This window comes from Lytechinus pictus, chromosome 9 (genome assembly GCF_037042905.1).
Source record: "Lytechinus pictus isolate F3 Inbred chromosome 9, Lp3.0, whole genome shotgun sequence".
NCBI classification, from domain to species: Eukaryota; Metazoa; Echinodermata; class Echinoidea; order Temnopleuroida; family Toxopneustidae; genus Lytechinus; species Lytechinus pictus.
The window spans coordinates 12,910,336-12,961,489 of NC_087253.1; the positions used below are offsets into that span (position 1 = coordinate 12,910,336).

General features: G+C 36.3%; 1 protein-coding gene across 1 annotated transcript; it reads right to left on the reverse strand.

The window, feature by feature from the left end:
• Window positions 1-1,045: 1,045 nt before the first annotated feature.
• Window positions 1,046-15,381, reverse strand: LOC129268262 (uncharacterized). The gene is made up of 3 exons (XM_064104316.1): window positions 15,273-15,381; window positions 6,647-6,878; window positions 1,046-6,106 (listed from the first exon to the last, which is right to left on the reverse strand). Exons 2-3 carry the CDS (start codon window positions 6,807-6,809, stop codon window positions 3,861-3,863), a joined length of 2,409 nt encoding a protein of 802 aa, XP_063960386.1. The 5' UTR covers window positions 6,810-6,878; window positions 15,273-15,381; the 3' UTR covers window positions 1,046-3,860.
• Between the last annotated feature and the right edge of the window lie 35,773 nt (window positions 15,382-51,154).

Here is a 51,154-nt window from a genome sequence, read left to right on the forward strand (position 1 = left end):
TGGGATTTGAACACATGACCCTCCGATTACAAGGTGAGAGTCAGGGTCTGTGTCAGCATACTAGCCTCCACTCCCTCTCTTGTCCACCTGCTGCTAACAAATATATTTCTGTTTCAAACTTTTGCTCCTTCTACACTCATATCCTCTCCCATCCACACCCTGCCCCTTCCAGTTCCACAATCCTTTCTGTGAAAGCTTGCTCCACCCCTCCCTTCTCCATCTTGTCTGATAACGGTTTCTGAACTTTTGCCCACTTTGCATTCCATATCCCCCTACCCACCCTTACCCTTCCCAGTTCACAATCCTTTATATAAAAGATTGCTCCACCCCCTACATCTTGTTCCATAACAAGCTATTTCTTCTTAACTATTGCACATTCTACTACCCCCCCCCCTCCTCCCCCATTCCACAATCCTTTGTGTGAAAGCTTGCTCTACCCCTGCCTCCTTCATCTTGTCTGATACAAAAACTGTTTTCGTCTGAACTTTTGCCCACTCGACATTCTATTGCTCCCCTTTCCCTTCAATTCTGACAACCATATGTTGAAGCTTGTTCCACCCCCTCCCTCCGTCATCTTGTTTGATAACAAACAGTTCCTCCTGAACTATCACCCTATTGCCCCCCCCCCCTTCCCTCCCAATCCCACAATCATTTATGTGGAAGCTTGCTCCGCTTCCCCCCTCCTCCATCTTGTCTGATATAACAAACTGTTTTCTTCTAACCTATTGCCCATTCTGTATTATATTGCCACCACCCACCCCCCCCCCCCATCCCTTCCTTGCTATAACATTGTAAATTGTGACTGATAATGAAAATGAATAGGAAATTAACAATTGCTGCCAATTTAAAGGGCAAACACAGATCAATCCTGCCCTCAAGAAAACTGTGCACCTTCTTGAATATTCAAATTTGCCATTGGAGCAACTGTCACCCGAACAGATGTCAAGGAATCGTACTCATAGAGCTCTCTTCTCTCTATTTCCAGAAATGATGTTCATACTTAAAGGACAACATTTTACAAAAATTACTACATTAACTTCAGATTAACCAACTTACTGCACATTTATCCACTGTATGCCAATCAAGGCCAATGCACTTTACTGAGATTTAAACACTCTTTTTCAAAAACCTGTCTAGCTTCTGAACAAGTGAAAAAAAATATCTAAACCAGTCAGTCATAACTGCTAATCTTCTTGACTCCTACTCATAGAACAGCATAGAAATGAGATTAGAATGTCTCCCCCTTTTCACATTGATAGCGACTGTAGATGGCTAAAAGGACGTTACAGACTTATAACAGGTCTTGCGGTAACATCCTTTTTGCTCTTATCCTTCTGACAACATGGCTTTAAATGCCAAGGTCTCATAGACTGTAACATATGCAGAAAAACTACATGTAGTCTCCTTTTAGTAGAAAAATTCATGTACTACATTGCATATCATGTGTGTCCCACAGAGTGTGACAGTATGTAGATACTAGAATTAAACTTGACAAGTGAAAAATACTATTTCTCATTGCAGCTTGCAAAGGACCACTTCACAATGCTGCAGCTACAATGTAGTTAAGAACCCCATGTCTTTCTTTCTTTCCAGGCCCAGAGAAAGATAATTGTCACTCCTTTTCAATGTACTTTTAATATAAAATAGAGCAGTTCTATCAGCCTTAACTAAGATTATAGTGATAAAAAAAATTGGTATCAAGATGCTTGACAAGATGGCTTCATAAATTTTAACTGAAGAACATTGGACAAAGAATAACTATTCACTGGTGAACCATTTAAAAAAAAATGTATAAATTCATAGTGCAATTCATGTACACGTAGATGAATATGACAATGGACATGTGTTCAATGTGTAAAATATGGATATCATTAAAACTAAACTAAAATGAATGATGTACAAAGTTAGATTTTGGACACTGCCCACTGCCAACGGGACTGTGCATGGTATGAATGAAAATGCACAAGTGATGTGAAAAGGCAGAACAGGTCCTCAGAATGAAGAAATGATGATCTGTGGACAAAGAGACACGATCCAATAACCAAACAAATAAATGGTCAAGACAATGGCTTATTAGCACTAAAAAGTGTGTCCTATAATACATCAATTAAAAAATCTGTTGAGCCTTTATGGGAAAATGATATACTTTGACCTGATGACCTGATTACAAATTTACAATTTTGTTTCATTTCTCCCTGATATGAAATAATAGCAACATTTACATGTACACGTATGTGGACAACAAGCTTAACACAAAAAAACAAAACATGTTTGTATACATGCATTTCTTACATTAAGAATTCAAAAGAAAGAATAGACAAGTACTTCCACATTAAACTAAAAACAAAACAAATTGACAAAAGGAAACCTGTGGACTTTTACAGGTGATGTTAGTTTAGATAATAATGCAATAGTAAAGTCAATTTACACTCTACAATGTACAAGACAAACTTCCGTTTACCTATTACAAAAACAGTCCATTTCCTCCCGTTTGTTCGAAACCTTGCTCACATGTACAGTATGGACTTCACACACAGCTGCAATAATTTGCTTTAAACGATGTTGCAAGAAATACAAATGAATAGTGCTATAGCAAACACTATAGCATAATGAAAAGACATGACAAATAAATGAATACATGTAATTGCAAAAGGGGAAATGTACAAAATTAAGCCTTAACTAAGGCCACCATACATGTAGATGTACATATGTACATTATCTAGAATGAAAGAAACAGAATTCGTTTCATAATTGTGATCATGACGATGGGTTTTCAATGTAGATTAATGAGTATGTGTGAAAGCAGTCTAATGCTAGGGAGCATTTCATAAAACAAACACTGTTATAAGCTACTGAAATCCTTGCATCTGATTGGCTGAGAACCAGGAAGTCTGTGAAATCACAAGAGTATTTGCTTCATGAGACAGTCCCTGATATTTGAAGAGCATGCTTTTGTTGCAAAGCAGATGTTAATGAATCATGTTAATAGCTATCAGTTTTATAAATGCTTGCAGTAATCAGCATGCTATCTATACATGCTAAAAACAAAGCCATTCTTAAACGTTAGTTAATTGCTTTTTTGTATTGCTTGCTCAAAATGCATGCAGTAATTCACATTAACTTTCCAGATCCTCGTTACTTTGAATGCCAAAGTAGGAGGACAAGAAAAGAAAAGATTTCTGCTGAATATTACAGTCAAATGCAGCTACAACATTTTTATAGGTATCACAATATCGATGGTGATCTTATCTTTTTAAGCCATTCAATTGACAATAATAATATAATTGAGAAATTTTATACAGTTCATATAAAAAAAGAACAATCATGTTGTGTAGAAAATTGCTCAACCAATTGTTTGAAAAAGAAAAGTGTTCAAAATCTAAAGATAAAATAATCAATATTTATTTTTCAAGTAACTATATTAACCCAGCCCTTCTCACTAAACTCTTAATAATAATAATAATGATAATAGGCATTTATATAGCGCCATCTATCTAGAATTATTCTATTCTGAGGCGCGTTGTTATTATTATTATTACCCCGGCTTTAGCTCGAGCTGCCTTTCAGCGCTCATGCATTCAAGGAATTAATCCTGCCGGGTACCCATTCACCTCACCTGGGTTGAGTGCAGCACAATGTGGATAAATTTCTTGCTGAAGGAAATTACGCCATGGCTGGGATTCGAACCCACGACCCTCTGTTTCAAAGTCAGAAGACATATCCACTGGGCCACAACGCTCCACAACTCTAATTAGGTCCTTTCTTCCAATTGCCATATCTGATTTTATATTCAGATTGGCAAGTGAACATGATAATATTCCATTTATGTTAATATTTGTGACACACTTGTCTACCTTGAGTTAAACCACAGATTTAGACTGCAGTTTAAGTATTGGACTTACCTTAGGCTTCATGGTGTGGAACTTTGGAGATTCCCACAAATGACTCCCTGGAACAGAATACCCTTGGTTATCAACAATTGGGGATGGTCTCCGCAGAGTGGCTAAACTCTCATCACTCAATGACCTCTTGATGAGGATAGGCTCAGCGTATTCTCCCATAATGGGGGATAAATTAGTCCTCTGTGTTTCTTCCACGTTTCTCCGATGGGTCCTTGGTGAGAGGTTCGGTATCAAGGCACTATCGGTCATCCGCCGCTGCGTTTCTGGTGAAACGCATCCCAAGTCTTCAATCGGCGATGTGGGCGGTGATAAAAGCTTGGATCTCTCCTTAGCGACAGTTTCCGGAGATATCAGTTTGAGGTTAGGTGGCTGATGCCTTTGTGGGGGATGGTTTGGTAATTGGGGTGGAGTTTGGGGTAGTGGAGGGGGTCGCGAGGTGGGGTGGACTTTTGCCTGGTTAGGCATCGGAGATGCCAGCCTAGGTCTCCGACTCACAGGTGACTTAAGAATATTCAAGAATGACAACTGATTATTGTTGTCAATAACTAGAGAATCAACAACCTTTTTCCCAGGTTTGGGATAGACCTCAGACACCTGCTCATATTGATGATACCCATTCAGAGAGTTATTATCTTCTGTTTCGACATTGTGATTGCAATTTCTACTGCAGTTCTCAGGGTTGACCTGATAGTATTCTGGAGACCCATCGGCTCTCCTTGCACTTCTTGTTCTTGGCACTGGTTGACCAGTTTTCAGCTCCCTCAAGACGTCACCATTTGACAAGCAATGTTTCAATCGCAACGCTTTGCTCTTATCGTACGCATCCTGATAGTAAGTTCGCTTTGGCTTGGCCAATCTGGTTCTGGACACGTTCTGACCTTCCTCATCCTCACCATTCACAATGATTTGCACCTGACCATTACTCTGCTCAAGCTTACTCTGGTTGTATATGTCCTGTTCGAAAGTTCTTCCTGGTTTTTGGGGACCATGGTTTGCATCACACGTAATGGAATCTCTTTTATCAGTTACAGGATCGGTTTTAACAGGTGTAGGATCTGGTTCAAGAAGGACGGGGTCTTGTTTGTTGGGAACAGGATCTGGTCTATGAGGAGCAGGATCCATTTTATGGAGTACAGGATCTGGTCTATGAGAAACTGGGTCTTGTCTATGGGGAACTGGATCTGGTTTATGGAGTACACGATCTGGACTATGAGGAACAGGATGTGGTTTATGGAGTACAGAGTCCGGTTTAGGAAGTACAGAATTTAGGCAACGAGGAGCAGGGTGTGGTTTATGGAGTTCAGAATCTGGTCTGTGAGTAGAAAGATCTGGTTTATTGAGTGCAGAATCTGGTCGATGAGGAGCAGGTTGTGGTTTATGGAGTTCAGAATCTGGTCTGTGAGTAGGAAGATCTGGTTTATGGAGTACCGAATCTGGTTTATGAGGAACAGGATCTGGCTTAGGGAGTAAAGGATTTGGTCTATGGGGATCGTGGTCTCCGTTGTGGGGAACAGGATGTGGTTTATGGAATATGGGACTAGGGGTACGGGGAACAGAATCAGGTGATGAACTACCATCGCTTTTATGTCTTGTGTTGCTCTGACTAAGATTAAATGCAACTGACTCAAATTCTAGCACCAGGCTGTCCATACTGCGAGACATTCTATTCTTCTGTAGAGGAGCAGGAGGCGTTAGGCTGTCAGCTCCACTCCTTGACAGGGACATGGTGCCATTAGGTGCTGTGGACTCACTGCTTGTGCGTATCCTACTGCCCTCTGGAACAGTCAACATCTTTGACTTCCGTTCGACAGCCATTGAGGACTTGCCATTCTCAAACGTGCTGACAATTGCCAACACAGAGTTCCTGACATTCTCGTCCCTCACCGCTCTAGTATCTCCTGTGAGAGGCCTGTCCCGCTTTGTTTGCACCACTGGCTTCCCGTTGACCAATGGTTTCGATAGTGGCACTCTGATCTCCACTTTTCTCCTTGGTGATGGAAGGGGCTTGGGTGGAGGAGGAGGAGACAGTGGGCTTCGTTTGTGACCTGGATGCATGCTATGCTGACTATGCTTCTGTCGTGACACTTCCTTCCGATTGCCCGTCTCGTCATTGGTGAAGTCCAGTTGCGTCCAGCGCTTCTGGTCAGGGCTGATGACCCTTGGTTGCCTGCACCGAAGGTTGGTGTCTTCACCCTTCCCTTCATCTGTGGTGCAATATAACAGTAAACAAAAGAACTTGATAATATTGAGGTGTTATACAAGGAATCAATAACCAGTCCGTAATTTCTAACTGTCAGGCTTTAAATCAGTCTGCTGACAAGACTTTAGTCACTCTCCCCCCCCCCCCCGAACCCAACACACAACCCACTAAGTAATGTGCCATGAAGGTAATATCTGCAACAATCGCTTCTGATTATGATCATTAACCCTTTCCATGCGTACTTCGCACGTATGCACACTTGGTGCCGTGCGAACTTCGCATTTCACGCTCAAGCAAACAATGCATTGTTTCCCTCCCTGAAAAGAATTCAGCACAGAGGGGTTCATGGCCCAGCGCACAAAGAGTTAATATTGCAGTTCTGTTTTCATTTGTCAAATCAACATAAAGTCTTTAGTCCTGCCTGATACCAATGGAACTCGGGCCTATTCCAAGTGGATCCAATTTAGGTGCACTACGAAGCGATATGTTTGAAATCTCAGCATATTATAACCCCTCTAACCCCTGGCCTCGAGCATATTAATACCTTTTGAATTGGTCAATTCTTCAAACAGATGAATCCTTTTTCTTAACTGGCCTTCCTCAAGGTTGAGATGCAGGGGCCGCCGGGGGCGGGCCTCCGGTTTGGCAGGGAGCAGCGGAGGCCTGTGATTGGCTATGGGCTGTGGTGAAGTCATCGCAATGACCATATGTCAGGTAGACCTCAGACAATAGAAGACGGTATCATGCTGAATGAATGGCTACTAGTGCAGTACCACCTGAAGCATGAAAAGGGGGAAAGAAACAAAGATTAGAAAATAATGGATTCTCTAAGTAGGTTTAACCCGTTGCGAAATGAAACAGAGTGGTCCCTATGCAAAGTCAATGGCCCGTATTCTGAAGTCGGGTTTAACTTAAACTCAGGTTTAAAGTTGCGGTTTAAGTATGGCGAGCCAATTGTTACATAAATCACTAACAGTAGAGATATCATACTTCAGCTCATTTGGCTCTCAAATCATTCATAATTGTCTAGGAAGTATAAAAAGATTATTGGCTTCACCATCGATGAATCAGGAAAGAGCATAGTAAACATAAGAAACATACAACTTAATAACAAATTTGATACTTTTGGCTTCCCATACTTAAACCACAACTTTAAACCCGAGTTTAACTTAAACCTGACTTCAGAATACGGGCCAATGGGTTTAGGTACCTTGTAAAAAGTCTGTGCTACATCTTTAAAGGGGAAGTTCACCCTCACTAAAAATTTATTGTAAAAATAGCAGAAAAAAATATTTAAAAATATTGCCGAAGGTTGAGAAAAATCCATCAAAGAATTAAAAAGTTATCAGAATTTTAATTATTTGATTTGTGATGTCACATGTATGCAAGCAGTTTTCCTATATCGAATGGTAAAAAAATCAATGAAAATGGTTTTTAATGTACATTTACTACATCAATAGACATACCATTGTACACCCGTTCCTACAAAAGTAAACAAAAGTAAGTCAACACGAACCATCAAAAAAATAATATTTATGCATTCTATATTACATAACATATGGGGCAGCTGCTCGTTCATGACGTCAAAAATCCAAAATTAATATTTTAATAACTTCCTTAATCTTCAATGGATTTTCCTCACACCTTCACCAATATTTTTTATTATTTTTACAACAAACTTTTCTTCAGGTGGAACTTCCCCTTTAAAGGCCTGGTTCCAGTGGCCCGATGGAGACAAAACGTTTACATATTCATAAGGGACGGACGGACAAGCAAAATTGTTGGGGTGGCTCCATCCGTTTTCATCCGAGCTCCAGAAATAGACAAAATTGGCGAAAATCACAGGGAACGGATGCTCGATGGATAGAGCGTATGAAAAACATATGCAATGAGTACAAAACCCATGCATAGCGTTTTCCAATAGATGGCAAGATTTCCTTTATTTTTACATCCTCTTTGCATCCTCAAGTGCACTGGGACCGAGCCTTAAGCAGGAATCCCTAAAGGCAATATTTTCATGTCAGCTTTCATTCATTTCCCATTGTTTTCTCTATGATAAAATGCTAGAATTGGTAATGAAATGCCGCTTGCAGGATTCCCACATGAAAGAAGGCTCTGAGAAAATCAAGGAATAAACATGTTTACATCTTTCCATAATAATGAATGCGGATTTGGTATTAATTACTGTAAGTCAACATGTACATCCTAGTTTAGGGATCCTTGGAATGTTCATGCAGCATTATGTCGCATTTTCACTGAAAACTGTTATAAGCCACTGAAATTCTTGCATCTGATTGGCTAAAGGCAAAACCTTTTGGCAAAATCACTGTCAAATCACTGTCAAGGCACTTCAGGTAACACTCCTCTGATTGATATTTGAAACAAACAAACGTATTAAAGACAATCCATACACACTTAAAATACACTTCACATACTGATATAATAGGAATGTTCAGAGGACTGAATGCATAATGTTTGTTGAAAGACTTTATCTGAATAACGACTGTAAACAAACGTAGACCTGTTGGAACAGGAAGAACCTGAGAACTTCAAAACTACGGAACAGACAGAATATACCGTATTGAAATAGAATGAGAAAGTACAGTGTCTCCTAAAACATCTACCGTATGAAAGTTCCCACAACAGACAAATGAAGCGTGAAATGTACATTGTTAAACCTTTCACGATTCCACTTTTCTACTGCTAAGTTGAAGTGTCTGGAGATTCAAAACACTTAAATGCTTATTGTGACTGGGTAGTCTGTAAGCACAGACTCATATTTGGCACTTTAACCAACACCAGGTCTAGAGTAAAGACTAAACACCAAAGGCTCTGTCTTCGTCTGTGTGACAGCTACAGTACATAGTGAATCTAGTCTCAACTGCTTCAGACTCTGCATTATGCAGTATGAGAATTGCAAAACCAACGGGTCTGTGCCTGCAGACTGGTGTATGAGTGCATTGAAGCAATGCAATGAGGAAACTACCTTGATTGAAGTCTGAAGGTTTAATCCGATCAGAATTTATAGTCAGGCTTACAAGTAAAAAAAATACATTCACAGGGATAGCCCACTATTAATAGCCTTCAAGTACATGTACAGTAGACCTCTATTGACTCGTTTCATAATCATAGACAAGTTGAATATTTAAATTGTGAAGACCTTAAAATTTATGAAATAAAATGTTTGTATAGACAAAACTCTTTAGTGTGAATGACCTTGCTGTTTTAAATACTGTCCTCGCCACCAGGAAATAATCTTTGGATTTGGAAGCTCAGTGGTTCCTGACAAAAACTATTTTTTTTCAGTTAAAATCCACCTTTCCAGCAACCACGGAGAATCCATGCAGCAACAATGTACGATGTCCAGTAAAGGCTTGAATGAAAAATACCATATGTATCGCCCTAAATAAATCCCTCAATCACTGGTATAATTTGATTGGAATTGTACCTTAAGTGCTACAAACATCTGTATCTGGCTGAAGTTAATAGTTATAAATTCAGTATGATAATAAATAATAAATTCCGCTTTTACATAGCGCTTTATAACTCATCGGAACGACGTCCCTAGTGCTTTTATACAGATATGTTATTACTCTGGTCGTCGGATCCTGGCATGCCCGCATACAATTTGTAAGCACCTTCTCCACTTCCTGGGGAATATTCCAACAAGAGTTCCACCGGGTGGAAGGAGACTTAAGACCTTCATAATTTTTCAGAGTGTGGAACTTGTGTCCTTTAGAATCACATACACACTATTTCATTGTTCATCGTACATAATTTTCATGAAATATCTATGAACATAATCTGGTATAAGATCTACCCACATACATGACAGAAAATTGCAAATTACAGAATTTATGTTTCACTCACTTAAAGGTATTGTTTAACGTTTTGAGCAGCCGATTTAAAAAATTCTCAAACCAAGATGAAACATGTGTACAAGTGCATGTATTAGAACTAATAAACCCTGAAAACAACCATTATTGAGAATGAAAAGCTAAAACAACAAGGCAAACCCCGATTTTGTAAAAAGGCGTCTTATAGATGCCTAAATAGTACTAAGTTTATGGGATGAAATTAAGATGGTGTTTTCGGTCACTTTATATTTCAATTTTTGAAGCACTAAATAATTATTTTCGAATGCAATTTGTTCTGGGCTTCATTTTTGTAACATATCACAGACACAGGTGACAAGTGTGACCTTCTAGCTCAGATTTTTTTAAAGTCAAACCTACATTAACCAATCACTTTAACATAGTATTTGCAACCTATCGGAAACAAATGGTATCAAAACCTAATAAGCACCCTTTATTTTCCTCATCATACATACTACTGTTCCTCTTAATTGCTGTATTCAATCTTGAAATGCTCAATACTGGTCAGCAATGATATACATGTAGTATTGTCATAATATACATGGCAGATTGTAGCAATACAGGCCTAAATGTATGTATCCCTATTGAGTATTATTATTTCCCATGTTCAGTGATTATGGTCACATTTAAAGTGAATTCATGTAAAATGAAAATAGTCAGCAGTCATAGACCATAACTAGCAATAGAATCAACAAGTGGGTCTGGGAGAAATCTAGCACAAGACCTAACTTTATACTATACAGTGCGTCCCAGAAAAAACGAAACCGAGATTTAGCGACGATTTATCATAACTTAATCTCAAATACAATAGACAAATGACCTACCATTGTAAAGCTTAGAATCTCCTCTTTCATCTGAAATAACTTAGATTATGTCTCATGTACGCATGAGTGAGCAAAAACAATTTGAAGAGGGGATACCAAAAAGTCATTTGGCGGGCTGTATCTGGGTTTCAAAAAGAAAACCACTTTTCTAAAAAGTTCAATATCTGTTCTTTAATTTGATACCTCAATTACAGAAAATGCGCAAGAAATAACAAAGTTCTGGTTATTTGAAAATAGGCTTGAATTTCAATAATTTCATAAAATGAAGAGGTTTTACAGGCTAGCGTTCAAACTCACTCGACATTCCGTTTTGTTGACGATCAGCCATGCATTAAGTCTTTTGTTAACCGTGCGATAGCTTCTGTGGGAAACCGATGAAAGCACGTTTATTTAATGAAATTATGGAAATTGTTTCGTGGGAACATAACTTTTTACTTCTTGACCATTTTCTGTGATTAAGGTATCAAATAAAAGAGCAGATATTGAACTTTTTAGGCATGTGATTTTCTTTTTGAAATTCAGACACCCCCCGCCAAATAAGTTTTTGGTATCCTTTCTTCAAATTGTTTTTGCTCACTCATGCGTGAATGAGGAATAATCTACATGTAAGTAATATCACATGAAAGAGGAGATTCTAAGCTTTACATTGGTAGGTCATTTGTCTCTTGTATTTATGATTAAGTTATGATAAATCATCCCTAAATCTCGGTTTCGTTTATTCTGGGACGCACTGTATAATACAGACAATTGAAATTAGAAAATGCTGCAATCCACCAGTGTGTTGGCTCAGTTGGTAGAGGGTACGCCTCACAATCGGGAGTTCAAATCCCAGATGTGTCAGTCCAAAAGATGTTTAAAGATGGGAGTTGCTGCTACTCTATTTGGCGTTCAATAAATTAGGATAGAACTGTTTATTTAGCGCTGCTCAGTGGCTGATCAATTGGGAAAATATTTTTGGAGGATTTCTATAATTTCTGAGTTCATTTGAAACAATAAAATACGGGGCCGCTGCTCATACAGTAGCTGACGTCCCAAATAAAAAAAAATCTATTAACTTTTAAAATCTTATTAATGGATTTTTTTCCAACCTTCACAAATATTTTCAATCATTTTTTTTCTGATATTTTTACAACAATCTTTTAATCAGGCTGAACTACCCCTTTAAGAGCCTGCTATGATGCTTGATTTCCAATAACAAACTATATGCATCCTCAAAAAGTTCTTGCAAGTTGTTTTCACAATAATAACCCTGAGACACTGGGGAAATCCCTGCAAAAGTTCATGAGTTTGGAAAGTAAGTACTACATGTACAATGTACCTTGTAGGTGCTTGTTTTAGGGAGTACTTTCCTACCTTACCACACTGGTATTTAGTAAAACAACACCTTTTTGTACTTGAGGAAGGTATGAAAGCACAAAATATGTCATATCTAATGGGTGCTTCTTTCAGGGAATATATTACAAGAACCTCCCTTACACACTGATATAAAAACAACACTCTTTTGTGGTTGGGTGAGATACATATGTACACACTGTATGAGAGCAATGATATGTGAAGGGAAATCAGGGGTGTGAGTGGTCACAAATAAAAAGATCTGAAAAAGCTGAAGAGTGTTGAAAAAGTCTGAAATAGAAAGAGCTCCCATACTTTTTGTACAGAGGAAGGCCCAAAATAAGCTGAAATTGAGCTGAAAATCAAAACAAAAAAATCTGAAATCAGCTAAAAATCTGAACTCTCACACCCCTGAGTAATACTGACGATGGTGGTTTTGACATTCCTGTACACGTTAATCATTCATTGCACTCTCATGTTATGCCTCTGGTATTAATCTTTATCCAGTAAGCCATTAACTGTGATCCGAACAAACCTAAAAGACCTTTGACCAAACCTGGCACATAACCTTCTCTGAAACTAATTTAATTCTCTCTGTATCCCACTTTTGGCAAAGGTTCCATATTTTCAGATATAAATAGCCATAGATGCTGAGAACGGGATAATTGATGAATTCTAAAACAAAATTCTGTCATTCCACGGAACATACAGAAGCGAATGCGACAACAAAGTTCCATTTTGTAGGCCCTGGCTACTGTATGTGTACAAATTCTTGAATTCCACTCATCGTACAATGTAATCCTACAATGCACTTTGTTGTATACAACGTATGCAGAACTCTCCAATAACAAATCACAATATTCTATTGTACAACAAAACTATCAAAAACAGATCAATGCTCTCATACCAAAAACCTGTGAATGGAAATGAGGACACATTGCCAATAAAAACTTTGAAAACTTCCTTGAAGCAGAATTCAATCCTTGTTGTGAAAAGTTCAGCCAACAATTATAGAGAAATACGAAATAATGCATATAATAATAATAATACTTTTCTTATATAGCGCATAATAAACTGTAAGTTTCTCTACGCGCTTTACAATAAAGGTTACAAAGTAAACATGCTACAAACAAAGAAAATAGACTTGTGAATTACAGAATTACTTAATATTTAAACTTACAATTATTACCTATAAAATAAATACCTATACTACACCTAGTTATGAGTTTCGGAAAAGATGGGTTTTGAGTAAGGATTTGAAAGTTGAATAAGTGGATGCCTGTCTGATATGTAGGGGTAATTTGTTCCAAAGGGTTGGTCCATATAAATGTACTACTATTACAGTGTAAGTAGTCTACTATACCTAAAAACAAACAAACATGAATGCAATATACAGGCACAAGATGATGACAGGGCAGTTCTGCAGTTCACCCTAAATGTAGGTGAAATACATTCACGGCCAAAGAACAGCATGACTCCTAGCTACATGTATTAAATCAAATTCATGCTATCATTGAAATGATCTAATGTTCAAATACATTTATACCCAGTGCTGTCTCGTAAAGTCAGAATTAACTTGGATTTGCAATGTGTATGTAAGTTATGCCTTTATGAAGCACCAACAGAAAATTGATATTTATTGAATTATGCGTTATCCTGGATGACTATGCGACATAGTCTAATGTACTACAGTGTAAATACTACCCAGTACTTTGATTTTTTTTAAACTAGATCACTGAAGTCATACTTTTTTCTAAACTGCACCCAGATTGACTCACTGGTCACAATATGACAATGCAAATCCTGCAGCCCATCGAAAACAGTCCAGGTGGGTGTTTCATAAAGCTGTTCGTAAGTTAAGAGCAACTTTAAGAACGACTGGTGATCCTTTCTTGTGGTAAATGGTTTATTCATTGGCGATGGTTTAGCACGTAAGAAAGGTTCACCAGTCGTTCTTAAAGTCGCTCTTATCTTACGAACAGCTTTATGAAACGGCCCCCTGGGGGCCGTTTCATAAAGAAAGTTACGAGCGACTTTAAGAACGACTGGTGAACCTTTCTTCTGCGCTATAAAGTAATCACCAATGAACATTAAATGGTAAAAATCATTCACCATAAGAAAGGATCACCAGTCATTCTTAAAGTCGCTCCTAACTTACAAACAGCTTTATGAAACACCTTCCAGGAGGAAACTCTGAAATTATCAAGTTTACAAACAGTATGCAAAAACTATCAGAAGAATCAAATCCTTGTGTTTCACTAGTAAAATCAATCCATCTATTCAACTATTATTTATCGTCAAACGCATCGCAATCATTGTATTCAACTAGTTAATCAAACAAATCCTTGTATTACTGTATGTATTCCATTTGTTAAACCAATCTTTGTATTACCTACATTAGTCAAGATGATCCATATATTCCACTAAGTAGTAAAAATTAACTTTGTACCGTATGTATTCCACTGTTTACTCAAACCAATCCCTCCACTACACTAGTTAGTGAAACTAATCCTTGTATTTCACTAGTTAGTAAAAAGTAAATTATAATTGTATTCTCCATGTTAAATGATTGTTAGTCAAACCAATCCATGTAATCCACAAGTTAGTCAAACCAATCCTTGCATTCAATCTTTGTTTTTCAAATAGTTTTTTATTCCACATTTCCAGCAGATAGTCTAAGTTGTCATGGTCAAACCAATCTTTGTATTCCACAAGTTAGTCAAGCCAATCCGTGGGCATTTATATTCCACTAGCAAACTGATCCTTATATTCCACTAATAGTCAAACTAATCCTTGTATTCCAGTACTTAGTCAAACTAATCCTTGTACTCCATACTTTGTCAAACTGATCCTTGTATTCCACTACTTAGTCAAAACAATCCAGTTTTACACTTGTCAGTCAAATTAATCATTCTTTGTATAAAGGCAAGTAAGTGTTCAACTACAGTAAGTAATACTTTTTATAAACCAAACCACTCCTGCATTCATGTGCATGCACATATAGCTTAGAAACTCATTTTCAAGTTGCCAAGTAAATTGTAATTTGATTAATTAATTCAATTAATATCAACACTCTCATGTACACACATCCCAGTACATACATGTAAATAGTTGCATCGTCAGAACATGATATACATACAGCAATGCCGCAATTGATCCCCAAATAGGTGAAACATTTGGCAACAACTTCCCGGAGGCTAATATTAAATCCAGGTAGATCCAAGCTCCTTGGTTATATCTCATGGTATCCACAAGTGTTTCTGACAACAATACACTCTGCCAAGGCTCTCATTTGTCTGTCATACAACAGATTGTTTGCTTGTCATTGCCTCGTACAACAAGCAATACACAAAGTGATTCCTGGAGCAGAACTGAGAAAACTTTTGGAGATCGGCGAACGCAAATGACACATGGAATTTTTGGCACGTTTTCAAGGAAGCCTTGACAGTTGCTTTTTTCAGTGCACATGTATCGGCCTCAAATACAGGCTTAAAGGGGGCAATCGGGAAGTGACAGATATGAAGTCAATCTCAAATAGCAAATCTGTGAAGAATTAAGTGCTTATGATGAAGTGACCAAACTTTGTGGTATGGCTCAAAAATGCCACTGTAAAATCACACCGACAATCCAAATCCAAATTAGAGTAGGAAATAATTTTTATTGAGGGAACAATTTTTTTTCTCACATTGGGGCGACTGCTGAATTAAGGGGGCTATTTCTTTTATTTGAGAGGTTATTATCATTTTTTATTATCAAGTCAATATGATGTTAATGCAAGCGCCATCGCTCTGTGGTTTCTGCCCTATGAAGAATACTGACTTTCCAAATATTCTTGAATATTTTTAGTGGCAAATTCACGATTCTCAACTAATCTTCTACAGTTCTATTCCCTGCTTAAAGGACAAGTCCATCCCAAGAAAAAGTTGATTTGAATAAAAAGAGAAAATCCAACACCAAAAATTTCATCAAAATCGGATGTACATGTAAAATAAGAAAGTTATGACATTTAAAAGTTTCGCTTATTTTCACGAAACAGTTATATGCACATCCTGGTTGATATGCAAATGAGGGGACTGATGATGTCATCCACTCACTATTTCTTTTGTATTTTATTATATGACATACATGTATGAAATATTCTAATTTTCTCCTCATTGTCAAGTGAAACAACGATTGATTCCTCCCTGAACATGTGAAATTAGCGTTGTTTAATATTATACATGTATAGTTCAGTCAAGTTGGTCCGTAAATATTGTCAAATCTGTAAAAAATGAAATATTGTATAATTCAAACAATAAAAAACAAAGAAATAGTGAGTGATGGACATCACCGACTGACTCATTTGCATGTAACTGAGTTGTGCATATCAATGTTTTGTGAAAAATAAGCTAATCTTTAAAATGCCATAACTTTCTTATTTCATATCCAATTTTGATGAAATATTCAGCACTATGCTTGTTTTATTTTTCTCTATTTATTCAAATCAACATTTTCCTGGGGTGGACTTGACCTTCAAAGGAAAACTGTATCAATAGAATAAAAATACTATTGTGGTGTTTTGCCAAGTTGAAGAATAAAAGGTGATCCAAATGGACTTCAAACAGCATTTTCCAAAATGAGTTTAATGATAATAAACATGAAATGAAATTTCACATTGTATGCCATGATAAGATACAGATGAAACTTCCAATAACCTTTCTTCATAGGGGAAAAAAATTATTTTGTGGGTTGAATTTTTCACTGCAAAAGAAAACTTATAAGAAACTTTTTTTCATAAGGAAGGAATTTAGTTTTATGATTTAACTGAAAAAAAAAGGATCATAAGTTAAAAACCTATGAAAGTTCCCGGCACATTTTGAAACTGTTGGAAAGCTAAACAGTCAAAATACATGTAATGACAGAAATGCAAGAAGAAGGAAAGATCAATAAGGAGATCATTACATGTATCATTCATGTTCACAAAGTAGTAGTGTAATGGAGATACACATTATGACACTGTTCTCATTACGCTTCCTAAAACTAGTTTACTGGAAACCGGTTCAGGAAAGCAGTTTGAAAGATCGCTCTGCTAGCGTTCCCATTTGATCACACAAAAGTACTTTTCAAAATCACTTCACGTAAAGTGATCTTGTTGCTATTGAAACACTCTCAGTGGGGTGACAAGTTTCATGCGAAATTCGAAACCGCAGTTTAGGCATTCTACACCTGTCGTGTGGAGTAGCGCGCTCAAAATTGTGCGAAGATCGCTTCCCGAAGAACAGTTGTGTCCTCACTTACGCTAAAACCAGTTTAACAAGGCAAAGCGATCTTGAAAACTTCATCGCAAGGTGGTTTTTTGAACCGGTTTGGAGATCGCTTCAACCCTTCTCATGACACGTTAAACTAGTTTCCACTCAACTTATTTCCAGTAAACTAGTTTTAGGAAGGTAGTTGGAACAGTGTCTACTATCTACAATTCATACAGTTAATCGGTCATAAACTACTACAGTATTAGTTTTTGGCACTTTGGCACTTTGACACTCATCCAAACTTTCTCATTCTTTCTTTTCTTGTGTGCCTCAGAATAGAATATTTCTAGATAGATGGCGCTATATAAATGCCTATTATTATTATTATTACTGTAGTCTTCTGTGCAAACCCTTTACTCAAGTTATTATGTGTTCTGAACGTGAAGCCTACAATGACTTGAGTAATGAAGACCCTCTTGCCCTGAAATTACAACAGAAAGATTCAATATGTGCTAGTCTTGTGTGAAAACTCACTTGTTGATCAAAGTTTCAAACTTTCAATCAAGGCCTGTGCCTGCAGACTAAAGACGGTATTGGATGATTTCATGTTCCAAGTGTGCTTCATATCAAGTATCGAATGCCTTCCTGATAACTGCCGGAAAACGAAGAAACAGTGGCGACAGGCTTTACGTCTCGTCACCCTTAAGAAGGATTAACAGTTCTCTCTAAATAGCCTGACGATTGTGCTGGCGATCGCAAAAATAGAATAATTCTGTCTTGGATGAAATGCATCCTATCTCTGCAATATTTCCATGAAGAGGGGGGCATTCCATGAAGCAATTTACAAGTTACTTTCACTGATAGCTGTTGTAAGCTACTGAAATCCTTGAATCTGATTGGCTGATGGCAAGGTTGTCAGTAAAATATCGCTGACAAGATGCTTTATGAAATGGTCTCTGTTACCCAACACACTACGCACGTCAGCAAGAGCAGATTAAGAGGAGAAAATTGAGATCTTACTTGAGTTCCTGGATGGAGTATCTGTTAAACATACGTGCCCCTATTTAATTACAGGAATAGAATCGGTACGTCCATACCCCATTTTTGGAGGTCAAAATCAAATTAACATGCTGAAATTGTAATTTCAATCCAAAACACTGCTTGTGGCGGTATCGATGCAAGGCTTCTGTAGACACCAGTCTTGCACTTCAGTAAACATCGGTGTTTAATAACACTATATGTATCTACAGGAACACACCACTAGTGTTGCGACAACACCAATTTAGCTTTGGGCTAAAAATCCACTGGTCAGCTAGGGGTTTAAAGGACAAGTCTACCTCGGAAAAATGTTGATTTAAATCAATAGAGAAAAATCAGACAAGCATAACACTGAAAATTTCATCAAAATCGGATGTAAAATAAGAAAGTTATGACATTTTAAAGTTTTGCTTATTTTTCACAAAATAGCTATATGCACAACAAATAGTCACATGCAAAAGAGAGAATCGATGATGTCCCTTACTCACTATTTCTTTTGTTTTTTTTGGTTTTAATTATACAATATTTCAATTTTTACAGATTTGACAGTAAGGACCAACTTGACTGAAGCATAAAATTTTAAACAATGGTTATTCCACATGTTCAGGAAGAAATACAACTTTGTTTCACAGGACAATGAGGAGAAATTTAGAATATTTCATATTTCACATAATAAAATACAAAAGAAATAGTGATTGAGTGATGTCATCAGTTCCCTAATTTGCATACTGACCGGGATGTGTATATAACTATTTTGTGAAATTAAGCGAAATTTAAAAATGTCATAACTTTCTTATTTTATATCCGATTGTGATAAAATTTTCAGTGTTATGCTTGTGAGATTTTTCTCTTTTTATTCAAATCAACTTTTTGTTGGGGTGGACTTGTCCTTTAAACATCACTATTTAGTGTCAACAACAAAACTAGTATGATTCCTAGATGAGGATATGAAATTAAATCCAGCATTTTTGCAGTTTGTTACAAGGCAAGTATCGAACAAATACTTCCTAGAACACATATCTGGCGTTTCAATGGATACCAGATGTGAAATTAAATCCAGCATTTTTGCAGTTTGTCATCAGGCAAGTTTAAGAATGCCACAATGTGAGGTACTCATCAATAGTATATTTTCATGTAATAATGATAATTAGAATTGTACATTTTATATCCTGTTTACTTCAGGTACTTTCAGATGCTGTTACTATTTATTTCATATATTAAATAGACATATACTTTGTAACGATTTCTATGTATTTTCTTGGAAGGCAGAATAAAACAAAAATACACAAAACAAGCTATCGAGAACAAACATTGCCTGTAATCCCATAAAACCTACATATCATGTTGCATTGATGCTTCCCTCAAATCACATTTCCATCTAAGACAAGAGAAAGAATGATTTCAAGTGCACCTATTGAGCATTCATCATCAGTGCTCTAGTGCAATGTTTTTTATCCAAATATAAGGAAGGAAGCAAACACGTTTTGAATCAAAACATGTTTCAGAATCATAACACTTATTCTTAATTCCAAGAATTGAGTATAAACACACTCTCAAGCAGCGCAGGAATCAAGTAAGTAGTGACATATGGTCTGAGCCTCAAGATGACATTTCTTGAGTGAACCGATGAACTTCCTCCTGAATAGACATGGGTTGTAGCCAAGGAGCTAGTCTGCTGTGCAACCCTTCACTTGAGTTCAGGGTCTGAATGTGCAGCCTTATAATGCCTTGTGTACTGAAGGCCCTCTCACTGAATAGTCTTTGCGTGGAGACCCACTCCATTAAAGTTTCAATCCGGGTCTGTGCCTGCAGACCCACCAAGGAGCACCAAATATGTATGCAGGCTCTCAGTGATCAAATTATCATCCCACCGCTGCCACCAATAATGTAACACCCTTTACAAATAGCAAACCTATCTTTACCTGTTGACTACTGAATTCTGTGATTCCTATAGGTTTTGTACAGGGATCACCCATTCCAGTCCCGGGGAGGAGGGGGCACTCAAATTATTTTTTGATGGGGGTGTGCCTCACGAAACTCTGAAATGAGGGTCTAAGGAACTGACTAAAAGCGTAGAATACGGGGCCTTGGGAACTAAATGTATACTGCGGTGTGTGAAAAACGGGGTTTACGAACCGGATCGCGGCACTGCAGGTACGTTGCACCCTAGCGTTGTGCATGCGTTAGCCATGCTTGGAGCGGCTACTAGTTATATGTACATGTAGGGAATTGCGAAGCCGTACATGTACGTGCATCTCTCGCATGCAGTGCTCGCTCTTGAAATTTTGGCAGGGCTGGGGAGCTGAGATGTCTCATAACGGGGGTCTTGCGAGCGGGGCTGGGCGGCTTCTGAGCTGAACTTTTGTCATTTGGAGTATCTAGAAAACAATTTAAAGAACGACTGGTGATCCTTTCTTGTGGTAAATGATATTCACCATTAAATGTTCATTAGTGATTATAGCCAAAGAAAGGTTCACCAGTCGTTCTTAAAGTCGCTCTTAATTCTTACGAACAGCTTTATGAAACAGCCATTAGGGTAGAGATGAGCAAATGGTACTCGAAAACTGCCACTTGGTCTCCTCCCACTTTGTCTACTATCCATTTGGTCTCATGATCCCACATGATCTAGTCCTAGTTTGTCTACCACTAGTTGTCTACGAGTCATTTCGTCTTTATCAATTGCTAATTTTAATAGCCCATTTATCATTTTGTCTACTGTCCAGTTAGGCTACACAGTAAATACCCATTTCAGCTAATATTCACTTTGTATGGTCAGATGAATAATTTGTTGTTGTTTTTTACTGAATATTTGTTTGGTTAAAAAAATAGTAAGTAGAATTAAAAGGCAGTTAGACCAACTGCGCATTACACTGAATGGAAATTATAGAAATGTATAAGGGTAATATTGGACCATGTTTCATGGAGACCAAATGGCAATTAAGCCAAATTGGTTGTAGGCAAAATGGCTTTTAATAGTGGAATTAGACTACAGGTATCTTAAAAGACTTGTAGACCATATTAATATACCCTTTTCATAGACCATGGTTCTGCATGCTTCAAAAAGACTCTATCACAAATGCACAATATCTATAACAAGTTTACCATCAGCCAATTATTTTGAATGCATTTTATAGTAGCTTAAAACTTCTTGCTTATATGTTTATAACATAATAACAAATAGGCCTCATATCTACCATGTACTCTATTCAGAAATAAACTACTGTAGGCTAGCCTAAAAATTAAAAAAATCACTAGTGAGGTCAGGTCAATAGAACAATATTTCTACACATAAATGCAGATGAGCAAGGAGGGTGATTTCCCCTTACCTATTGTGTTTCAAAAATTTGATCTCTCATTCTCGTATTTGAGCTGCGTCTGAAGTATTTCATGGCACATTTCCAGTTTTCCCACATCATCATAAAGTTTGACTTGTGATCCAGATATATCGGGTTTCTTTTAATGCATGACATGTGGAATTGGAACAGTAACCCCTTCTCTTGTTTTTTAGGAGAAATTAACTGTGTTTACATCAACAATTTGAACTGATCTCATGATTTCATGATAATAATAATAATAATAAGACATTTATAATGCGCAAAACATATCCACCCTATTAGGGGTGCTCAAGGCCCTTACAATAAACTTAACTCACTACTGGTACAACTTACAATTTGGCCATTAGATAAGTTTTCAAACTGGCCTTGAAATGTTCTACTGATCTACAGTCTTTTAGTTTAGTTGGAAGATTGTTCCATAGATGGGGAGCTGCTGATGCAAATGCACGATCTCCCCATGACCGTCTGGTTTTGGGAATAGAGAGATCGAGAGAAGAAGCCTTAGAAGAGCGAAGACCAGAGCGACCAGGTTTGCGAAAATCAAGAAGAGATGAGATGTATTCTGGTGAAGAGAAGGTCAGCGCACGATATGCTATCAGAAAAATTTTATAGGTGATACGATGTTGAACAGGAAGCCAATGAAGGGACTTAAGGACTGGTGTGATATGGGAAGACCTCCGCGTATAGATAACTAGACGCAAAGTGATAGATTTTTTTTGGGGGGGGGAGGGGGATGGACGAAACAACCCTCAATTTCTTATCACACAGAAGTTGCTTTACAAAATTCACAATTTGAGGGTGGGACATGTAACATACATCATGTGGGAATTGTATCATTATAAGCGAAAGAATGACAGGATAATTAATATTCAACTGCCATCACTAGAGTAATAGGCATATGAGTGGTCACTGATTTGGAATCTACATGTATTTCTCTTTGGGGGAAGGGTTTGGTGATGATTGTAAACTACATGTGGAATTTATGACTGATAATCATTATCGTCTTTTATTATACATGTACTTTTTTATGCATACAGATCTACACTATACAAGTACATGAACCTTTGACAATTGGACTACAAGTAGTACTACATGATAATATTGGTAATTAATATGCAACCTATCCATAGAATGAAGTAGGCATGACGGTGAAATTGAAACTGAATGCAAACCCCTGGATTTGCTCTCACTTTACAATGAAAGTGGCAGGACTATAATAGCAATTAGCATAGTGACAGTGTTAAATGGAAACATTAGTGCATACATTTATAATGTAAGCCTAATGTACATTTAAAAGGTAGGCCTATATTAATAAATGCTACATACATGTACATGTACAGTATATTAACATACAGGTACATATTTAGCACGCTTTGAGAAAGAATAGTGGGGATCTACCGGTATTTATCAACTTTTAGGTTGAACTCGCAAGTATAGTGACGATTTAGGCTTGTCGAAACATGGACTTGAGACAAGCAGGTTCATGGTTCAAAGCTTGCATACTCGCATACCAGAGTAAATCGCCAATTGATTGACACCCGCTTCGTATATTTTTAACATCATTTCATCTTACAGGGTCTAATCCTAGTTCGCTTACATCCAGTTGGTCTAACTGCCAATTAGACAATTTACCATTTTGCCACATTCCCATCCAATTGTGTCTAATATCCACTTGATCTACATTTGTAGAACCAGGGCCCTGTCTCACAAAGAGTTACGATTGATCCAATCAATCTCAACTGTATGGAAATCCATCCATACCATTTTTCTACAGGAAACTTGCACAATCTCCTTTATAGCTGTGGTCGATCGGATCAATCGCAACTCTATGTAAGACGGGGCCCAGTTCATCTTTATAGTTAGATGAACTTTCATTCGCATACATTCGTAATTCCGAAGCTTCGTTATTCCGAAGGTTCCGATATTCCGAAGGTTCGTTATTCCGAAGGTTCGTGTTTCCGAAGGTTCGTAATTCCGAAGGTTCGTTAGTCCGAAAACGAAGTGAGGTTCGTAATTCCGAAGGTTCGTTAATCCGAAAACGAAATGAGGTTCGTAATTCCAAAGGTTCGTTAGTCCGAAAACTAAATGATTAACTAACCTTATTTCGTTTTCGGACTAACGAACCTTCGGAACAACGAACCTTATTTCGTTTTCGCATTAATGAACCTTCGGAACAACGAACCTTATTTCATTTTCGGATTAACGATCCTTCGGAACATCGAACCTTATTTCGTTTTCGGATTATCGAACCTTCGGAATAACGCCACAAATGTTCGGATTAACAAACCCTTTTACGTTTTCGGATTAACGAACATCGAGGTATAGGCAATTTGCGTGTTTCGGAATTACGAACCTTCGGAATAAAGAACCTTTGGAATTACGAACCTTCGGAATTACGAAGTGTAACCACTTTCATTTAGCATTAGCTGGTGTTCTGTTCTTCTTGTGTGTGTGTGTGTGTGTTTTCTTTCGCTTCTGTTATTGTATTTTGTAGACTAATCATTACCTGGTGGAAGTTTCTTAAAGCTGTTCGTAAGATACGAATGACTTTACGCACGACTGGTGATCCTTTCTTGTGCTTAATGATATCCCTGTATAATTGATTTATGAGCTAAGAACATGTTCCAGTCGTGCGTAAGGTTGCGCGTAACTTTACAAACAGCTTTATGAAACACCCACCAGGTGCGGGTCTAGGGGGTGGCAGAAGGTGCAGGTGCCTTCATTTCCCCCCTCCCCGTAAAACAGAGGAATGACCTTTCCTTTTTTTGCTTGTCAAGCTTTTCAGCTGACGAAATATCCTTCATTTTTTTTACTGATGTTCTTTCTTTTCTTGTCAAAGTTTTCGAATAAATTCACACCATCTAAAAGTTGGCCTCTGGATCTGTGCCAGCGTTGCGCAGATTGTTGCTATTGTTGCTAATGTCAGAAGTGTATTGCTTGAATATAAATAAATCAATCAATAAATAAAAAGTAATAAATAGATAAAGTGGAAATTAAACATACTGGGAATTAAGACTAGGGACCCGTTTCATAAAGAGTTACAACTGTTGTAACTTTGCCATAATGGCAACTACCATGGTAACCTTGATTTTGATTGGCTGCTGAGCCCTGTTACCATGGTATTTGCCATAATGACAAAGTTAGAACAGTTGTAAGTCCTTTATGAAACGAGCCCTAGGTTGGTATTTAATAGACCAAAATGCAATGAGACCAAATTGAAAGTAGACCGAATTGGTTTTGTACCCAATGTGGTATCAGACTATCTGAGGAGTATACCAGCATAGTACTACAAGTAGTTCATTGGCTGTATGGCCACTCATGACTCCACTGCTCGAGTTGACTTGACACCCCCTGTCCAATAGGGGTACAGCGACTAGGTGAGTACGAACATAGGATATCAAGATTGGCAGGACTTTAATCTAACATAATTAAATCATTTCCTTTTTTTAATAGTATGGCCTATGAACTATTAATTCCATAGTTTACAGAAGCCAGGCATGGATCCAGGGGGCCTGCCCCTCCCCATTTCGCTAAAAGGTGGCAGTATGTCTCCCATTTTGTAAGAAGTGCCTCTAGATTCTGAAGATAGATGTTTTATGCTTTTAAGATTTTGTTTGTTTTGAGGTTCAATATTTTTTAGAGTTGAACTTTTTGTTAAATAAAGAAAAGGATGGGCTTCTCCATGATTTGTGAGCAATGACATTCATTGTTGATTGAAAACATTGAGTTTTTTGTGTGGGGGGGGGGCCTTGTCAGGAATTTGTAAGGTAATTTAGAGACTTACTGGGCTCTTCCTTTATCAAATCGCTAGCATACATGTACATGTTAGTCCATAAAATCATGGAACTACGAGGCCTACTCTTTCAGAGTGGTAGGTCCATGATAATATCCGGGGATAATATCAACTTGGCTTTACTCATAATGGCTACTGACTTTCTCTCCACACAGCGGCCCTGAATGACAGGACATAGAGATCAAGTTTATACCCAGATTTTAATACGCCTTATAGTTTATATTTAGAAAGTAGGGGCTCTTCAAGTAGGCCATACTAGTAAGTTGCATATTATTATTCATATCATTTTTATTACTGTTTAATAAATCACAAAAGACTAATTAATGTAGGGTTAGGGTTGTTTCATGATACATGTAAATGTACACTGAGGTCTAGTACAAGTATAAGAATACAACTTTATTTTGCACACAGATCTGTTTCATATGCATTATTGAGAATAAAATTGGGGGCCATGTACCTCTCATATTCATTCAATGTCAAGCAATTACGTCAAGGTGCCAAGAATATGTTGACAAGCAAAACAAATTTAGCTGAAACATGAGGCAAGAAAGGAAGAAATGCTACAGAAAGTAGGCAAGTTCCTTTTGTACAGTAGTTGTACTCACTCAATCTTGTACATCAAAAACATTTTCTAATGTGCCTCACCCTTGCTATCCCTGCCCAAGCCCTCCTCCCCCCCCCCCCCATAACCTTTTCCTTTCCTCTCATCACTCTGAGATGAGTATCTCGCTTTGGAGGCATGTGACGCAAACAACTGATTTGATAATCCGATCAGAAAACATGACAAGAACTTGTGTGGCAATGCAAGGCATGGATGTACAAAGGGCCAACCCTTCAAAGCCCCCCCCCCCCTCGAATAGAAAAAAAAAGAAAACCCAACCAATGTTACAGTTTCCTTTTAATACTTGAAGAAGATAACTCTTCATAACTTCCCCCTCCCAATAAAGAGACTTTCAAAATCTGCACATTGCACAAAGCATTTTCTGGCCCCAGTCTGAATGAAAAAATTTGGGGATTTCTTTTATAAGCTTCAGGTTTTCTCAACGGGAAGCCAATATCAAACAGATCATGAAACCACCGAGTCAAAGAAAATATTACAACAAAAAGATTTTACCTAAAAGTAAAGCACCATTGTAGCTAAAGAATTAGGCCCCAGTATATGAAATTGGAGACTACAAATTTTACAAAATCATTTCTCCTATAATGTCAGTGTTTATAAATTATGTCAAATATTTATTGCCCTAAACAAAACAATGTCTCAAAACCAAAAGTACAGGGAATCCATATCTTTTCCAAAATTGAATTCTATCAAGGTGGACACTATTATATACAGTTGTAGTAGATTTATGTCTACATGTACAGGTAGTCCATGATATGACCTGGTATTTCAAGTGATTTATATGTATATATTTTTAGTGACTTGACAAGATAATCTATGAACTATATCCTTTGCAAGTTTCAGATCTCTCTCTCAGGTCTGCATAATGTTAAAGGTAAAAGAAAGTAATTAATGCAAAGAATTATTTCATGAGAAAGACTTGAAAATCAAGGTTAATTGCCTCAATGATCTAGATCTGGTACATTGAAATAAACTTATCTTTGTAAAATCATGAAATGTTAGCTGAAAACAGATAATTCTGATGATCACTGACACAAAAAGGCATATAATGTGGGACAACTATTTTAACGTGTTATATGAAATTTGAAGAGGTCTGGAAAGCAATCTTCCAAACCACCTCGAGATGAAGTTTTCAAGATCGCTTTGCCTTGTTAAACTAGTTTAAGCGTAGGTGAAGACACACCTTTTCTTTGGAAAGCAATCTTTTCACATGTGTGCTTTGAATACCTACTCTGTGGTTAGACATTTCATGCAAAACTGAGAGCTTTGCTATAGCAACAGGGTCGCTTTCCTTGAAGTGGTTCAAAAAACCACTTTCGGGCTATGGGGAACGCTAGGGAAACAATCTTTCAGGGAAAATAGTATTAAAAAGTAGATGAGAATGTGGACTAACTATATTTATTTTAATAATAGATAATTATTTTCAGCCTTAAGTACCCCTTTAAAGATAGATGGGTGAGAAAAAGAGGAAGTATAAAGGGTTAGGCCTTGAGCGACATGTACATGCATGCAACTACTGCATACTCGTTCGTTCGTTGGGATGATAATGGAGTCAGTTGTTTTTCTTAAAATAACCGAATGTGCATTATGACGGTCTACTGATATTTCCCCATTGGGGTGATCATGGAATCAAAGCAGAGTTTACTAACACATCAGCTGATCATGAATCAAGTTTCCCCTAGTCCAGAGTATGTCAGACTCCACGGCACTACAACGTTCATAGAATTCATTTGGGGGGAGGGGGGAGATCGACAAGTTTACATTGTATGTAACCCACAGGTTCAATAAATACTCCTATTTATCGATTGCTGGAATTTATAAACTTTCATTCAACACTGCTCAAATATTAACAGGGCCCATATTCATAAATCTTCAAGAAGTCTACAGTAGTTATTACCTAATTACATAGGCCACAATACAAGCCAATTACTGGTCCTTTTCAAAGTTTTATAGATATATAGGCCCCGGCCTTGACCCTGTTCTTATCTTTTTTGAACTGGTTTTTCTTTAAACCCACATCCCAAAACCAGTTTAGAAGATAGGGACTGCCTAGACAAAACCTTTGCTTTGTTCTTTACCTCTTTGTGTTTTCATATTGTTTTATATGCTTGATGTATTTCAATGGACGCGAATAAATCAATAAATGAAAATGAAAAAATAATCAATTCACTAACAAGTGTTCTCATCACAATCTTTTGAACGGGTTTCCTCAACCATTTCTCCTAACGTGATCTTGTTGATATGGGAATGCTCTATTAAGTGGGCCACATGTTTCGCAAAAAAATGTGAAGGGTGAAACCGAAACGCATAGGTACATTCATCAGTATTCTACACATAGTGTGTATCGAGTAGCACGCCCAACATGCACACACTATCATACTTCTGGGCAAAAATTGCTTCCCGAAGACCGGTGGTTTTCTAATGCTTAGTACCAATTTAACGACGCAAAGCAGTTTTGAAAACGACATCAAAGGGCGGATTTCTAAATTGGTTTGGAAGACCTGTAAGATTGCTTCCAAGATTGCTTAAGTGTTCCCGTTACATGTTATAATGGGTTACACTAAACTGGTATTAGAAAGTAGATGGCAACATGGTCCTAGCCCATTAACATGCACCGGTACTACATTTTTCGTCTGACCCTTAAAATCCAAAATTATCAGACTTTGAGCGTGCCAGGAAAATACCACAGATTTAAGGCCTGTCTTTTTCCAGAACACGCATCTCCCTCCATCTTTCTCTCTTTCCCTCTGTCTATACGTCTGTCTCTTTATGTATGTATGTATGTAATCTTTCTCAGTAACTTGCCAATTCTTCTACTGCCAATTTGTCCACTCACCACATGGTCTACTTTCATAATGCCATTCCGTCCATCAACATTTCGTCTAACAACCAGTTGGTCCAACAACTATTCGGTACAATCATCGCTTCGTCTAATCAACATTTCGTCTATGACCATTTCGTCTCATAACTTATTGGTCTAATATCCATTTCATTTTCATTCATTTTGCACAATTAACACTTTAGTCCAATTAGACCAAAAGGTATAAATGGCTATTGGACCAACTGGTTATTAGACGAAATGGTGAGTGGTCAAATTGGAAATTAGACCATGTGGATACTGGATGAACTGATGGTAGGCCTAGTCTAAGTGATAGTAGACGAGTTGGCAATTTGACGAAATGGCACTAGACGAATTGGAAATAAACCTTTTCCTCTACACGTTTTTCTGTTTCTCTCTCCCTCTCTCTCTCTCTCATTCATTCTCTTTCCCTCCCTCTCCCTAGTGTGACTGTGAAAGATTTTATCTGAGTTTATGAGGTTATGACTAAAGCTTACATCACCATGATACATGCCTTCATGTTTACACGTACTGTGACGGCATCACTCAACATATACATGTTTGTGCTGAGATTTAATTTCGCCAAACATGACCAGTATAAAGCGCTTGGACTTGGAGGTATACATTTAGCCAAATTTTACCCATGGAAGGGTGGGGCGCTCACATCTAGTGTTGAAGTACGCATGCCTCAGTCAAACCCAAAATGGAGGTCTAATGCTACCCTTGTTACTTTCGCATGGTCATTTTGTAAAGTCATACATCATACGAGGTGCTTTCATACCCATCCAATCACTAAAATCTTCTCTTTTTTTTAATCATTGCTTGAACTTGTCGAGGCCAGGGCGCTACCATCCTCCGGGCTGAAAATATTCATATCTTAATAGATAGAGTAAAATTTACAGAGCAAAGTGCTGAAAATTTCATCAAAATCAGATAACAAATAACAGAGTTATTGAATTTTAAAGTTTAGCATTATTTTGTGACAATATACATACATGTACTCATCAACATGAATATTCATTAGGTTGGCTGATGATGTCACATCCCCACTTTCCTTTTTCTTATGTTATTACATGAAATCATAATTGTTTCATTTTTTTCATACATGTGTGAATAATGTGTCTCCTCGTTAATGAAATAGGTTGCAGCAATTAATATCAAATGCACTAATCAGCTGTCAATCCAATTGTTTTCAGTTCTTGGTAGAAAAAATTTGAATAACCTAATTTTCATATAATAAAATACAAAAGAACAAGTGGGGATATGACATCAATTTGCTCATTGAATATACATGAAGAAATGCCTAGAACTGTTTCACCGGAATAAGGCAAATCTTTAAAATGCAATAACTTTGTTATTCGTTGTCCGATTTTGATCAAATTTTCAGTGTTTTGTTTGTCTGAGTTTTCTTTATCTGTTTAAATCATATCATTTTCAGCACGGAGCATCCCTTTAATCTACAAACTCTACAACCAGTTGGTCTCATTCTTTTACATGTAGATGACCTAATACCATATCTTCTAAACCAACTTGGGCTGCGTTTATGCGACCTCAAGCCAGAATCATGATTTGAATCATGATTTGAATCATGATTCAAAACACAAACATGAATCACGATGTCACAGAATCAGCGTTTAGACGACCTTCATTACAATGCTGTTTCTCCTCAGATTCGGGCCAATCCAGTGCGCATCACTAGTGCGCAGTTTGACAGAGGAAGTTTTTCGCACGTGTTTCGGCTCTCGAAAAATCTTTTGCTTCCAGAATTCAGTCTATACCTAATTTTGTTTACTTCTATAGGGTCCATATGCTTCTATTCATCTTGTTAGTTTATCCAAAATGGTGTTCGGAAGTGAATTTCAGCGTAGATCCAATTTAATATTAACACTCTATACTCAACAACAACTGAGATCATTGTCTGTCCAGTTAATTCATTCACTAGAACTTGAAGTTGAAGACATGACCAAAAAATGAAAAGTAGTGGACGATGCGATGACCAACACAGAACTTGAACATGACAAGAAATGCATGCAGAGTAACCATGTACATACAATGAGCATATAGAGAGCCTTGAGCTTGGCAAGAGTCAAACCGAAAGTAGCCCGACACAGTGAGGTCATATAACCATGATTCAAATCACGATATCGTTTATTCGAACATTTTCATACGTGATTCTGTAGAAACGTCTTTCCAAACGCCCCTTTTTTCGTAGTTCATGTTTGTGATTCTAATCATGATTATATTCAATTTCGACTAAACGCAATCGTGATTCTGCAGAATCGTGATTTGAATCATGATTCAGATCATGATTCTAGGGTGAAAAAGTGGCGGATAAACGCACCCTTGGTCTACTGTGAATTAGGTCTAAATTGCCATTTCGTCTACACTACACTTACATGTACATATTAAGTTTAATTCTCATTTAGTCTTTAATGCTAAGATATAGACTAATTTCCACAATTCATATAATAGACCAAGTGGTGTTTGTTAGACCAAGTGAATATTAGATGAAATGGGTACCTAACTGAGAAAAAAACACAATGGTAAATGGCCAAAATGGCAATTAGACCAAATGATATGTAGGCAAACTAGCTGGAGACAAAATAGAATAACACTGTGTAGAATGATGGACAAAAATAGATGAAGTGGGTGTGGACCAAGTGGCAATTTACTGCTTGCTCCTTTCTACCCGAGAGAGTTGAATGGGAACTCCTTATATCTGAGTGTAAAATCACAGTAAAGAAGGTAGGCCTACAGGTGCCATAGAAAAGCCAGAGATATTTTTGAAAGTGTGATATTATTGGTGGCAGCGGTGGGATGTACTTGTATATTCTGCTTAATCCTTTTTAAACAGGCAACATGTAAATATCTAGATGTCATCATATTGTCCAACTGACCAAAGATTGGTCCAGTGGAATAATATAATCAAGATCACTGGAGCTTAAAGTGTTGACAAACTGGATTGAGTATTTAGACAAACAGACATCAGTTTGATCAAAAGCCAGGTATGATTAAGTGTTAGTTTAAGCACTCCCACGGTCCATGTGGCCTAATACCTGTTCAAGAATTAAAGTTATTCACGTTTCTACATGTAAATTACAGTACAGAGTCCCTGATTGTTGCTGACATGAAACAATTCACATTTCTTGTGTTTTGGTTTAAAAGAACATGACATTTCATGTACATTATCCATGGTGAAAAATTCCCTGGAAAGTAGGTGAACTTCACAAGCTATCAGGATGAAAAAATACATTGGGGCTCAGGGCAGGTTACCGTTAGCCCCTGAAATACCCCCAAAGAACCCAGGAAAACTATTTTTTTAAAGAGCCCCTGTAATTCCAATAGGGCAAAATGTAAACTATATTGGCTGGTGAGCTTTAAAAAAATAGCATCACAAGGTTTTCTTTCTTTATTTTTTACCTGAAATCTGTTCATTTTTATCCTTCAAAATTAATTGGATATACAGTACCCACAGAGCATGTAAGAATCATATACCTGATTACATGTGGTACTGTACAACTGTTATAGAAAATTATATTTTCAATCAATTTTATTTCCTATGAATATCAGTTTATTTCAGTGACTGTTCATTCATTTACAGTATATCTGTTACACGTTTTGCTACTAAGCATACAACTACTCAATGCAATTAATTTTTAAAAATGAAACAATTTGATATTCAAATGTACATGATAAATGAGAGAAAGAGTGAAAACTTGCAGCCAGCGATTTATCACAAGATAAGTAGTTAAAAATATCAATGGTTTCCTCAGACTCTCTCACAGATTCAATCATGAAATTTTACAGAGCTTTATCACAAATAAATGTACATTAAATAAGATCAATTCTACATGTACACCCCTACGCAAATTGCGGTTTATGTATCAATTTCAATGAATTTTATCCCTTTCTTGCCTGCTCATGTGTAAGATGAATTGGAAAAAAAATCACACTTCTGGGTTATAAAAGCTATGCCCCCCAGCACTACCCCCCCCCCCCAAAAAAAAAAAAACCATTGTACATAACTACAACCAGGTGTAAAAAGGTTCCCTACATGCAAATCAGTTATTATAAATCACTACAAACCTGTGACGTTTATTGCTTTTTGACTGCAGTTTAGTCTCGTAATAAAATCAGTTTGGTTTCGAGATTACAAAATAGGTACTAACCATACTGTGCATGTACAAGTAGTCAATGGGTCAGATGCATAAAAAGTAGCAATTGCTCTTTCTAGGCTTTTGCTTGATTCTGAAATGATTGAGCAAATGCTTTTGCTAGAAAGTTCAAGCAATCACTAATTGACTGCTAGCATTTCCTTGACTGTTAAAGCTATAGCTAAAATTATTGCTTATTGGAATACCGAAGTATGGAGAAAAAGTCCTTATCCTTTTTTTTCAACAGAGAAATATCATCTCAATAAAGTGAAACCAAAACACACTCTTTTGGTAACACTTCGGGTCCAAGCATCATTCTAATAATTAAGTTCAAAGTTACCTACATTATGTAGTGTATAGTTCAACCAAAAAATTACTTTGTCTTTATATAACAAATTGTATGCTATCAGGTTTCACCATATTCTTGCTTGTATGCTTATAAAGTATGAAATAACAAAGACGAATGTACAGTAACATGCCAATCTGAAGGTTAAACAGAATGAGGAAGTACATTTGACGAAACTCAGTTGAATAGAACTTCAGAAGTCCATAATGGGCACACATGTATTCACATACACCCAATCTGGAAAATACCAATAAATTATGAGCCCTTGATCAAGCCTAAAATGCAATATTCCCTTTGCCCTAATGTAATTCACATACTGTATAAGCTGTTATTTTTTAGTACAGAATTTTTCGCGAATCGCGGGGGTCCCGACATTTTTGCAGGGTGTTGAATTCATGATCGGAAGATGTACCAAACACTTTCACAGCATTTCAGAAGCAAAAATAGTGCTTTACATGTGCCAAAATATGCTCAAAACCCCCATGCTGACGTGTCTTTTGTGTATCAATATGTCCCTTTAAAAAACAGTTACAAAGTGTGAAAAAAAGTGGCTTGAATTTCACTTTTTTGTACCTTTACATGTAGATCTGTCGAAATTCCAGTATAAATGAACCTGCAACACAAATATGGCATCGAAATACAAAGATGTTTTGCCTCGTATTATATTGAATTTTGTTGTGATATCTTTTGCTATTAAACACACTGCAAAATGTCCACAACATTGGAGATATCACTGTGAATTAACCGTGGAAGTGCTTATATGAAAAATACCTACTAATTTGTGCATACTAGTACTTTGCTCGTTATCATGCTGGCAAAAATATTACTTATTTTTCTTGATTGGTGTAGTGTAGTTCATTATCATAATAAAGAGTTATTTTCTTCTTTATCGATTGGCTATACATGTATTAAAGCACTCGACACTGGCACTGGTCCGATGGTCCCGGACCACTTGTTGTCGGACCAGTAACTTTTCAGAAATAGCTGGATTTACTGGTCTGACATGACCAGTAAAAATATATCAAAATAATATACATTATGTTTTCTCCTCTTTAGTAAATAATAAAAACGGCTTTGGCATCTTAAGAAAAGGCTTTCCAAAATTGAGAAATGGTTCTCAAAGATTATGTTGTGTGTGTGTATGTGTGTACTGTTTGTTAGTACGTGTTTTTTAGGGGGGCAATAAAAATCAGCAAATAAGTCTTTTTTATGTTTTTTCTTTATTTTGGGAGACCAGTAAATTTTAAGTTCGGACAAGTAAAAAATGGAAAAACTGGGTATCTACATTTACCGGTCCGACATTAACAAGTCGGACCATTAGAAAATAGAAATAAAGGGTTAGTGTGGAGCCCTGATTATAAAAGTACATGGCTTTTCATGCTTCCGTAGAATTTGGCAATATCTGCAATAGTGGGATAATTTTACAACTTCGTATTTAATGGATATAATAGGATCTCTTTTTTATCACCAGGACAAAAAACCCACAATATAGGTTCAATGAGAGTTTGAGGCTCAGATCCAATTTGCTTCTGTTAACTGTTGTAAACCAATGTTTAGAGCAGATTGCTTTATGCTAATAAAATGATCCTAAGAGCCAGAATAACTATTTGTTTCTATTCCACATGAATATAACAGTATTATTTCTTCTTTTAAATTACTGATTTGTATAGCACAGAAACTACATGCATATATTCTTCTGCGCTGTTTTTATATTAAACTGAACTAGCTGATGATCAGAGTAAAAATATTATCTGTTTCTATTCCATAATAAAACAATGCTTGAAGCATTATTTGTTTAAATTCCACATGAATAGGTTTATTCAATGCCCAGAGTAAATACAAGCCTTAAAATACATGTACTTACATGTGTTTGCTTAGACTACAATTATACCAAATTGTTAGTTGATATAGTGGTTGTACAATACAGACAAACTATGATTAGACCATGTGGTATGTACATGTATTGCATATATCTGAATAGATTATAAATTTTCAAATGTAATACCTACATGTAGTGGCAAATTTAAAGATAAATGCCAGTTGTGGTAACAATCTCCTAATGAGTTCGAACAGAATCCAATAAAATGACCACCCAAGTATTTGTATGTATAAATTAAATACCAAATACTTGTAGCTCTGAGAAAACTGAGTAATTGGTGAGAAATTAATAGCAAAATAAGCATGGAACTCCATAAAATGTTGGGTATTTTTCCAAGCAATGTTAATACACTGTCCCATGTATACCTTTTTGTGTTATAGTGATCATCAGAATTATCGGTTTTAAGCTTAGATTTCATGATTTCACAAGTTTATTTCAATGTACCAGATCTAGATCTATGATAATATGGTGGTACTTAACCTTAATATTAAAAGCTTTTTCATTAAAAAATTGTTTGCTGCAATTATTTTCTTTAACCAGTGTGAACGGTACTAACTAGAACTTCTAGAAGGACGAAGTGGTAGAGCAAACTCGTCGGGGGAGTGTTTCATATTACTTCTTTTCCATGATTTTCATTCACCAAGCCAATCAGATGCAAAGATTTCAGTAGCTTATAACAGCTCTCCATGAAAATCAATGTCTATTTTGTTTCATGAAACACTCCCAAGGAAATATGATTTTTGTCAGTGATTTTCAGTGACCAATTTGTTCTGAACCAATCAGATGCAAGGATTTCAGTAGCTTATAACAGTTGTAAACATTGTAGCTGTGTCGAGACACTCAACCACCTCCTGAATAATTGTTCTGCATTTCTGTCCCAAGGCCGCTATACTTGGCGCCATAATAACGTTCTTAAATGATTTGTAGAAGTAATCACAGAAAATGTCTCGCCTGATACAAAAATCCTCCACGACATTCCGGCTATTCCCCCGTCTCAACAATTCCACCGTGTTGTACCCAAAGTCCCAAACAAACCTAAAACCTGACTTATGTCTGTACGATGAAAGTTCGAAAAAAATTATGATCATGGAACTGACAATTCCATTTGAACTTGGGATAGATAAAGCCCACAAATATAAATCGGATAAATATTCGCCCCTTGTCACTGACATCCGGAGTAACGGTTTATGATGTAGAGTTTTTGGCAATAGAAATTGGTTCATGTGGATTTATTTCATCGGACAACATCCAAAGATTGAAAAAACTGTTAGGCTACCTGCATGAGCGTAATACAAGTCCGCGTTGGTTTCGGCACAAGCTCAGTAAAATGACCCTTGTCTCATCATTTGTGCAAAGGATGAATCGTCCTGGCAGGATTTTAACAACTTTTGATAAAATAAGAAATGTCTCATGCCCAGGACTGCAACAAAGATAATTAATATCTGTTTTCATATAAAAGCAATTAAGTTAAAAAGAAATGCCAGTAGTTGCAGTAAACACTGATTTCATGAGAAAGTCTGTAAAACCAGGCTTAATTGTCAGTATATCATCGAGGATCTAGATCTGGTACAGTAACATAAACTGAACTTTGTGAAATCTTGAAATCTACGCTGAAAAATGTTCACACTGAAGATCACCAACACAGATAGGCACACGTGGGACAATGTATTATTATTGCTGGAATAAAGACCCGACGGAAGTGACCGAATCCGCGCTTATTTTGCCTATTTCTTAGCAATTACACAATTTCTTCCAGAATCCTTTGGCACATATTTTTTTTATTCATACAAACAGACACTTGGGTGGTCATTATATTAAATTCTGTAAAAAGTCATTTTGAGATCGTTACCAGAACTGGAATTTATCTTTAATAGAAATTTGGACCATGATGAAAGATTGGCAACTTCTCTAAAATAGTGGTTATACTGATTACGTTAAGAAATAAATAATGAGTATCACGTTGAATGTTGATGACAATAATAATAGTATTAAAGTATTGTTATTAATAGTTTGATGCTTGTGACAATGATGATAATATTTATAATAGATACAATAATAATGACAACAATATGATAACAACAAAATAAAAATAATAACAATAATAGTAAAATATCAATAAAAGCAGAACTTATACAAATAAACAATATTAATGACAACGATAATAAAGACAAAATGCATGTATAATACCAATAAAATTAATAACTATTGTGTATCAATAAGAGTATTCGCTTGTTCATACGTTTACCTGTTTACATGATTTATTTATTTTGACTATAGAATATAAGAATTTATTACAAGATAAATCGCAACCAAGATCTTTGCTATATATGATATATTATTCTGTTCTCTTTTCTATCTTGTATTATGTTCTATACTGTATGTCCTGCCTCGGCAGTAATAAGCCAGGACCTGGGCTACATTTACTTCCTTTGTTAATTGTGTTTGTAAACTACTATGTAACTAATTATTTTATTTTAAATGTCATCTGATCCTTTATGAATATTGAAATAAAGTGATACAAAATCATCACCAAGCCAATCAGATGCAAACATTTCAGTAGCTTATAACAGCTCTCCATGAAAATCAATGTCTATTTTGTTTCATGAAACACTCCCAACCCAAGGAAATATGATGCATCCAAGATCAGACTACAGGGAGTGTTCCAAATTGTCAGTGATTTTTCAGTGACCAATTTGTTCTTAACCAATCAGATGCAAGGATTTCAGTAGCTTATGACAGTTGTCAGTGAAAATCACCGACTATTTTATGTTGGTGAAATGTCCCCCAGGAAACAAGAAGCATCCAAGATCAGACTACAGCCCTGAAAAGTCATTGCCGTGACATTTAAAATCTGGAAACCTTCCTAAATATCACTCCGCACTACAAGACATTGATAGGGAAACGAAGGAAAGGAAAGAAATAAGAATACCACACACTTGAGGGCCTGACTTTTTACTAAGTACTATAGAAAGAACTTGAGATTCTGTTTTGATACAGACTGCATTTTGTGCAAAAAAGGCATCTTTTCGAAAGAGAGTACGGATTATTTTTTTCACCAAAAAGCAAAAGTAAAATGAGAGAAAGGAAATAAATACATACAGTATAAAGCAGCACCCCCACACTTAAGTCCCTGACTTTCTACAAGCAAGATTTAAAGATTCTGATTCAAGGCTTACTGCATTATTTGTGTAAAAAAGAATCAGATTTTCTGGAAGAGAGTACACATTTTCAAAATATAAGTCTTGACTGGAATGTGAAAAAAAAATTAGCAGCCTCCATTTTTAAACACGGATTCTACAAACAGTAGGCACATTAAAGCTTAAAACAGCCCTAAATCTACAAGTACAGTACATGTACGTATACATTTGTGGGAAATTAAGGCACACTGTATATTTATCAACTGCAAATAAGGATATACTCAATTCAATACTTGTCCTTAACCCAACCTCCCAGAAGGCTTTGTAATATTCAAAGGTAAACCTTTTTGAGGATAGATTATCTTTGGCCTTATGACTAATGTATTGTTTAGGGGCCGACTATAATCATCATCATCACAATCTCTTTATTATAAAAAAAAGGTCAATGCATATTGCAATACTTTGCAGAAAGTTCACAAATATAATTGGGCCATATAACCGGGCCCCGTCTTTAAAAGAGTTACGATTGATCCGATCAATCGTAACTATGGACAGAGAGCAACATCAACATCTATTATGCATGTTTGTTCAAAATATTGTTAGCTATGATGTATATATTCATGCATTCATTGTTTTCTTAAAAATTCACTGCACTTCTCTTTGCATACAGAGGACATTGTGCAAGTTTTTCGTAGAAAAAAATTGTGGCACTGATGGATTTCCATAGAGTTACGATTGATCGGGCCAATCATAACTCTTTGTAAGACGGGGTCCTGTGTGTTCATAAAAGTGTCAAATGGTATAAGGTGTTTCAAACGGGTACATTAATAAACCAGGTATGAAAAGTCAATACAGCTCATGGTTCTTTAAATATTTACCTTACTTTTTACATTATGCCTGACATCTGAATGATATTAACTATATTAAACAGATCATAAATCATGATAATTACCGGTAAAAAATGTACATGCACATTAAATCCATTTATCCATGTACATGTGTATACATGTCTATAGAGTATTAAAGTCAAACCATCAATTAACCATGAGGTAAAAGTGCTGAAGTTTACACTGTACATGTTTAAGAGACTGGTTTAATGTATTCTATAAAAACCTGGGGTGGTATTCTGAGATCCATTTTATCTCAAGATAAACTAGAACATTTTATCTTTGTTAAACATCAGTGAGATAAAATACCCTTAAAATTTCTCCGACTTGGTATTCTGAGAACAATTTGATCATCTCTGTATAAGACACACCTACTTTTGAAGCAATATCCAATGAGAAACACGCTTTTATAGCTCTCTCATCTCACTCAACCAATGGAAATCCTTTCTGCCAGGTGTGGCAAAGGAGTGAGATTGCGTCAATTTATTGACTTCAAATACGCTTGCACTATACACTAGCCAGGGCTCGACACTAGCGCCGGTCCGACGGTCCCAGACCGGTAAAAATCACTGTCGGGCCGGTAGATTTTCAGAAATAGCAAGATTTACTGGTCCGACAAGACCAGTAAGAAAATATCATTGTCGGGCCGGTAATTTTTCCAAAAATAGCAAGATTTATGGGTCCGACATAAACAGTAATAAAAACCATTGTTGGGCCAGTAACTTTTTCAGAAATGGTCAAATTCACTAGTCCAACATAAACATAAAAAATATTCCATGACTCAAATTGCAAACCATTTTCCTCCCGTTAAATTTGGTCATTCACACACAGAATACACACACAATGAATCGCATGCAATTTTTACTAGGGTAACATACAGTGTACATATGGCTAGCCAGCCACACAGCCCACATGGTGAATTTTCTACTGGCTGCACGAACGAAGCTTGGCGAAGCTTGGCAAACCTCTGGCAGAAATCTCTCACAGAAATCTCTCACAGAACGGTCAAAATTCACATTTCACACTAATGAAAAGCTCTTATAATGTCCATATTTTCAAAAAATTGGGGTAACTGTCATTTGTAAGCAGTAAAAGGAGAAATTTTCACTTCTGTTTTAGTTCAAAGAGATCGGGTTTCGAGTGATATCGTCTGAATACATGATAGCCCCACATATGCATTTGTGTGTGTGTTGATACACTTGGTTTCTTTCGTAGCTATATCTTAATTGAGCCAAAAAGAAACTGATAATTTATTTATGATAGTTTTAGCTTTCTTCCTCTGTTTTCTTTCTATCTTTCTTTCCTTCTTTCTTTTCAATCTTTCTTTGTTTCTTCCCTCTCTTCTTTAATTTTTTTTGTTCCTGTCTTTCTTTTTTAATTATTCTTTGTCTTTCGTTCTTTCATTCTTTCTGTCCTTTTAACATTTTTCTCTATTTCTTTTTCTCTTTCTTTTTTGATTTCTTTCTTTCTTTTATTCTTGAGTCCATCCATCCTATATTTATCTCTTCTTTCTTTCCTTCTTTTTACCCTTTCTTTCCTTCATTCTTTGTTTCTTTCTTCATTCCATCCATCCTTTCTTTACCATTTCTTGTTTTTTATTTCTTCCTTCTTTCAGCCCTTTCTCTCTTTCTTTCATTCATTCCTTCCTTTCTGTTCTTTCTTTTTTCCCTTCATTCCATCTATCCTTTTACCTTTTTTTTTTTTTTTACTGCTTGCTTCCTTTCCTTTCCTTTCTTCTTTCGTTCTTTTTTTCCCTCATTCCTTCCTTTCTTTGTCTTTCGGTCTTTCTTTTTTTTCTTACTTTCATCTATTTTACATTTTCTTTCTTTTTTCTATTGCTTGCTTGCTTCCTTGCTTCTTTCCTTCTATCTATCATTTTACCTTTCTTTATTTCTTCCTTCTTTCAATACTTTCTTTCTTTTTTCCTTCTTTCCATCTCTCCTTTTACCCTTTCTTTCTTTTTTTATTGCTTCTTTCCTTCTTTCTGTCTTTTGTTCTTTCTTTCTATATTGCTTGCTTCATTTCTTTCCTTCTTTCTTTCTTTCCTTCATTCCTTTATTTCTTCTTTTTCTTTTGTTCTTTCTTTCTTATTTTTGTTCTTTCTTTCCTTCCTTCCTTTCCCTCTTCAGTTCTTTCTTTTTTTCCTTCCTTCACATTTATCCTTTCTTTACCCTTTTTCTTCCTTTCTTTCTTTCTTTCTTTCTATCTGTTTTCCTTCTTTCCATCTTTCCTTATACCCTTTCTTTCTTATTTTATTGCTTCTTTCCTTTTTTCATTACTTTCTGTCTTTTGTTTTTTCTTTCTTTCCTTTTTTTCTTTTGTTCTTTCTTTCTTTCTTTCTTTTTTCCTTCCTTCACATCTATCCTTTCTTTACCTTTTATTTGTTCTTCCTTCCTTTCTTTTATTATTTCTTCCTTTGTTTCTTTTTGTCTTGCTTTCTTTTTGTCTTTCATTCCTTCATTTTTTTTTTTGGGGGGGGGGGTAACAAGAAAGGACAGCAAAATAAACTCACGCCTTTTTTTAATGTTTTCTTTATTTTGGGGACCAGTAGATTTTAGGTTCGGACCAGTAAAAAATGGAAAAACTGGGTATCTACTGGTCCGACATGAATAGGTTGGACCAGTAAAAAAAAAGGGTTAGTGTGGAGCCCTGCACTAGCGCATCTTTTTAAAGAGATTTCTCTTTTTTTTAATGTTAATTCTCATTTTTTTCAAGCATCATTTCAGAGACAATATTGGGCAATATTAGTCAAGAAAAGTCTTATGAAATGATTCCTGATTGTACAAGAATAACATTTAAGTTTTACTCTCATTGAATATATCATTTTCAAATCAACGTCGCAGAGATAAAATAGTTCCTACCCTCTTAATAGTCTATTTTATATTTTCTTCAAAGTAACATGGGCGCAAGCACATCATGTGCGTTGCAATGGTAAGATACGCTACAAGAGGGATGTACTCTAATGGAAGAAGAAGATACTTCCCAAGGAAGTCATTCTACAGAAATGGTTGTAAACGCATATTATGCAAGTTTAGTTGGCGTTTTAAAATGAAATAAAAAAAGGACGCCACCGAGGTTTGAACTACACATCGATGAAAACGCTGCTTCTGGCCAGAAAAGTGGAACACACCCTATATTGTATTATAGTCTATTCTGACCTTCAACAAATAAATCCCTAAACTCTAATCCAATCCTTTACCAAAACCTTTTTTATACTAAAATCTAATCAGTTGGGTACAAAAGCAAACTGTCTGCAAATGTAATAAACTTTAAAGTTTCAAAATAAGAGAAATAGTAGGCTCACCAAGTTGCATTCTGAATCATTCATTCTACTCCTGATATCAATGGCTCTGCAATAAACATATCCTGTATGCTGCTAACCTATTCCGCTCAAACACACTACGCAAGGAAACACCGAAAGTTCACTCTGAGCAGATAATCATCATTTTTTGGCACTTAGCATAATCCAAAATAAGGTCCTCCTGATGTATTACCACGACTGCAAGCTGGGAAACTTTGCCTCGATTACACCTCCGCAGAACTGCAGCGTTCCGATAAATGTCACGGCATGTCATTGATAGTGACACATGCAACTGACAATAAAACGTACAATACGGTCCCACTCACTTCCTTTTGCGTCGGGTCGTTTAAATTTGGCTTTCGACGGTTCTTTCAGGACACAGCCATCCAGCTCGACCACGCAGAGTAGCCACTGACAACATTGAAGGCCTGTTGTGACTCAGAGCCTCAGAGAGGTGGAGAGCTTCTTCTGGATTATTTAAAGGGACAGTTCACTCTGACCAAAAATTGATTGTAAAAAAGCAGAAAAAATAGTAAAAAATATTGCAATAGTTTGAGAAAAATCCATCAAAGAATGAAAAAGATATTAGAATTTTAATTATTTGATTTGTAACATCATCAGCTTTCCTACATACATGTACATATCGAATGGTAAAAAATCAATGACATGTCATTTTCTCAGAAAATTGAAAATTCTTTTTATTTTACCTTCTGTATACATTTGTACATCAGTAGACAAATGATTTCACACCCATTCCTAAAACGAAAACCAAAATTAGTAATGATGAACCATTAAAAATTGAAATTAATGCATTTTATATTACATAACAACATACATAATACATTATGGGGCAGCTGCTCGTTTGTGATGTTACAATCCAAAACTTCAAATTCTAATAACTTTCTTAATCTTTAAAGGATTTTCCTCAAACCTTCACCAATATTTTTCATTATGTTTTCTGCTATTTTTATTTCTTTTACAACTTTTCTTAAGGGTGAACTTCCCCTTTAATAGGCTGAACTGTCCAGGTTTCTAAACGCACTTCGCTTTGCCAGGACTTAGGGTGGTGATTGATGGTTCTTAATAAGTGGCTGTATCTGCCTACTTTTGCACTGAAAAATGGCTTGTTGACACATATTGTGTCATAAACATTTGCTTAATGGAGTGTGCATGATCAGTCTTGTTATGATCAATCAGTCGTCTTATTAAGCAACACTAAGAGGCCGTTCTCATTACGCTTTCTAAAACTAGTTTACTGGAAACCGATTCAGGAAACCAGTTTGGAAGATCGCTTTGCTAGCGTTCCCACTTGATCACATGAAAGTAGTTTTCAAAATCACTTCACGTAAAGCGCTCTTGTTGCTATGGAAACGCTCTCATAGGGGTGACATGTTTCGCGCGAAATTAAAAAAAACGCAGCATAGACATTCTACACCTGTCGTGTGGAGTAGCGCGCTCAAAATGTGCGAAGATTGCTTCCCAAAGTACGGTTGTGTCCTCACGCTAAAACCAGTTTAACGAGGCAAAGCGATCTTGAAAACTACATCGCGAGGTGGTTTTCCAAACTGGTTTGCAAGATCGCTTCCAAGACCACTTCGACCGTTCTCACTACATGTTAAACTAGTTTCCACTAAACTAGTTTCCAGTAAACTAGTTTTAGGAACGTAGTGAGAACAGCCTCTAAGTGTAAGAGCCACATCTTAACAGACACTTTTCTGACCAACTTCATGTGCTAAAATAGGGGGCATTTTCTTTCACCACTTCCTGTTAAGACGCTTCTACGGAGGAATTTTGCTGACTATTTGAAATTAAAAAATTGTCTAAAATTCATTTAGTCAAATAGGGGTAAAATCTCAATCATCCATGTACACATGTACATGAACATGTATCTGGTGAGGCACACTTAAAGGTCAAGTCCACCTCAGGAAAATGCTGGTCAATTTGAATAAAAAGAGAAAAATCAAACTAGCATAGTGCTAAAAATTTCATCAAAATCGGATGTAAAATAAGAAAGTTATTACATTTTAAAGTTTTGCTTATTTTCACAAAACAGTGATATGCACAACTAGGTGAGTCAGTCGATGATGTCCATCACTCACTATTTCTTTTGTTTTTTATTGTTTGAATTATACAATACAGTGTATTTCATTTTTTATAGATTTGACAATAAGGAAAAACTTGACCGAACCATATAGTATTAAACAATGCTAATTCCACATGTTCAGGGAGGAATTAATTGTTGTATCACTTGACAATGAGGAGAAAATTAGAATATTTCATATCTCTTTATAATAAAATACAAAAGAAATAGTGAGTGGATGACGTCAGTATCATCATTTGCATACCAGCCAGGATGTGCATATAACTGTTTTGTGAAATTAAGCGAAACTTTAGAATGTCATAACTTTCTTATTTTACATCCGATTTTGATGAAATTTTCAGTGTTATGCTTGTTGGATTTTTCTATTTTTATTCAAATCAACTTTTTGTTGGGGTAGACTTGTCCTTTAAGTCTGGGACTCTAGGCCTATTAAAACAGCTGAAGAACTATTCATTTTATCAATATCAAATTGACAATCACTGGTATAGCAGATTAATGAAAGTTGTGTACATGGTACATCTACTGACCAAAATAACACAAATTCCAATGTCCTTCACTTAGAAAAGCATGGTTAGAAAATGTTAACCTTGCACTTTGCATCAAGACCATTATTACATGTATGTAGGGTCAACAAACTACATCAACTGTACAAAACAAAACATACAATTGTACATGAAGGTTAGGCCTAGTGACTTAAAATGAAAGCAAACTGTGAAAGCAAAAAATAATGTTCAGCCTATTGCCTCTTTAACAAGAGTGTCGCTGGGGCGAGCACATAAATACGCCTGTCTGTAACACAGAAAATTGAGTTATTGGTCAAGCAAGAAAAGTGGAAGGTGGCGACTTGACCTTTAATCTTTTGACCTCAAAATCAATAGAATTCCTGGGATCCATGCAACATGTACATACTTTATATCAAACACCAAAATATGAGCTTAGGTTTTAAACTGAAGTTATCGCGTTTACAAGGACTTCAGGAGGGCAACATGAAAGCATGTCACTATGACCTTGACGTTTTGACCTCAAAATTGATAGAATTCCTGGGATCCATGCTAGTATAATACACACCAAATTATATGAGCCTAGGTTAAAGTTAAACTGAAGTTATATCACGTTTACAAGTACTTCAGAAGTTTAAGATGAAAACATATCACTGTAACGTTGACATTTGACCTTTTGACCTCAAAATCAAGACGTCCTGGATTATCATACACACCAAATTATATGAGCCTAGGTTAAACTGACGTTATCGCATTTACAAGGACTGCAGAAGTTTCAGATGAAAACATGTCACTGTGACCTTGACCTTTGACATTTTGACCTCAAAATAAATAGGCTTCCTGGGATCCATGCTAGTACAATGTATCATACACACCAAATTATATGAGCCTAGGTTAAAGTTAAACTGAATCTATCACGTTTACAAGGATTGCAGAAGGGTAAGATGAAAATATGTCACTGTGACCTTGACCTTGTGACCTTAAAATCAATAGGCTTCCTGGGATCCATGCTAGTATCATACACAACAAATATGAGCCTAGGTTAAGTCAAACTGAAGTTGTCGCGTTTTTAAGGAAAATTTAACGGATGGACAGACAGACAGACGGATGGACGGGCGTATAAAATAAAAAGATCTACTTCAGTTACAAGTCTAATTTAGATAGAAAGTTTTTTTTTTAATGTGTCTATATCAAATTTTTTTATCATACATTGTAGGCAAAAGTTTAACAATACATTCAGCCAAAATTATTTATCTGCCAATTTGAAGGAGAAAGTTGGTCTTCTTTATAAAACTATTAAACAGAAACTAAACTTGGTGTCTTACAAAATGGTCAAGATTACACTTGGCTGTATAGGCCTAGTCTGCAGGCACAGACCCTGATTTAAACAAGTGGGTCTACGCTTTCCACGCAAAGACTAGAACAAAGTATACAAAAACTTGCTGTTTAGGGCCTTCAGTACGCAAAGAATTATAGGCTGCACATTCAGACCATAACTCGAGTGAAGGGTTTGCACAGCAGACTATTATAGGCCTATGTATTTGATTGTAGTCTTATGCGCAAATACATGTAGTACTATTACTGTACATCGTCTGATTTCTTTAGGGGTAAATTACAGCATTACATATACTGTATGTACCCTGCAATCAAAGACTCCAGTCTCTGTTAATTTGTTTCCATTTTATCACTCCGACACCCAATAGATTACAGGTAAACAACAATTTAGACACCATTGTGCAGTGAGTACCATCTTTACAAAAGGAATCTCTTGTTGAAGGAAATGAACACATGGGCCCGTATTCTGAACTCGGGTTTAAGTCAAACTCGGGTCTAAAGTTGTACATGTGTAGTTCAAGCATGTATTGCCAAGTGTGACACTTGTCTGTTGAATTTGAAGGCATGCAAGTTTGGTACTCAATTCATTCATAACTGTCTGGGAATTATGTCAAAATATGTAGTTTTCTTCACCATTAAAGCACAGGGAAACATTTCAGGAATAATCATTCAAATAACATATTGAATAGAATGTTTATATTTTTGGCTTCCCATAATTGTGTAGCACAGAGTTTAGACCATGGCATAGTTAAACCAGACTTCAGAATTGGATTCCAACCAATGACTAGAGCCGAGTTCTCATGCTAAAACTTGAGAAGAGACAGTAATCTAATTATTTGTCTATTATTTAATTTTCATATTCTTGATTAACAATAACAAAATAAAAGTTTAGTCTTAAAATAAAAAAGTTTCTCCAAAATCATGTAAAAGTTTTATCCTATTGTTGACACAGTAGTGCATTCAACAAAACAGCAACAATCATAACCCAAATTAATCAAAATTATAATTGATCAAGTTCAATCAATTAATCATTGAGTGTGGAGCATACAGTTTATTTCCTTGGACTGATGAACAGGCACAGTCCTCAGGCATCGTTGGATTAAAGTGAAGTACCGGTATTTAAAGGGGAAGTTCACCCTGACAAAAAGTTTATTGTAAAAATAGCAGAAAAAAATTGTAAAAATAGCAGAAAAAAATAATAAAAAATATTGCCGAAGGTTTGAGAAAAATTCATCAAATAATTAAAAAGTTATTAGAATTTCAATTATTTGATTTGTGACGTCATATGCCAGCAGCATTCCTACATAGCCAATGGTAAAAAATCAATGAAATGTCATTTTCTCAGAAATTTGAAAATGGTTTTCACTGTACGTTTTGTATATTATTTAGACAAATCATTTCACACCCGATTATGAATAGAAAACAAAATTAAGTAACCATAAGGAACCATACAAAATTTGAAATTCATGCATTTTATATTACATAACACATGGAGCAGCTGCTCGTTTATGACGTCACAAATCCAAAACTTTGAATTCTAATAACTTCCTTACTCTTTAACGGATTTTCCTCAAACCTTCACCAATATTTTTACTATTTATTTTTCTGCTATTTTTACAACAAAGTTTTCTTCAGGGTGAACTTCCCCTTTAAAGAATATCTTTGATAGAATATCTAAGTTTTACAAACATGTGTCACTATTGGGATTCAATTATGATAAGACACTGATACAGCAATTCTTGGTTTCCTTTTTTATGGGACACACTGTTGTATCCTTCGGTTTCAAGGAGAAGGGTGAATACCAGACTGTCAGGACTTTGCACTGTACATGTACACAAGAAGGATATCCTTCTCACAATACTGTGTACACTCATACAATTGATGCAATTTAAGTGACTCCAAGATTTGCATAGCTAGGGCCACTAATTACATACACAGACCGTACATACATGTCCCCAGACTTCCCATACACTCATGTGTTAAAAATAAGATTTGAAGAAATACAAAGTTTTTAATTTTAAAGGGCAGAGTACACTGTAGAAGAGGTTGGACAATGACTGGCCTGCATGAATTAAAATATAAAGGAGAAAGAGGATTTTCTGTCCTCTTTCTCAGTATAGGGGTTTCAATGGCATATACATGTATAAAGGTCATTATCTGGACTTTCCCTGGCCTGACAATTGGCCGAGGCTAATAAGAGGCTATTATAGGATTAGCCAAAGGATTCTTGCTGGAATACTAAGTTTTCTTTCTCCTGTTACGCATTTCCAATGCTTTTCCACACATTTTGACATTGAGTAAATTACATGTATAATAAACTACGCCATTAAAACTGACACCGTGACCCACTTTAAAAGGAGAAATCTACATAATGTACCAATTCATGATAATACATGTAGGATTTTTTTGGTATTTTATGCACCTGATAATAACTGTCTAGATACTACCACCAGTGTAATTTTCTCAACAAGTTGCTGATTTAAAAAGTTAGTCTGGGAGATGAATTTCTTAGAGAGAAACGCCAGTTGTGGTAATGATTTCAAAAAGAGTTTGAACAGAATCCAATCTAATAACCACCTTAAAAGGATTCTGGAGGAAATAGTGTAATTTCTGAGATATAAGCGACATAAGCATGACGCTTTTAATATTGTCACAATGTCAGGTATTTTTCCCCAGCAATAATAATGCACTGTGCCAGGTGTGCTGTCGATCTTCAGCATGATCGTTTTTAACTCTTAATGTGCCATTCACTGTAATCAGCGAGTGCCATTTTTTTTTCAAAGAGTCTACATGTATATTTCGTTGTTTTATTTATAAAAAAGGGAATCACTCCTGAGACAGTAATGTTAAACCTCTTGACCATAAGCTGAACTGAACAATGGAATCACTCATACATGCAATGCACTTCTCAAAATGCAATAGGCATAACAATAGCTGTATGACCATTGCACGAAAATGTGTTCGTGGCACTCCAGTGGATGCACAGATATGTGTTCATAGCACGTTAAGAGTTAAGAGTAATATATTTCCCGATTTCACAAAGTTGAATGTATTTTTGTATGTAAAATGCTTTTCACACTGCATTCCCTTAACCCCATCCTATCCTCAACCCCGGACTATCCTTAACCCCATACTTTCTTTTTTTCTATTCACACGGTCTTTCTTTAAACCCAATACTATTTGCTTTAATAGCCAGGGTTAACGCCTTAAACCCAGACTATCATACAGCTCATGAACATTGATGATTTCACCTACCGGTAATTAATAGAGTGTGATTAACGTGCAATTTCAACTTCTGTGATTGGCTAATGCTTAGCCCCACTTTTCCTTAGCCCTGTTTCATTTCACACTGCATCTTTTAGCATTGATATTGTGGTGCTAGCACCACAATAAGCCGGCTTACCCTGGTTTTTTGCAGGGCCAGGGGGCCGTTTCATAAAGTTGTTTGTAAGTTAAGAACAACTTTAAGAACGACTGTTGAACATTTCTTACGCGCTAAACCATTGCCAATGAACATTTTTGTGTATACCATTTACCACAAGAAAGGATTACCAGTCGTTCTGAAAGTCGCTCTTAACTTACGAACAGCTTTATGAAACACCCACCTGATAGTACTGTACTATTTACCGTGCTCGCCCACTTTGCAAAAATGTAGTGTAAAAATGAAGTGGGCTAAGCTTAACCCCGGAAAATTGGTGGGGCTAAGACTCCCCCTTAGCCCCACCAAATTCCCGGGGTTAAGGAAAAAAAGTGCAGTGTGAAAAGCATCTAACTGTACCAGATGCTATAGGATGATATGTTCACAATTTTAACTTTTATTTGACAGACTTTCTCATGAAATACGTGTTTACTTCTTATTCTTACAACTACTTTCACTTATATTTAAACATATAAAACCATTTTCCAATTGCTTAAAAAAACTATCACCATTATGAAATAGCAAAGTTCCTGGTGAATTTTTCTACTTTTTTTTCTGCTTTTACACAAATAGAATCATCACCAAACCAAACTCATTGGCAAAGCCATTGCTCAGAGTTTGTGGCATAAAATTTGCCCTGAACTATTTTGAATGATTTTTCTCTCAAAAAGCATCCACAATGTACATGTCCGTAAGGCATATAGGCATCATTCTGGAGAGGAATGTGCTGTGTCAGGTGCAATCATATGGTTTTCACACATTAATAATCACAAAATTTCACTAGTATTAATAATACCCAATATTTATAATACGCTTTTCCCTAATGGGCCAAAGAGGTCACAATTTCAATTTACCTAAACAATGACATGTATACAATGTAGTATTTTGCTTCCAAACTTAGTATATATTTATACGAAAAATACTTACAATAACAAAAACATACCCTATATCAGTCATAATAATAATCTGAATACGGTAGGCGATTGGTCTAAACACACTCTTGCGACCAAAGATTATTCCAACCACTGTTATTTAATTGGGAAAAATGAAATGAATCCCAATATCTGACATCACAAGCTGGGAATAGTACCCCGAGCAGTAATTAGTTCAA

What these genes read in the sequence shown, in the direction of transcription:
- LOC129268262 (XM_064104316.1), bottom strand. Translation starts at nt 6,809, where the DNA reads ATGGTCATTGCGATGACTTCACCACAGCCCATAGCCAATCACAGGCCT. An exon ending in AGAATTGACCAATTCAAAAG is followed by an intron (nt 6,107 to 6,646) that starts GTATTAATATGC and finishes ATTGCACCACAG; the next exon opens with ATGAAGGGAAGGGTGAAGAC.